Source organism: Pyrus communis, chromosome 17 (assembly GCF_041283825.1).
Source record: "Pyrus communis isolate YQ-2024b chromosome 17, ASM4128382v1, whole genome shotgun sequence".
Lineage (NCBI taxonomy): Eukaryota > Viridiplantae > Streptophyta > Magnoliopsida > Rosales > Rosaceae > Pyrus > Pyrus communis.
The window spans coordinates 14,147,343-14,219,431 of record NC_142581.1 but is presented as its reverse complement, the minus strand read 5'-3'; the positions used below and the strand labels follow the sequence as shown (position 1 = coordinate 14,219,431).

At 37.1% G+C, this 72,089-nt stretch overlaps 3 protein-coding genes, 1 long non-coding RNA gene and 1 pseudogene across 5 annotated transcripts; 3 read left to right on the top strand and 2 right to left on the bottom strand.

Annotated features, from left to right (window-relative positions):
* The first annotated feature begins 13,446 nt into the window (after nt 1–13,446).
* LOC148689515 (uncharacterized) lies at nt 13,447–14,050 on the top strand. Its single transcript, XR_015958266.1, has 3 exons — nt 13,447–13,631; nt 13,725–13,876; nt 13,969–14,050. It is a non-coding gene; the product is annotated as an uncharacterized LOC148689515 (long non-coding RNA).
* A 1,023-nt stretch (nt 14,051–15,073) lies between these two features.
* LOC137734260 (uncharacterized) lies at nt 15,074–18,052 on the bottom strand. Its single transcript, XM_068473555.2, has one exon. The coding sequence runs from the start codon at nt 17,884–17,886 to the stop codon at nt 15,106–15,108; it is 2,781 nt and encodes a 926-aa protein (XP_068329656.2). The 5' UTR covers nt 17,887–18,052; the 3' UTR covers nt 15,074–15,105.
* Nucleotides 17,230–17,334, top strand: LOC137720577 (small nucleolar RNA R71; annotated as a pseudogene).
* A 10,492-nt stretch (nt 18,053–28,544) lies between the features above and the next one.
* On the top strand, nt 28,545–36,628 carry LOC137708483 (polyadenylate-binding protein-interacting protein 4). Of its 2 annotated transcripts, none has more exons than XM_068447569.2 (15): nt 28,545–28,914; nt 30,070–30,222; nt 30,302–30,451; nt 30,918–31,054; nt 31,392–31,582; nt 32,505–32,682; nt 32,771–32,998; nt 33,564–33,691; nt 33,949–33,997; nt 34,109–34,142; nt 34,381–34,691; nt 34,907–35,053; nt 35,754–35,849; nt 35,940–36,002; nt 36,304–36,628. In XM_068447569.2, exons 2-15 carry the CDS (start codon nt 30,090–30,092, stop codon nt 36,331–36,333), a joined length of 1,875 nt encoding a protein of 624 aa, XP_068303670.2. In that variant the 5' UTR covers nt 28,545–28,914; nt 30,070–30,089; the 3' UTR covers nt 36,334–36,628. The 2 variants fall into 2 exon arrangements, with proteins under 2 accessions (XP_068303670.2, XP_088544894.1); XM_088688768.1 differs by having other exon boundaries at nt 32,771–33,001.
* An 18,915-nt stretch (nt 36,629–55,543) lies between these two features.
* On the bottom strand, nt 55,544–57,807 carry LOC148689514 (uncharacterized). Its single transcript, XM_088688489.1, has 3 exons — nt 57,486–57,807; nt 57,118–57,374; nt 55,544–55,600 (listed from the first exon to the last, which is right to left on the bottom strand). The coding sequence occupies exons 1-3, from the start codon at nt 57,805–57,807 to the stop codon at nt 55,544–55,546; spliced, it is 636 nt and encodes a 211-aa protein (XP_088544615.1).
* Between the last annotated feature and the right edge of the window lie 14,282 nt (nt 57,808–72,089).

Sequence of the window (72,089 nt, the reverse complement as noted above, 5' to 3'; positions counted from 1 at the left end):
GTAAAATACTTGTTTTGCTCAACACTCAAGAGTTAAATTTTGTATATACGTAGGATAACGCGGTCTTGACAATATTGAAAAAAATACAGAACTTTTATCAGTACTCCGAAAATCTCATTTTTCACTCCTTATAAATGTATTTTTCTTCTATATATAGAAAGTTTGGAGTGTGAAATGAAAATTTTGGAATGCCAATAACAATCCCATTTAAACATCACTTCATTAAGGGCTCGTTCAGAAGTGCTTTAAAATAACTGAAAGCGTTTTTGGTCAAATTGATTTTGGATTCCAAAAGCACTTAAAGTGATTTGTAGAAGAAGCACCAGATATGTGCTTCTTGCAGGAAGTACTTAAAAATGCTTTTCTAGAATCGACCTTGATTTTTACTAAAGATTGGTTTCAAAAATAATTTTACCAAAAGTAGTTTCAATCATTTAAAAGTATTTCCAAATGAGTCGTAAGAGTCATAAAATTGCTTTAAAAAGAAAAGAAAAACGTACAATAAAAAATTTAGATTCATATTGAAAACCCAAAAAAGAAAAAAAGTGCCAACTTGTCATAAAGTTATGGACGACTAGGAGTGATAAGGTCTATTATATTATCACAGACCCAACCTGAGCGGAAATCTCAAATTTTCCTACGCATTCTACAGTGGTCTCATTGTTTCTATTTCATCACACCTTCTTCAAAATCTCGAGCTCTTCTTCTTCTTCTTCTTCCTCATCTTGCTTGCGATCACACCGAGACTGACCCACCACCCTATTTCCTTCCCCCTCTTCCCTCTGTCGCTCTTTCTATCCCTAAGCAACCTCGTCGTTTAGGCTTCGACACCAACTTCGCTCTTTCGAACCCATAAAGGAGTCTTGATTTGAACCAAATTGTAACGCACTGGTTCGGCGCCTCCCAACATCTTCTCCTCCAGCTTGGAAGCAGCCTCGGAGTAATAAGGATCATATTTCCTAATATCACCGCAAATAGCATTTTTGTTCTTGTGTTTTACTTAGTGTTTAGGTCCAAGAAAACGAAGGAAAATGGAAGAAAATGAGGGAAAATTTATTGCATAGTACTAGCGCACGGTGATAAAGGCCCAAAGACTTGTAGACTTCATATTGGAGTTTAATTCTATTGTGACAAACACAACATCTATGCTCGATAGCATGTCAGGGGCAGACGGGTACCTAAATGATGCACCAACCCAACTTGCATGAGGTTTTTGGCATTCGCTTGTCGATGGTTCTTCCAACAACTAGGGATTGAGAATAGGTCTTATCCTCATAACCTTAGATGGTTCAATACTGGAGCAATCCATCACTTTGGGTTTCAAAGCGTCCAACAATGAAGTTAAGTATGAGACTTTACTAGCAGATCTCAAGCTAGCAAAAGACTTAATGGTGAAGAAGCTCGCAATTCGTTCATATTCTTAGATGATCACCAGCCAATAATTCTTAGGGGATTACATGGCAAAGCATCCAAGAATGTTACTTGGATAGAGTTTGGGAGTTGCTCACGATGTTCCCCATTCACATAGGTTCCACGAGCAAAGAACACTCATGTAAACACGTTGACAAGTCTAACCACCAATTCAGACGCTTTATTCCAGTTGAATACATAGAGAAGCCTAGCATTGACACAAAACTAACAATAGAGAAGGTGCAAATCAACACAACCCTAAGTTGGCAAAATTCTATCACTAACTGCCTAATCGATAGAACACTCCTTGAAGATAAATTAGAGTCGAGAAGACTCTAAACAAAGGTAGCACACCATTATATGTGGAACGACATGCTCGTTTGAGAACCCTTTGATGGACCTCATCTCATCTGCTTGAAGAATCTCGAAGACCTCAAGGTTTTTAGGCTCATCCACGAAGGTGTTTGTAGAAGTCACTTTACAAGCTATTCTTTAGCTTTAAAAGCTCTTAACGCAGAGTACTACTGGCCCACCATGCATCAAGATGCTAAGGATTTTGATACAAAGGTGTGACAGCTGCCAACGCTTCAAGTCAGTGTTCGTACTACTTACCAACGAACTCCATCTGCAGACGAGCCCTTAGTTATTCATGTAGTGAGAGATCAACCTAGTAGGGGCATGCGCATGATGATCATAATGACAAACTGCTTTACCAAATAAGTCAAAGCCAAACCTATAATGACAACTACCCAAATGAACTTATAGAAATTCATGTGGAAGAACATCATCTGCCATTCCACATTTCATCATCACCACCTGAACCCTATTCATGCCTATCTAAGGAGTGTTTCAAGTAGATTGCAGAATAGATACTCACAAGCTGAGGATTATTTTAGTAGTTCGCAGTCCCCTTTTTACAAGCTATACTAACAACAACTAACTCCATGCTCTCTAGTGCGAAAGGATAAACTAATTCCTTAACACCTATCTGATATGCTCTTCAGTGCGAAAGGGTAACTAATTCCCTGACATACATCTGAGTATGCTCTCCAATGCGAAAGGGTAAACTAATTTTCGACTCACATGATAGTATGGAGGTCTGTTTACAATGGTATGTACCACTCAATAGTACGAATTTTATGTAAGATCTAACTGTTGTAAAGATCTTTTAGATTGCCATATACAAAATCTAACCATAGATTTTTCGAACCACTCAGTGGTACACGCCATAGAAGAAAAAATACATAGTATGATACTCTTGAATCTAGACGTCCTATATTTCATCAATTCCTTAACCAACGTGAAAGTAATCCAGTAAACATCCCAGACAGTGAAATATGGGGCCTTCAATGTATGATGACACGGCCCATCCATTGAAAGCCCAACGAAAGCTCAAATAATTTTTTTTTTTTCTAATTTAGCTTGCAATAAAATGTGGTTTTTCTTCAGCTATAAGTCTTTAAATATAGAAAGTAGCACACAAGGAAGTTGTGGAATTACTAGTTGCTTCTAATGGTGGGTAAAAAGAAGCTCTATAATTTATTGTTCTGTCAGTCGTTAATTTTGATCGTTTTGGTTTCTAGTCGAGATTTTGTGTTTGTAATTTTTTATTTGGGTAAATTACATAAAACTACCTTAACTATAGGTCGCATTGCAATCTCATACCCCATCTTTTAAACATTGCAATGTCATACCTCAACTTACAAATTGGTTGCAATGTCAACCCTCCATTAACTTTTCCGTTAATTTTTCTGTTATATGATGATGTGGTAAGCGTGGGGCCCATATATTTAAGACATAGTAGATTATGTAGATAAAAAATAAAATTATAAAATAATCAATTTAAAAAAAATATTATTTATGCCAAGAAAAATTTAATAAAGAAGAGTGGGGCCCACCCCAACCAAACCATCCATCTTAATCCTTATTCCCCCTCCATCCAACCCCATTTCCTTACTTCCATCACTGAAACACAGTGCTGCACCTCCTTCAACACCCCTCCTCCGCCATCGTCCACAAGCTACACCTAAGCTCCTCTACAACCACGCTGAGCTCGACCTCACCCACCAAGCCGACATCGAGTCCTTCTTCTTTGCCAAGAAACACCAATTTTTTATCCTTGACACCGCGGCAGCATTCACGCAAACAACACGTACCCAACATACTTAATTGCCGTCAACCTCTAGATCCAGACCAACATCATGGTTGCTTCTTTGTTGAAAGAATGGCATGCTTCTTTGTTGAACACCACCATGGTTGCTGCTTTGTTGTTTTGGGTGGCCAATCTCAAATTCCTAAATTTTTTAATAAACGAAAAGAGAAAGTATTGATCTGTTAATAGAAGGGGGCGACGGTGGTGGGCGGCAGCTGAAGTGAAGAAGATCTGGTTTAACATTATTTCAGGGTAGCCAATCTCAAATTCTTAATTTTTTTTTCTTGTACATATTATTTCAGGGTCAAGTTCCAATATAAAAATCCAGTGGCCAAGAAGATGATATGTACACTCCATATAATTTTTTTCTCTTAATTTCATCAATTTCTCATATAAAGCATCCATTTGAGCATTGATGGCAACTTGGCCGGTTTAAATCACGTTTAGACTCGAGAACCTTTGCTAATCCACAATGGCTTGAGTAGTGATGACCCACGACTGTTTGCTTGGAGGATGATGCTGGATGGAAAGAAAGTGACAATTTTCTTTGTTGATTTTGAGCCATAAGCCAATCCCTTTAATATTTCATGTACTAGACGAAGAGAGGAAGATGGTAAAGAAGAAAGCGACAATGAATTTGTACCAACTGCATTTTTAATTGAATTTTCTGATTTTTGATATTTTTAAATAGTTAATACTTCTTAATACAGTAATATTTAATTAATGTTTTAATATAGTTGGCTGAGAAGTGGGTCCCGTGCTTATCATGTCAACATTTAACAGAAAAATTAACGGAAAAGTTAACGGAGGGTTGACATTGCAACAAATTAGTAAGTTGATGTAGGACATTGCAATGTTTAAAAGATGGGGTATGAGATTGTAGTGTGACTCATAGTTAAGGTAGTTTTATGTATTTTACTCGTTTTATTTCTTAGAGAAGAAGAAACAAGGATTTTGATTTTGCGTCATTTCAAAAGACGTGACATTAATGTGAGTTTGAGGGAATGTTCAGTTAAGACTACTATTTGTTTGCTTTCCTATATTTTTCTTCTCTATCTTTCTTTCTCTAAATACAATAAACTAATAGTATATAGTCATGTATTGCTAGAGATGAAAAATTATAATTGAGACTACATATTAAAAAATAATATTTTAAACCACTTAAATAGTCTGCCACACTCTCTCAACCCTCTACAACTAAAGGTGGCCTTAACTACATGAGCTATAAGACTCTCGCTAACTCTTTGGTACCTTTGTGAAGAGATCAAGATGCAAGAGTACTCGTTTGATGTTTTCTTCATCGACATTTTTCTTTTAAGGGAACTTTGCCAAAATAAGCTCACACATTTTCCACGTAGGATGTAAGATTTTCTTAGGACTAATTGGCTATGGGAGGCTTTGGATATCATTACACTAGCATATTGTCAGCATTTTATAATTCACAATTCACAATCGATAGATACCATTCAACTCGATCAATCCTCTGTTACAGTTATGTATAGGTTATTATTTTTTTAATTAATCAATGATTGTTGTTTATGAGATTTAAACTCAAGATCTGTTTCAACAAGTGAAGACTGTATGAGATTAAATTAAGTAGTTGTTGGTGAACTACATACGAAACTTCTCTTAACACTTAACTCTAAAACCAACAATATGAGTTGTATTAGATAGAAGATGCAGGGGAGCGGATTGAATCACCAAACTTTAAATTTGTCTCTTGGCTTATGAAATGCCTCAAAAACCTTACCTCTTGCATGAGACAATTCTAATAACAAAAGTATCAAATTGCATATTTAATAAATATTAGTGGGGGAAAACAAAAAAGTTATTGTAGTCAAACACAACAGAGATTGTGATTTCGGTGCTTTCAAACTTTCCTTCAAGAATATTCAATCTCTTCCACCTCAAATAGGTGTGGCTCGCAGTGGCTTTATTAAGTGTTTGATACATGGTAACTTTATTGTGAAGTCTAGATTTATTGTTTGGCTTTCTTTGTCAAAGGTTGTAAATTGTACCACACATGCTCTAGTTAGATTTACGATTTAAATGCTACTTTGGGATCATACTGTTGGAAATATCATTTCAAGAGCTTAACTTCTCTCATCAAAGGTTTTTTAATTGATGTGCATTTTATGCCATTATTTCCAGTTCATTCTGTCTAGTCAAAACTTCTCGTTGCTTTCACGCGAGCTGGGCATACACTTTAAGACGACCCATATGGGCTTTTTGACAACTTTTTCCTGAAAATGGATTTTCAACCCTAGATCTTTCTAGATTGATTTTGCACCTAATACGTGGCTTTTCTGGTCCCCTTTCAGTCTGAACATCAAGTCTTCTTTAAAAGCTAATATAGGGTTCATTTAGTTTTGGGGTTTTGAGATTGGAAAAGTTTTTTAAAGCTTTATTTTCCTCACCATCTCAAATTTCCCAAGGAGCGTCAAGCATATTTTATGGGTAATGTTCTTCATTGAATATTTCTAAACCTATCTTTGAAATTGCTTGCTTAAATTCATTTTATATGCTCATTTATTTTTGGCTAGGAGTTTTACATTTTCATAAAGGAGTTGATTTTAGCTTTCAGCTACCTCTTGTGTTCTTCATTGAAGCCCTAGCCACCAAAAAATGTTCATGCATCAAACACCCAATCACTGCATATTAGGGTATCATTGTCTTCATGGTTTTGTTTTAATTTGGTGTCAAGTTCTTCAAGTTTCAAGTATTTAAACTGACCTCATTTTTGGATTCTGGTTTGTTTCTTTTTTCAACTGTTTGACTGAAGAAACTAACTAGTCATTGAATCCAGATTGCACACTATCAACATTTCATATCATGTGCATTTGTTGGTGTTGATCTCGGTGCCACAAGTTAAGAAGTTCAGGAAGAGCTACCATCTTGTGAAGAATGGACACAACACCTTTTAGGTGGCACAAGGTGAAGAGCTCAGGAGGAGCTACCACTTCGTGAAGACCGAAGAAGTTCATCTTGTGTAAGGCAATGTTGGACAAAGGTAAAGCTACTCCGTAGATAGGGATCTAGGAATTAAGCTTGTGTGGTCTTTGTAAGAAACTTATTTAAACTAGTGGATTGGACTCATTGGACTCAGTGGAGAGTCCTCGGTTTTTTAACCCAGATATGGGTTTTTTCCGGCCAAAAACTTCTTGCGTTCTTTGTTTCTTAAGCATGTCCACATATCTTATTTACAATGCATATTATGAGCAATGAACTGAACTGTTGTTCACTAAGATAACTTGTAGTAAACTAAGTTTGATTCGTAGATTTGCATTTGATTAACTAACGAATCTATATTTGGTTGATTGGTGAGCTTGACCAGTCAAGCCAACACACTTTAATTTATAATTGCTTTATCATTGCTGTTTGCATAATGGACTAATGTGTAAATGTGTTTAAGCTTAGTAATTATTGTTGTGAAACTAATTTGGGCAGACTCTGTTTAGTTAAACGTATTGGTCAATTAGGTTTTGTTCTTGCAACTGCACTTTATATCACTAACTAACTTGTAACTAGTTGACTAAGTCATTTGACTAGCCTACTGTGCAAAGTGAATTTTTATTTGTAGGATATTTTGTCTAGTACCCAATTTTAATTAGTATTAGAGTCTTGCTCTAGATATACATAGAATGATCTTTGAGAGTTACTGGTATTTGGTGGAACCTAACGGAATGGACTATGCTGCATGGTGTGAAAAGTTTCAAATTTTTTTAAGGCATAAAATTCAAATGCAGTTGATTACCTTACCATTGAATGGAGGGCTCTTTCAAGGGTTATGGATGGTGAATCTATGGTAAAGCAAAGTGCGATTGGACCCCAGGGGAAGTCATATCGGCCATGGCTAATAAAAGAGCAAGAAATGTTATTGCCAATGTCATTTCACCGACTTAATTCGGTTGCATTTAATATTGTACAATGGCAAGGCATGTCTGGGATAAACACAAAATTATTCAAGAAGGTGACAAGCAAGAAGGAGATTCAAAAAAGGAGGAAGGATGTTGCCTCTCAAAGTGTTGAAGAAACTATGGTCACTAAGGAATCGTCTGATCAGTCTTTTGGAGATAATCTAGCTTTGTTTGTTAAGCATTTCAAAATGAATCTCAAGAACAAAGGAAGCAATGCCAAAAAGGCTAAAGTGATTTGAAAAGATTTCATGTTTCAACCTCAAGGGAATTACACTTTTGGTAGGAAGCATGGAAAAATTATCAGTTGTTCGAACATGCCTTCTACTAGTGAATATGGACCTTGTTTCTTTTGTAGTGGTATCTGACATTAGGTTGCTAAATGTGCAAACAACAAAAAATTAAATCAGAAATGTGACAAAGCAATGATGGCTACCTGGTGTGAAAGCAATAGTGAAGAATCTGTTTGTTCTGACAGGTCATTAAATGATAAGGAGAAGGCCATTGCCTTTGTTACCTCAATTGAAGAAGTGTATCGTAGTGATGACCAACTTGGGTTGGATGATTATGAGGACTTGATTGATGAGAAGTTGTGTCTTGAGTATGGCTCCTTCTTTGATGTGACCTGTGTTGCATAAGTGGATAATATCAGGTTAACCAAGAAGGTTTGTTGCTGCAAGGAAGAAATGAGTCTTTTCGACTAATCAGAGTGGAATTGAGTGAAAAAGTTGTTTCTCTTAAAGCTCAAGTGAAAAATCTGTGTGATGATGAAGATGAAAGAGATGATCTTAATGCTTCTCTTGAAGCTCAGGTTTAAGAATTGATGATATCTCAGGAAAGACTACTACAACAAGTTCATGTGTTAAAGGTCAACAATGAAATATATCATGAGGTCATCTTGAAGGTATCGTTTGAATTGATTAAGGCTATGTACAAAGTGGATTGTCTGATTCTTAGTGCTGAATGATACAACAAAATGCAAAGTGCTGGATGTCTATGTGGTGCCAAGATAATCTTGATTTTATGGAAAATGGTTCATGTTTCATGGGCACAAACACACGGATTATGGAGGAATCTTTGCCTATGACTCATATGGTCAGTATTTCTTAAAGACAAGACCTATTCCCATATGTCATCACTATGGTGAACTTGGTCATATTCGACCTAGGTGCTGAAAACGTTCCTTAAAATGAAGAATGCCTTGAAGAATCAAGTTGATCGACTAGCCATTAAAGTTAATAGAGTTGCCTTACTTGTTTAGTAATCCAGTTCATGAAGTGCTCTCAGAATGCTTCAATCAATTGTCTGACTATTCTTAACATATCTTTCATAACCAAACTAAATATGTGGCATCTTGACAATGGGTGTTCTAGTCATATGAACGTAGACAATGATGCTTTCTTGTCTCTTACTCCCTTTGATGGTGGTGACATTATGTTTAATTGTAGGGATGAGTCTCAAATAGCTAAAAGGGGTGTTGCCAATTTTCCTGGTCTTCTTCAGCTTGAAAACGTTGGTTATGTAGATGGTTTCAAGACTAGCCTCATTTGCATTAACCAATTATGTGGTGAAGTGGTTGATGATCTTTGCTTCTCAAAAGGGGGTTGCAGAATTGTATACAAATATAGGAAGTAAACTATGGAGTCTCACACAATTTGGGAAAGCAAATTGTGTTACATGTATGAGTCATACAACTTTGGAAAGCAAATTCTGGAGTTTCACAAAGGAGTGTCTTACACTGGGATCTCCAAAGCTATTCGATTAATGAAACAGGACTTTGTTGATCAAACTCAAATGTTATTCCTTGGCAAGATGAAGTCTATTTTATTTGCTGGATACAATGAAAAACAAAGTTATGTTCCTCTTTCAATTGTGAATGCAAAATTTATTATTGTTTGAGTAATTGTGCCTTAATGTTATGGTTGTTTGAAATGCTAAATAACTTCAGAATCTTTCATTTTGTCATTCATGTTCATTCTGATCATATGTGGAAATTAAGTCTTGGAAGAACCATGTCCAACATTTAACAATCAAATATTTGGGCACACAACGTTATTTCATTGGAGATTTTATGGAAAGTAAAATTTCCTATTTTAATCTTAGTGCCAACTAAAAAACAACCAGCTAACAGTTTCACAAATGCTTTGTACAATCGAAGGTATAAAATTCTTCGACGGTCTATTGGCCTCTGTGCTATTAATTGAATAGGTTGACCAACCATGCTTCCAAGTTTTTTCTAGCATGTTCCGTCTTTGTGATTGTGTCTGTCTTGTATATCATCTCATCAGATAATATTGTTTTGCTCTTTGTATGCATCTTTTTTATTTTCATACATTGCTAGCAATTTGTGGATAAACCTTGTAGAATTGGTCACTATGATGTTAAAGGTTATCCCTTTTTGATTCAGATAGCCTCTGAAAAATCATTTTTCTTACCTCACAAAAGCTTGAGTTGATTTAAGGGTTAAGTTCACTTCGATCTTTATTGAGTTGTAGTGATTTTACTTACTTATAATATGGACCATGTGCAATTATTTTGATAAAAACTTGTATTTCACTTTAAGTCTGGTTGAATATGAGCCCGTTTAAGAGACCATTTCACTACACAAAAATAGAAAGACCCATCCCTTGGCACTTGATCAAATAGCTCTGAGAGGTGTACTTTCTCAATTCGACCTTGGAAGATAGATCTTGCCAAAGCCTATCTCTCTTCTTCTTTTGGTCCTCTCCCCAAATCAAAATTTCAAATTTCAAATGGGAAAATGTTGTATGAGAGAGGTGTTGATAGAGATTTTACCACACACGCAAACGGGTTAAAAACTCTTATATTACTTGCAAGAATGACAAGGTTGTTGTAGTATAAACGGTTCTTGCAAGGTCGTTCTCCACAGGGATTATTAAATAATTCAAAACAAACCTAATTCCAATTAATTATTGTAAAGCAGAAAGTTGAGATGATTGGTTTTATAACCTACTTAAATTAAAACGAATTTAATTAATAAAAATAAACTAATATGCAATATTAAAGATGAAAGGAAAATAAAACTGTTTTGGAAAAATCAAATTAAGAAAACACTAGAGTTCCACCATCACCTTGCAATCCTATGTATTTTTATCAACTACTTATGATCTAAGCATGCCACTTTGAAGGTTAGGTTTTTCTAATTTATATTCTACTTGGAACCTCCAATATAGAACGTATATCTAACATGCAACCCGTCCGGACGTTCGGATCAAATCTGAACATGAGAGACTCATTATACTTTATAAAAACCCTTTGAAAAAACATGCAACCCTTAAGACGTGGTGTTCATCTTAAGTGAAATTACAATTATTAATCACAAGAAGCCAGCATCAATTTCAGGGAACCTTCCGACCAAAATTGCATCAAATTACTTTTCTAAAGATCCTAGTGGTGATCAGGCATTAAGACAATTAGATAGTTTTAATCACGGTGATCAATAATTCAAAGTATGCATGCAATCAATCATAAGCAAGTAAATAAAAATCACATATTCATGCTAAGGCTTACGGCTTCACCCTAGCAAAAGGAATTAGTTACGCATATTCATAATTGAAATCATAGAACATATTATTAAGAATAAAAGGAATGAAAACACCTTAAAGTAGAAAATCTCCAAGAACCCTAGTCAAGTTCTCTGTATCCCCAAAATTGCATAAAAGAAAGCCTCCTCAAAATGAGAACGGCCAAGCCCTTTTAATATCTCCCTAAAAGCTAAAACACAAACCCTAACCCTAAGGTATTTTATTCCCACTAAGAAACTAAATAATAATAAAATAAAATAGAAAATAAAGCCTAATTAAACTAGGAAAAACTGCACAGAAACTGTTCAGCCCCGTTTTAGCCTCAAATCTTCTTCAAATCCGGCCCAAGATAGCTTGTTTTAAAGATAATAACATTATGAACACATCTCCAGAAGGCCACAAACCCATCCGAGGTCATCTTGGGCTCCAAAAATGCAATTCAAGCCCGAAACGTCACTATTCCAGCACTGCACATTGCTCCTTTATTTTATTGCCAGAAAATCATCGCTTGGTAGAAAAATCTGATATTTTGACACGATCAAGCTAAGTGACTCACGAACGTCCTCCAATTGGAATTACTCCAAAATTCGTCCATTTGACCATGTTTTGCTCCAGAGGAAGTCGAAAATCCTATATTGGAAATATAATTCAAAGTATCAAAATTCTTCCAAATTATTAACCAAAATATACTAAGAATAGGGTTAAATATATAATATAAAATATACTCATCAAAATACCCCCAAACTTAGCTTTTTGCTTGTCCTCAAGCAAAACAAAACTAGAAAACAACAATAAACACTAACAAACTAGAACTTAACTAAAACTAACTGACAAAAATTTTCACCTTCAAAGTTGCAATCCATAGAACATGTTAAAAATCAGAACATCTTTTCAAAAGTTCCAACCAATCCCACCACAGAGTCTAAGCCATTTAGAATCAATTAGAAAAGAATTTACGAACTTCCTTTGGTGTAAAGTGAATCAACATAGCTAAGGAGACTCGACTAAAACCCTTACCTCTTGTCCTTCTTTATTTCACACATACTAACTTTAAATATAACTATTTTTCTTTTTCTTCTTGATCTTTTTTTTTTTTTTTTTTTTTTTTTTTTTTTTTCAGTAACAGTAGTGGTCGTGCAATGTCAGTTCACTTAAGCTTTCGATCCAACCCATGTAACGAGCTTTAGGTCAATGACTCCCAAACCACTAGGGCTTTAGGGCACTAGGTGTAGAACACCCCTAAGGACTTATTAACCCGAGCTGAAAAGGCTACGAAACCAACTAACCACCCTGCCCCATGCCAAAACTCTACTGTTTGACGCGAGAATCACTGCTGATTGGGCAGGACTGGCCCGGTTACTAGGCAAAGTCTCGGGTGAGACAATTATTACTTTATAACACAAACTAACTTTACTTTATGTAGAACAAAAATTAAAAGTGAAACTTAGACTAAAAGTAAGTGTTTCAATCTCACTCCCCACAAACCATGTTGATGTGAATGTGCAAGTTGTCAAAGTATAATTCATGAATTAGTGTCTAAGCAACGATAAATAGAAAAGACTCTAATGTGAGATTAATCTTCACCATGTCCATTTGTTATAACGTTTAAAATAATCTATGGATATTAACTTACAAAGAATGAAAATTTTAACTTGACACAAAAATTAAAAACCTAAAATGTTATTTCCCACCCCCAAACTTATTTCACACTTTGTCCTCAAGGTGTGGAAAATAAATAGAAGAGACAAGAACATAAACAAAACTACTGAATCCTAGAAAATGTAAAACAAATATCAAAAATAAAGAAAATACCCTAAGAAAACAAAATAGGAAAGAGAAACAATAAAAGAAAATAAAATAAAACAGAAAATAGAAAATAGAAGAAAAGAAAAAAAATAAAAAAAATAAAAAAAAAATAAAATGAAAAAAAAATGCAAAGACACACCTGGGCTTGACAAACGTTGGGCCATGAGACATATGGCCAATTAATTACCATTCCGCAAAGCAAAGGTCCAAGGGAACATTGGATTCCCCATTAGATGGTTTTAATGGCATGCAACTGGCATGATAATTGGAAAATGGCGTGCGCAGGTTCCCATGTCTCAACCCCGAGGAAGAAAAATCACGATCAGTCTTCAATCTCTGTCAGTCAGAGCCAACGGCTCTCTACCTCTCCATTTGAAAACCACCCTCCTCAGAAAGGCACGGAACGCACATGATTTAGACAGATGGCACGCATCCGGGCAATGAACTTCTTTGGATTCCCATTATAAATGCATCTCATCCACCCATTTTTATTTCAGATTATTTTGAGAGAAATCCTAGGCCTCTCTCTCAACCCAAGAACACCTCCATATCAAAAATAGCTCTCCCATTTTTCTTTCATTTCTCACAAAAATGCAAGAGCCTTCTGTCTCTTTAGAAAATCAGCCCCCTCCTCTTTCTCAGCACGGTCACACCAGTGCTCATTATTACAACCCTTCCATCTCACAGCAGCTTCTTGATCCTCTCTATGTGCTGCATCCGTAGCTTTCCATAACCCAGCAACAAACACTCCTCCGTGAGTACCCATCCATGGTGGAGTAAGCATGAAAACCAAGATGAATGAAAGTAAATCCCTCCTCCATGTGTGTCTGTATTTTTTTTTCTTTTCAGATCTTGTGTGGTAAACTAACACATGCATGTGTTTTCATCTGTGTGAAGACCCCCAATTGTTGCAAATCCGAGACAAACAACACAAGAAAAACACCCTGAGTCGCCAGCTCTTCTCAACCAAACCGTGTGTCGCCTCAGTTCAAACCATCACAGATTCGAGTTCCATTCATGCAGATCGAGACCATTTCGCACATGCAACGGTAATCATCTCCCACTTGGTTCAATATACATGTTGCTCAGCTTGTGAAAAATCTCTGAGAAAGCTGACACTGATGTTTTTTTTCTATATTAGATACCCGAGATTCACAAAAAGACTGAAAATACCCACTCGAATAGTCCCCAACTCACGGATCTACAAATTTTGAGGTAAAAATCGTAACCCTTTTAATTGATCGACTGTGATCTGGTATTTTAACAATAAAACCACTAATATGACTGAAAAAATGATACTCAAATCCAGGGTTAACCTCGAGAGGAAACAACCCTTCAGCTGCCGATCCAGTGGTCCCAGAAGTGAAAAATAAACAGCAAAGGCTTCGGCCGCGGCAAATGAGAAGGTAAAGATCTCGTTCATCTGCTTTCACTCAGCTCAACATTTACGGATTCAACTTCATTTCATTTATGATGCCATATTTACCGTGTATACACTCCCAAAATGACTTTGTAAGAACTGAAAACATACATGCGCTGTGTGTAGGGACATGTGGATCCATGATAGAGCCGAGGGAAAAAGAAGTAAACAGATAAGCTCGCTGGTCAAAACAAGAAAGGCCCTCAGGACCCAGATTTGTGCATCTGGGAGGTAAAATTCGAATCCCTGCAAGTTTAGTTGTTGTAGATCTGGTAATAATAGCTGTACTCAGTTCTGTGGTGTATGGATATGTGATTCAACTGTGCTTCTCTCATCCATGCATCGCAAAACTGAGCTGCAGAAAAGTAACTGCTCAAAAATATGTTTCTGCGCTGGATCTGCAACAATCACCCCCAAACTTGCCTCTGTGAATGACTTCATGCTGATTGCTTTAAATTTCCAGCATAGTGTAGATGTGGTGATGTTAATGTAGATTTGCCCTGGGTGCATGATTCCAGTATAGGATGCTATTTATTTTCCATGCGCTGCAACCTGCAATTAACCAATATGTGTAAAAAAAATAAAAAAAAAATGAAATTAACTGGGTAAATAAACAAAGCAACGTATTTTTGGTTTTTTTTTTTAAAAAAAAAAAAATCTGTTTTCTGAATTTTTTTTTTATTTTTTATTTTTTTTATTTTAAAATAAAACTTAGGTATGTAAATGCATCTAGAAATTCCACTAATAAATTAAAAAAAAACGAAAAGTAAAGTAAGGAAAAAGTTTAGAAAAATTGGGTTGCCTCCCAATAAGCGCTTTATTTTAAGTCTGTAGCTAGACGTCGCAGAAGCCTGGTGGTCAGATCACTGGTTCCTTCAGAGTCAAAGACTCGCTTGCACCAAATTTCCCTATGCATAGCTTTAGTAAATACTTCTTGACCTTGAGCACACAACCCTTGCCTTCTTTTTCAATGTCCACGTTACCGTTATGAAAAACCTGCTTCACCATATAAGGGCCCTTCCACCAAGACTCTTGTCTCCCTGGAATTGACTTGAAATCTGAACTCAACAACCATACTTTGTTTCCAGGCTGTATTTTTTTATAACTTGGACTACCATTTAACTTTTTATTCTTGCTCTTAACATTTTGGTGTTTTTGGTCCATCTGGTTGCTCGGATCTGTTTTTGATTTTTGCACTTCAAGCAATGGAACTTTGCACTCACGAATCACATTTTGAGTCTTTATGGGCAGATTGTCAATTGATGATCTGGTCACAAATTTTGCACAAGGCAAACCATCTAATGCATCAACACGCATGCATTCTTGCTTATCACATAGATGTGTGGTAGCTTCAAACAACCTAAAAACAACCGTTTGATCTTCAACCCGGAATGTTAGAGTTCCGGCTTCAACATCAATAAGAGTCCGGGCTGTTGCCAGGAATGGGCGGCCCAAAATGATGGGTGTTGTCAAATCCTCATCCATGTCCAACACCATAAAATCAGCTGGTAAATATAGATTGTCAACCTTAACAATAACATCTTCAATGACTCCTCTAGGGTAGGTAATTGAACGGTCAGCCAATTGAATAATGCTGGAAGTTGGCTTCAGCTCTCCTTCACCTAAACGTTTAAAAACAGAATAAGGCATTAAGTTTACACTAGCACCTAAGTCAATTAAAGCACTACTAAAATCACAATTTCCAATGGTGCAAGAGATAGTAAAACTCCCTGGATCTTTCTTCTTTGGAGGCAATTTATGTAATAAGACCGCACTGCACTGTTCTGTTAGAATCACTTTTTCAGAATCCAGAAGCTTCTTTTTCTTTGTGCAAACGTCTTTCAAAAACTTGGCATAAAATGGAATGTTCTTGATTGCATCAATTAATGGTAGATTAATCTGAACTTTAGCCAAAGTCTTCATAAAATCTGTCAACTGTTGATCTTTAGCTTTAGGCCTCAACCTTTCAGGATAAGGCATTGGAGGCACATAAACACGTTCTGCAGTTTTTGTGGTAGCTTCTGCAGTATTTTCGGATATGTCTTGTGGCTGCCCTGAATTTGCAGAATCTGCAGAATCTGCAAAAATATTAGATTTTTCAACATTTCCCGAATCTATTTGTGGTTGTGGTGCTGCCTGCGAATTTCCGGCACCATTTTCATGTATGTTGTCATAACTTTTGCCAGACCGTAAAGTCCGTATAGCGTTGCATTCTTCTCGTCCTCTTGGATTAGGTACTGTTTGACTAGGAAATGTACCCGGTGCTCTTTCTGAAACCTGCAATGCAATCTGCCCAATTTGTTGTTCCATATTTTTCATTGTTGCATGCATATTTTGGATTACTTGATTGGTCTGTTCAAATCTTGCATTTGTAGTAATTGCTAATTTTTCAATTGCAATCTCCCAAGTAGCCTTCGGTGCAGCAGGTTGTTGTACCTGTTGTTGAAATTGTGGCTTTGCATTTTGATCTCTATCCCACTTCAAATTAGGATGATCTCTCCAACCAGGGTTGTAGAAATTTGAATATGGGTCATTTCGGGGACGCTGAAAATTATTAAATGCATTAACTTGTTCCGCTGCAAACTCCGAATAAGCAGCTTTATGTGGACAGCTCAAAAAATCATGGGTTGTCATGCTGCAAATACTGCAGGCAGCTTGCAAGGGCTGCTGTACAGCAACCTGTGAACCTGGAATTCTTTGTAATAACATGTCAAATTTTGCATCAAATCTTTCAAGCTTTTTCTCCATTTTTTCAATTTGTGCTGACACATATGGAGAACCATTAGACATCTCAAAAACTGACCTAGATTGTGGCTGCTCAATTGCCCATTGCTGTGTATCTGTTGCCATTTTTTCAAATAACAAACAAGCCTCTTGCGCATTTTTATCCTTGTACGAACCTCCGCATGAAGCATTGACAAGAGTTTTTGTAGTCATATTTAGCCCTCTGAAAAATATGTGAATTTGATCTGTACTGCTAATACCCGAATGTGGACATTTTCTAATCAACTCTTTGAACCGTTCCCACGCCTCATGAAACTCTTCATTTGGTTTTTGTGCAAAAGATAAAATCTGAGTTCTCATGTCAAGAGTCTTTGAAGCTGGATAATACTTGCTTAAGAATTTTTCACTGAGTTGGTTCCAAGTGCTAATGCTTCCAGATGGAAGTGTGAGGAGCCATCTCCTTGCTTGATCTTTCAGAGTGTATGGAAATAAACGGAGCTTAATAGATTCGGCTGAAAATCCTCTCACCAAAATATTCTTGCATCCCATTAAAAATTCTGCAATGTGCATGTTAGGATCGTCGGTTGATAACCCATGAAATGTAGGTAGAATATTCAACATGTGTTGCTTTATTTCAAATGCAGACCCTTCCTCCACGTCCGGATAAGTAATGCAACTTGGTATGTTAGTGGCATGAGCTGTTAATGAATCCCCTAAAGGTTGACCACCCTCTGGAATAACAAATGCCATTGTGTTTTCACTGTGCAGATCCTCAGAAAACAAAGATTGTAGAAAAGTCCCTTGCAGGGAAGGAACCCACTGCAGATTTTGTTTCCTGTGTCTCCTCCCTAAAGATTGCTCAGGTTCTGGATCAAATGGAATCAATTTTTGTGCTGCTGATCTAGTTCTGACCATGCACAGATTGTTGTAATCTGCAGTACTGCTGTAATCTGTAAAAATAAAATAAAAACGAAATGTAAAATTTTTATTTTATTTTTTATATGTATAGACAGCAATAACTAACTGTAAATTTGATTAGAACGAATTATTTTAAATAATCCCCGGCAACGGCGCCAGTTTCTTGATAGAGATTTTACCACACACGCAAACGGGTTAAAAACTCTTATATTACTTGCAAGAATGACAAGGTTGTTGTAGTATAAACGGTTCTTGCAAGGTCGTTCTCCACAGGGATTATTAAATAATTCAAAACAAACCTAATTCCAATTAATTATTGTAAAGCAGAAAGTTGAGATGATTGGTTTTATAACCTACTTAAATTAAAACGAATTTAATTAATAAAAATAAACTAATATGCAATATTAAAGATGAAAGGAAAATAAAACTGTTTTGGAAAAATCAAATTAAGAAAACACTAGAGTTCCACCATCACCTTGCAATCCTATGTATTTTTATCAACTACTTATGATCTAAGCATGCCACTTTGAAGGTTAGGTTTTTCTAATTTATATTCTACTTGGAACCTCCAATATAGAACGTATATCTAACATGCAACCCGTCCGGACGTTCGGATCAAATCTGAACATGAGAGACTCATTATACTTTATAAAAACCCTTTGAAAAAACATGCAACCCTTAAGACGTGGTGTTCATCTTAAGTGAAATTACAATTATTAATCACAAGAAGCCAGCATCAATTTCAGGGAACCTTCCGACCAAAATTGCATCAAATTACTTTTCTAAAGATCCTAGTGGTGATCAGGCATTAAGACAATTAGATAGTTTTAATCACGGTGATCAATAATTCAAAGTATGCATGCAATCAATCATAAGCAAGCAAATAAAAATCACATATTCATGCTAAGGCTTACGGCTTCACCCTAGCAAAAGGAATTAGTTACGCATATTCATAATTGAAATCATAGAACATATTATTAAGAATAAAAGGAATGAAAACACCTTAAAGTAGAAAATCTCCAAGAACCCTAGTCAAGTTCTCTGTATCCCCAAAATTGCATAAAAGAAAGCCTCCTCAAAATGAGAACGGCCAAGCCCTTTTAATATCTCCCTAAAAGCTAAAACACAAACCCTAACCCTAAGGTATTTTATTCCCACTAAGAAACTAAATAATAATAAAATAAAATAGAAAATAAAGCCTAATTAAACTAGGAAAAACTGCACAGAAACTGTTCAGCCCCGTTTTAGCCTCAAATCTTCTTCAAATCCGGCCCAAGATAGCTTGTTTTAAAGATAATAACATTATGAACACATCTCCAGAAGGCCACAAACCCATCCGAGGTCATCTTGGGCTCCAAAAATGCAATTCAAGCCCGAAACGTCACTATTCCAGCACTGCACATTGCTCCTTTATTTTATTGCCAGAAAATCATCGTTTGGTAGAAAAATCTGATATTTTGACACGATCAAGCTAAGTGACTCACGAACGTCCTCCAATTGGAATTACTCCAAAATTCGTCCATTTGACCATGTTTTGCTCCAGAGGAAGTCGAAAATCCTATATTGGAAATATAATTCAAAGTATCAAAATTCTTCCAAATTATTAACCAAAATATACTAAGAATAGGGTTAAATATATAATATAAAATATACTCATCAGGTGTCTTGGAAAAGAAATCATATATCATCAGAAATGGGGAAATCCTATCAAATTGGCCATCCATGCACTGCCATGAGGCTGTTGATGCGAGAATTATACGCACACAAATTAAACCCTCTTTTTGACAATTGTAGTAAGTATGTAAGTAGGGATCGTTCTGGACCGGGGATTAGGAGGGATTGTTAATCACTTGGATTTGACTCAAAAACGCTAAAAACACAATCTAAAACACTATACTAGACTCAAAGAATGCAAAACTAAACTTTAAAACACTAAGACAAACCAAAGACTCAAAATGCTTTAAAGCATAAACTAAATTGATTTCTAACTAAATTGAACAATAAGGTAAAGGGGGATTTAGGTTTTGATTAAACTAAATGACAGATTGTAAATTAAAGCATAAGGAAATGAAGTAAACACAAAATGAATGAATCAACAGCTAATAAAAAGAGATAGCACAAATGGAGATGAAGCTAGAGATTCGATTTCACCATTGCTAAGCCAAGTCCATGCTTGTTAAGTCAGATTATACTCATCCCTCTACTTATTTCTTGGGTTTGTTTCACTTAGATATGATCAGCCATATGATGTGTGGATTTGATCAAATGTCTCTAATCATGAGCCTAATTGTGATGTGCAACTTTGGTTCCTAATCAAGACTATGTAGTGCACAAGAAACTTTCACAAAACCAAAGGGAACACTCGGCAGGATGTTTGCAAAACATTCCCTTCATTCATTCACATATCTACCAAGATTATGCATGATGTGTGCTTTAATCTTGGCTAAACAATCTGTGGTTAATTCAAATGATGATCAAGCATTAAAATCAACACACTAAGTCACAATTAAATCGGAGAATGAAACAAGAAATAGATAGATTAAATGAGAATTCCGAATTAACTACATGGCAATCTTGCAAGGCTACATCGAATCCCTAGAGAGAGATTAGTTACGCTTCATGTTTACAAAAGGTTTGACATAAAAATATATAACATGAGTGAAAATAGGATTAAGAAGAAAGAACCCTTGAAGCAAAACTGATGTTGAAATCCCTTAAGAGTTGCCTTCGGTGTTGGTGCTCCAAGTGTGTTGTAAATGAAGGTGGAGCGGCTAAGGTTGAATGGTTTCTGCAAATGGGAGAGTGTATGGAATGGAATGAAGCCGAGAAGAGATTGTGTAGAAATGGAATGGGAGCTTGCGGCAAAGGGGAAGATTGGATGTGTTTGTGGTGTCTTGTGTATGAAAATGAGATGTGATTTTTGTGTATGAATGCATGGGTTTTTATAGGGGGAATGGGAGAATATGTGGGTGATTGTTTAAGAGTGAATGTGGTTGTTATGATTGAGAGTGCATGTGGATGAAATGATGAAGTAGGAAGGTGGAAATGCATGTGTTGAATTGGTGGTGCAATGATGAAAGAGCAAGTGCATGTGTGTGTGAATGGTGGTGCAATGATGAAAGAGTAAGTGCATGTGTGTGTGAATGGTGTTTCTTGATGGTTTTGGGGTTGTGATGCATGTGAATGCATGTGGCTAAGGGTTGTTGATTGGGCTAGAGGTTTTGCATGGCTCAAAGGATTGTTTGATTGGGCTAGGCCCTTTGTTTTATGTCCAAAGTGCATACAAGGCTTTCAAATTCGTCCAACACTTTGGCTCCAAGCATATGCTATCCATTCCAAGCCCAATTTTGCTCCAAAATGCTCCAAAATGCATCTTTTTGCTTCCTTAGTCATATGAACCTAAAAACACACGAAAATGGCTTAAACTACTAAAACAATTATGAATTAACAACATAGATGCACGAAAACAAGCTAAGTAAGTCGCCTAAATATGCTCCTATCAGCTGTGCTTCTAGATTGGTGCCCTACTTAAAGTTCCACATCAAAGTTCACTTCTCTTTCAAGGTTTGTGTCGTGTTGTTTGCGAGTCTTGTCCTTTGTTCATATTATGTAGGAAGTGCTGTTTCTTAAGCTTAATAAATTATTAAAAGTTTGGTTAGTCTTTGAATTAACTTTGGGCCTAGTGGCATGGAGCTATGATATCAAGAAGGCTATCACATGTCCCTCTTCCTATACCTTGACACATCATTGTTGCATCATGAACAAGTGTTAATCTTAGTATTATTGTCCATGTATGATCTTGAAGATTTGTCTTTTGAGAGTTGCATTGCATGTTTCTAATTCAAGTATTTTTTTTACTCTTTCTTGGAAGCATAGATGTTGAAGCTAATTCTTCATTCCCTTTGTGGTTTGTCTTGTTAGTTGTAGTTTATTAGTGCTAAGGTTATGATTGTCTTCTATCTTTTTTTTTTTTTTTTTTGCTTCTGTGTGGTGTCCCAATTGGTTGGATTCTTTGATTTGAGCTCTTGCAGAAAACTATTTTTAAATGGACAATTTTCTCTTCTGTCGAGTCACTAGTTCTCATCAGAAAAGTGAAGATTATAGAGGGTATTTCTGTCAATGATCTTTGGGTTTTAATCTCCTCATCTCAATCGTCATATCCCTTTAATGGTTCAGATCTCTTCACAGTATCATAAGCATTTACCTTCTCTAACATTTCTAGGGTTTCACTTTCACCTCCGCTGCTAGTATGCACCCTTCTAAGTTGTTCACTTTTCACAGTGACATAAAAGCCTACCACTGTCAAGCCTGTTAGGACCCCATTGTTCCTTTATCCAATGATCAAGCTCCAAGTCATATTTATTAGGACCCCACTACCAAAAATTTTGCATGTTATGCTTTCTCCCTCTAATGTGCCTTTTAGATATTTGATTTTTCGGTCCATATTTTCCAAAAGGGTCTTAAACTACTTTTTCTTATTCCCTTCATGGCTTGTGGTTTTGTTGTTGTTGTTGTTGTTGTTTATTGGTGAAATGATTACAACTGCCCTCTCGTTGTCCATCTTTTCATGTTTTTGCATGAACATGTTTAGGTATATTGTTTCATGCATTTGCACAAATCTAGTTGCAAATGGACATCTCTCTTTTCTGCTGAGTCATTATCCTTCGTCAAAAAAGTGAAATCTTTTAAGGTTATCTTTGTTAGTGCATGTTTCAAGCTGTGGTCTTGGTTTCTGAGGGAGTTTGTTTGTATGTAAAGCATCATTTCTAGGGGAGTTCATTTATATCACATGCATCCTTTGTGACGGACTTGGTTCACTTACCTCTACTTAATTATTGCTACACTGTGCTTGGGTGTACTCATATGATGTATTATTATTTGTTATCCGATGTGCTTTTGCTATCCATGCATTGTGTATTTGCTACAAATTTGGATATTTCTAATCTGATGCAACCACGTAGTCTGTAGACTTCTAGGTTTATGAGGGAGTTTGTGTCTAAGAGAGTACAAATTATGGGGGAGTTCAAATTTTTATAAGCAAACCTGGCTTATTTTGGCTTTGTTGTTTTTGAACCTCTTTTCTGTTGAACTTTGTTTGTGCTAATCTCAGGTTAGTTTAGGTTGGGTGACTATATCTCTGACGACGAGTTTTATTATGAGGAGTTCTAGCTTGGGAATCGTAGTTTGTGAGTGGGAAACGTAGTTTGTGAGTGTAGGTTTTTAGGAGAGCACATTTTATGGGGGAAGTTCAATTTCTTTTGCCACGTTATTAGACATTTGTGCTTAAATGGTTATTTGAAACTCCATGTTTTTTGTATATGTGGCTGTGCTACTCTTGGTGTTGTTGACAAATGGGTGATTTGAATTGATTACATTGACATGCTCTGATGCTTTTAATATTTTGGTATCGAGAATTGTACCTTGTGCTTAAACTTCTTTATGATGTTATGTTTTTGTTGTTGGTTCTTATTGGCTTTTCATCAGTGGTTGGACATTTCTTTCATGAGCTCAATTGACATATCATTTATTTTGTTTAACTAAATTGGCACATCATTCATTTTAAATCCTTTGTCTTTGCCATGACAAAATGGGGGAGAAAAAATCGTGTTGCAATCAATTTTCATTCCTTGCAATTGATTTAACCATGATAACTTTTCACTTATTCTTGTTAAGAGTACTTCTTTACAGGATTTGTCCTTTGTGTTCTCTGGAGTGTGGGGGAGTGAATTTAGTTATAAGTTTGGGTTATTTTGACAAGAAAAGCCAAAAGGGAGAGATTATGAAGTTTAGATTTATTGTTTGGATTCCCTTGTCAAAGGTTATGAATCGTACCACACATGCTCTAGTTAGATTTAGGCTTTAAATGCTACTTTGGGATCATGCTGCTGGAAATACCATTTCAAGAGCTTAACTTCTCTCATCAAAGGTTTGTTCATTCATATACATTTTATGCCATTGTTTACAGTTCATTTTGTCTAGTGGTTCTATCCAATCAAAACTTTTCGCTGCTTTCAAGCTAGCTGGGTACACACTTTAAGACAATCCATATAGGCTTTATGACAGCTTTTTCTCGAAAATAGATTTTTAGCCCAAGATCTTTCCAGATTGATGTTGCACTTGACAAGTGGCTTTTATGGTCCCCTTTTTGTCTGAACATCAAGCCTTCTTTAAAAGCTAATATGGGGTTCATTTAGTTTTAGGGTTTTGAGATTGGAAAAGTTTTTGAAAGCTTTATTTTCATCTCCATCCCAGATCTTCTTAGGAGTATCAATCATATTTTATGGGTAATGTTTTTTATTGAATATTTCTAAACCTATCTTTGAAATTGCTTACTCATTTGTTTTTGGCTAGGAGTTTTACATTTCAGAAAAGAGTTGATTTTAGCTTTGAGCCATCTCTTGTGTTATTCATTGAAACCCTAGCTACAAAACCATGCCCATGCAACAAACACCCAATCACTGCATATTAGGGTAGCATTGTCTTTATGGTTTTGTTTTAATTTGGTGTCAAGTTCTTCAAGTTTCAAATCTTTAAACTGACCCCCATTTTCGGATTCTGATTAGTTTCTTATTTCAACAGTTTGACTGAAGAAGCTGACCAGTCATTGAATCTAGATTGCACTTTATCATCATTTCATATCAAGTGCATTTGTTAGTGTTGGTCTCGGTGCCACAAGGTGAAGAGTTCAGGAAGAGCTGCCATCTTGTGAAGACTGGAGACAACATCTTTTCGATGCCACAAGGTAAAGAGCTCAAGAGGAGCTGCCACTTCGTGAAGACCAAAAGAGTTCATCTCGTGTAAGGTAAGGTTGCACAAAGGTAAAGCTGCTCTGTAGATAGGAATCTAGGAATTGAGCTTGTTTGGTCTTTGTAAGAATCTTGTTTACACTAGCGGATTGGATTTAGTGGAGAGTCCCCAGTTTTTTAACCTAGATGTGGGTTTTTTCCGACCAAAAACTTCTTACGTTCTTTGTCTCTTAAGCTTCTCCACATATCTTATTTACTTGCATACGTTTCATGCATCCTATGATTTGTTATTTGATATGCGTTAAAAACTAAGTTTACAATGTATATGATGAGCAATGAACTGAACTGTTATTGACTAAGATAACTTACAGTGAACTAAGTTTGATTCGTAGATTTGCATTTGATTAACTAATGAATATGTATTTAGTTGACTGGTGAACTTGACCAATCAATCCAGCATACTTTAATTTATAATTGCTTTATCAATGTTGTTTGCATAATTTAATGTGAAACTAATATGGGCTGACTTTGATTAGTTAAACGTATTGGTCAATTAGGCTTTGTTCTTGCAACTGCACTTTATATCATTGACTAACTTGTAACTAGTTGACCAGCTCATTTGACTAGTCTACTGTGCAAAATTAATTTTTATTTGCTGGATATTCCGCCTAGTACCCAATTTTATTTATGACAAAAAAATTAAGAAAAGTTAAGATAATTAATACATATCAGTCACTTATTGGGGTCACAGAGAAGTCGCACCCATTATGGAATAGAAGATTTGGTCTCTCTTTCAAAGGGTGTGTTGAAATTATGTTTTTCACATTTACAAAACAAATTTGAGACAAATCTTGGTTAAAAAATTTTAAATAAGAAAAGGGATGGGTCGAAAGATATGAGTTTAAATCCTTGAGATATGTAAGCACTCTTCTCACTTACTTTTTTATTTTAATTTTCTCACTTTTTGTCATGTCAATCGTACTCTACTAATACTAACAAATGATAGTATCTACACTAAGGGGTGAGAGAGTGTGCTAAGTCTTCATATGAGTTTGCCATAATATGTGGTTCAACTTTGCCTTTGGAGAATCAGACCGAAGATCTCTCACTTACAAGTGAAGAGGAATACCACCAAAATGTAGTACTAAGTGGCCTAAAATTTGGACTATATTAAAATACTATTATTTTTGGGAAGTGTTATTGGCACTCCAAAAATCTCATTCTACACTCCTTTCAAGTGTATTTTTCTTTCTATATATAGAAAGTTTGGAGTGTAGAATGAGAAATTTGGAATGCCAATAATAATATATAACAAAATTTTAGTTTGTAATTAAACTCGTAGTTTTGTGTGTTAGTGGATTACACGTGGCATGAGTAAAAGTGAGAAGTTCCAAATAAGAAGGCAAGCGAAAAAGTTACTAGAACTCTCGTAATTGTATATCTATTTATTTTCTAGCAGCATGCCTATATCCATACCTAATGAATTCAATAGGAGTGCGCTTGAGCTTTGCCTTTGTACTTTTGAAGCTGCAATGTTTATTTTCGCGAACGTAAAAATAAAGAATTTGGAGATGGAAATACTTTGTTTCCTTACTTCTTTTTAATTAGCATGGAGGAAAAGTTTAAACTTAAGACATCTTGAAAGACAAAAAAAAAAATCATTAAACTAATTGATGGTAAATATTTCGAATAAGTTAAATATTATCTGTTTTTATGATTAGCACCAAAACTCGTCTAAACACAAAGTTAAATCTTATACTAAGGAAACTCCACAAAAAAAAAATAGCAAAATTTTTCATGACCACCTTCCAAATGAGTGTAAATTTCAAGGCTTCTAAGTGGTAAAATATTTATTTTCTCAATACCCAAGAGTTAAATTTTTGTATTTGTTAAAAATAAAAAAGAGTTAAATTTTGGTTTATGCGTATAATAACTCATAATTTGCATTCAAGATATTGAAATTCTATTTTTTTTTCACATTTATTATACCCTCATGTTTGATTTTCTTCTCGTAAAGTCGTAAAATTACTTTTAAAAAAAAGTACAATAAAAATTAGAGTAATGATATAGAGATTAAATTTTAAAAATCAAATATGCAAATCAAATAATGTGGTTGTAGATGATTCGATTATTCATTAGGTGTTATTAACATGCTTATTTTTTATTGGTGACACATTAATAATGCTTTAAAATTTTAGTCTCCAACATTACTCTTAAAATTTTAGTTTTTGTAGCAGTATTCTGAAAGTTTATGTTCATATTTTATTTTGATTTTTTTTATTAACACTTTACAAATTGTTAAATACACCCAACTCAATATTTAATAATAGATGACTCTTCTAAAATGACTATTTCAACCCTAAAAATTAAAAAAAAAAGCAATTATTTATTTCCTACACCCCAAATCATGAAGAAAAAAAATCCTAAAACTACCCATAAGTTTATTTATTATTTAATATACACCTGCACAGTGCACTCACAATGTCTTGTCATTATTTTTTTCAATCAAATGTCAAATATTCTGCAGCATAACATGTAAAGAAATATTAAGAAATATTCAAATCTTCTTTGTGATACTGTAGTAGTGTTTTTCTTTTTTTTTTTCCTTTTGCTAATTTTTTTTTAAGCATGCTTTCTGTTTATTTCTTAGGCTAGGTGTGGGTGCAATTTCATTCAAGCATGACTGCAGAACCGAATTTTTAACCTACGAACAGCAGGGTATAAATGATCTTCAGTAAAAAATGATCTCCATGGCTAAATTGGTTGTAGCCATTGAACTTTTCGGATTTAACATTAAGATAAATTAGTAAATTATGAGCTCTGGTAAAAAATGATCTTCATAGCTCAATGAGTATTTAAAAAAGGCAAGTGAATACCATCATTCCCAACCAAGATGCCAACAGTCCCCTGCGTTAACAGGAGTCGCCGAGAGGAGGTAGTTCAACATGTTAAATGGACTGTTGGACAAACACCAAACGAAAGATTGTGACATCCCACATCGCTCAGGGGAGTGATCCTTATATGTATATTCTCATCCCTACCTAGCACGAGACCTTTTGGGAGCTCACTGGCTTCGGGTTTCGTAGGAACTCCGAAGTTAAGCGAGAAGGGGGCTAGAGCAATCCCATGATGGGTGACCCATTGGGAAGTTGCTCGTGAGTTCCCAAAAACAAAACCGTGAGGGAATGGTAAGCCTAAAGCGGACAATATCGTGCTACAGTGGTGGAGCGGGGTCGGGAAGTGATCCGTCCCGGGTCTGGATGTGACAAAAATCATTCCATGGAGAATAATGAAAACCACAAAAGCAAGAATATAAGCTCATATCATTTTTTTTATATTGTTATCATTCCACGAAGAATAATGAAAACCACAAAAGCAAGAATATAAGCTCATATCATTTTTTTTATATTGTTTTATTTAAGGTAACAGATGCATCGTTTAACAGAATTTTAATATAATAAAATTTAAAGAATGTGAGGTGTATGTGAAAATGTAAGGTGTATAAGGGTAATATAAGGAAGTATATGAGGTGTGTTAAAATAATTTTTAGTTGAAAAATAAATGTGAGGTGTATTAAGTATGTAAGGATTTTTTTCAATAAAATGTGAAATGTTAATATAATAAGCTTTTTTTTAGTACAACAATATATATTACAAAAAAAGAAGGGAGAAGTTTAGCTAACTTAACTCCCACAATGCTAGAATTCACTATTTATGGAATTCAAATTTAAAACTTGTTATTTACAAGTGAAGGTAAATACCAATATGCCGTAACACGCGGCAAATTTGGATTCACATTGAAAACTTAAAAAAAGGAAAAAATGTGCCTACTTGTCATAAAGTTCTATTATTTTATCATACACCCGACCCGACCTGGGAGTGATAAGGTCTATTATTTTATCATACACCCGACCCGAGGGGAAAACTCAAAACTTTCCTACGCATTCTACAGCGGTCACCTCGTTCGCATTTCATCACACTTTCAAAATCTCCAGCTCTTCTTCTTCTTCTTCTTTTTCTTCTTCCTCCTCCTCTCGCTTGCGATCACACCGAGACCGACCCACCACCCTCTCTCCATCCTCCCTCCTCCCTCCGCCGCTCTTTCTCTCTCTAAGCAGCCTCGTGATTCGGGCTCTGACACCAGCTTCGCTCTTTCGAAACCCTAAACGAGTCCTAATTTGAACCCAACCCTAACGCACTGGTTCGGCGCCTCCCAACGTCTTCTCCTCCAGCTTGGAAGCAGCCTCGGAGTAATTATAGGCTTGATTAAGCTTATTAAGGTAAGGATCGTATTTCCTAATTTCGCATCGCAAATAGCTTTTTCGTTGTTGTGTTTTACATTGTGTTTGGGTGCCGCGAAAACGGAGGAAAATGGAAGAAAATGAGAGAAAATGTCTTGCATTACGACTTTATTATGTTTTGTTACAGTAAATTTTGGGTTTTTGCTCGATGAAAATTCTAAGATTAGAGCTTGTTGTATTGCCTGCCATGTTCTTACTATCTCTACACTCAATGATATAGCTAATGAATCAAATTATTGATGCGTAGCGTTGCTTCAAATCTATTCTTTTGTTGTGCCAAAAATTTGAAAACATAGAAAGACACATACTTCTATTTGCGCTCCGGATAAGTAATTGCATTTGTTTCTGCATTGCCCCCTTCTCCCCGAAAACCCTTTCCAATCTTACTTCTTGCGTCTAATTTGAATCATTTTTTTACTCTTTCCCCCCTCATGGAAACTTAAATATGAAATGGCTTTGTTCTGTCTATATTTTCAGTTTTCTCTTCAAGTTCATTTGCATTTGTATGCATGATTTATCAAGATATTGATTTGTTTATTTTTTTTCAAAAATTCCTGTTTAGTGTTACGAAGTGTTTGTGTTGTTGGAACATAGTTTTGCCCGGAAAGTTAGAGATTGTTGCCAGTAGTTTGCAGATAGAGTTTTGTTTATAAAAATGTGCTCAAGTTGATACTTTTCTGAGATATATTTGTACTGGTGATTTGTTCAATTTAATGCTGCATACTTGGTGTGCATTAGTTTAAAGAAAAATATATGTGTGTGCTTTAGTTTATTTGGTTGTTGATTTTATGCTGCGTTCCTGTGACTCTGTGCATGTGCATGCACATCTCTGTACTTTTGTGGTCTCTTGTGCGTTTGAGTAATAACATAGATTTTCGTTTCATTTTCCACGAAGAGCAATGCACATGGGATCATTTTTAGTTGCTGTACTTTGATAGAGTTTACCTGAATTCCGGAGCCATTGGGATCATGTTTGTCTGTAATCTGTTTTTGTTTCCATTATAAGATATCCAAATTTCCATTGTTATATTTGTGCACTAATCTTCATATAGCATCCTTGCTTCTTGCTTACTGTATTTTGATATCCATTATTATAATAATACGACTTAACCAGCTTTTGAGCTTTTTTAATAGGTCAGAGGCTGCTACTGAGGATGAATACACAACAAGCTTTCCATCCTAAATCTTCTGCTAACGGTTTTGGCCGTCGAAGAGGTGCAAGGGAAGGGGGTCCTAGGGTCGAGAATAAGTCAAAGTCTGGAACAGCAAACCACGGCAGATTAACAAGTACTGGTGAAATTTGTAGATATAAATTCTCCTTGATATTATGTTAACTTGCCTATTAACTTTATATGTTCTGAAACAGGCAGAAAATCTGGAAACTCTGAGAGTCCTTCACGTGATCGATTAGTATACATGACCACATGTCTTATTGGGCATAATGTGGAAGTGCAGGTGGAAAATGGATCTGTATACTCTGGAATATTTCATGCAACAAACGCTGAAAGGGACTTTGGTATGCTTGTTTGATTTTGGTTTTTATATATGGTTTTTGTTTGTCTTCCTTTTTGTATTGATTGCGGTTGTCTTATGAGACTGTCATTTACATTAGCATCTGTTTTGGATCATTTGGAGATCATGAATTTGGCACTTGTGCTCTAAATTGGTGTGTTTTTTATATGCAATTAAGTGCATTCATCAACGTTCTCTTCTGGTCACGTTGAGCAATTATCTTTAAAATGACGTTATTATTTGTATTTTTATTTTTGTGTGTCAGTTTTTTGGTTTTCTTAAAGAGACGGCCTTTTACACTAGCATAAGTATTGATTTGGTGAGAGTTCATGTATTCATCATCAGTGTTATAATTAGACTTTGTATAACGTCAATAGTGTTGCCAATTGCCATTTATTTTTCCCAGCTCCATGCAGTTTTATAACGTGGTTATTTGCATTTTCCAACATTATTTTACTTGTCACTTTCAGGAATCATCTTGAAAATGGCACGAATGATAAAGGATGGCTCTGTATGTGGACAAAAGTCTATGACAGAGTCAGTTAGCAAGGCTCCTTCAAAGACTTTAATTATACCTGCCAAGGAACTTGTCCAAGTTATTGCAAAGGTTCTGCTTCATTTCTTACTACTATTTGCTGACCCAAGTAAAATTATTCTTAATAGCATTCAGAATCTCAGATTACCATCATTTGTTCTGCTGAGTTTTCAAGGATTGGATTTTTCCTTTTCTTTTTGGTGGTTTTGGGAGAAAAGGTTGGGGGGGGGGGGGATGGCAGGTATATGATGGCCAACTTTTTCTTCTTAATTTGATTTGCTTGCTCTGGCATGGAGTTGTAGTCTATGAAAGTAAACAAGCAGAAAGATATTGTGGTAGAGTAAGCAGCTATTTATATATTTTGTTATGCTGGTCTCTCTTGATCTAATTGTAAAATAAATGATAACAGGATGTCTCAATAACGAGGGATGGATTGTTAAATGAGGTTCAGCATGAAAAACATCAGGACCTTATGATAGATTCCTTCATATCACAATCCCACCGTGGTGAGATGGATAGAGAGCTGGAACCGTGGGTACCTGATGAAGATGATCCACGTTGTCCTGAATTGGAAAATATATTTGATGGACAATGGAATAGGTTGTTATAGTAATTTTCTTTCCCCAAATCTCTTGGTAATTGTTCTACTGGTCAGATAGCCTCTACTTGAATATGTGCCATCTGGAACTATTATTTACACTAGGGACCTGAATTTTATTTTTTAAACATTACTATTTCAGGTTTCGTGTCAAACTGTCTTGGTCTGCTTAACCATCTAAGACGATAATTCTATAATCCTATCTGGTTTATTCTTTTTAAGTTTTCTTGTCAAGGTGCTTTGAGTAACATTGTGGTCTTATGAGTTGTCATTTCTTTGGAGCTATTACTAGTGAATGAACCTTAAAAAGTTCTCAACTTAATTTATAGGCAGGTGCACTTGTTGAGTGATTAAAATTTCTGTGGTTGAATCCAGTCATTGGAGATAAGAACCTAAGTGAGGTATAGCATTATTTGCAATCTAGGCCTTTCATTATACATGTTCTGAAGTGATGCATGTTCTCTGCCTGCATGATGTTGAAATTCTTTGAGAGGGTGGGTCCTTAAGCGGGCATATCCCTCTGCTTTTATATGTTACCAAAATTCTTCATACGAGGTAGTTTCCTGAAAAAAGTGGACGATGTAGGAGAAAGGTGGACAAAGATTCCAATCAATTCACTAGTTAGAGTTAGCTATATGGTTCTATAGATGCCTTAACGGTATCAAACTATTGCTTGAGGTGATGCAAGTTAGACATGGACTTGGGGAATGTACTGGCCTTAAGAGTAATATGGTATTAGGGGATTTTTTTTAGCCAAATTTCAGTGGTTGCCTTGTGGCTTATTGGTTGTTTCTGAACTTTAATTGACCTGTGCTCAACTCTCAGAGAATTCCTGTTAATTGTTACAAAAATGCAAAAGATGTTTGTACGTGTATAGAAATATTATGATTGCTCAATATTTTCCTCATATTCTATTCATTTCAGGAACTGGGATCAGTTTGAAACAAATGAAACATTATTTGGGGTAAAAAGCACATTTGATGCGGACCTTTACACCACTAAACTTGAGAAAGGCCCTCAAACAAGAGAGTTGGAAAGGGAAGCTTTAAGAATAGCAAGGGAAATTGAGGGTGAGGATACACCTGATCTACATATGGCAGAGGTGAGACTTTGTTGTCTAATTTTGTGCTTCTAAAAATTCATTTGATGTTGAGGCCCCTTATGTTTTGCATATTGATTTGTTGTTACAGGAAAGAGGCATTCACCTTCGTGCGGATATTGATGAGGAGACAAGATTCTCCTCTGTTTATCGGGGGGAAGTAGTTGATGATAGTGGATATCATGAAGATGAGGATATTTTGTTGGATACACTGAATACTGAAACCTTTGGAGATTCTACTGGTTCTTTAAGGAAGAGTTCAATTGACTGGACCACTGGGAAAAGAAACGATGGGGCGCCATCAAGCTCTTCATTTGTTGTAGTTCTCTCACTTATCTTATGTATAATATAGCCAGCATAGTTAGCCCAGGGGGGATTAGTTTCTGACCTATTTACGGATTGTTATGTTGAACTTGCTGTGCCATCAAATAGGAATTTTACACGTGCCGTAAATAAAGTGTTTTGTTACTGAAGTAGGGCATCGACTCATTTTCTCTCTCATTTGATTTTTCTTTACTTCCAATTGTGATGAGAAAGTAGGTATATTTTTATTATTACCTGCTCATAAATGGAGACCAAATGTTTTTCCCCACTAGTTCTTTGGTTATTGTAAAATCTGGCTGAACAAAATCATTGTTTTGAGGCATTCTTAGTTCCATTTGTTAGCAACTGAGAATCTAGTTTGACAAGCATGAGAAAGCTCTCCCTGATTATTATCCCATCATCATTTACTTTTAAGACATTAGTTTGGTCCAAAGTTTAAGACAACTTTGGGGATTGTGAATTGATTTTCTCCTGTGCTTATATGTGAATGTTTTTAACATGCTTCGATAACAAGTTCCTTATTAAATGTTGATGATATATGTGTATTACTTTTTATGCAGGATTACACACAATGTTCTGAGTCAAATGGTGCCCCAGATTTAGGTTGCTCTGGATCTTATGACCATGCTAGACAGCTGGCATTAGAAACACCTTTCAAGAGCTTACCCTGTACAGCTGGTGAAAGAAGGTCGTTATTTCTTTTCCAACTCTAAATAATATATATTGCAAGTAAGACAAGTTTTAGAGTAGTGCTATCCACACACCCATTTTTACTTCTAACATACCCTCAATTTCTGCCCATCGGTTCGAATAAATTGAAGAAAATCAAGGGCCAAAAACTGACAAAGGTGTGTGTGAGGTAAAAATGGGTGTGTGAATAGCACTATCCAAGTTTTAATGTGATTACACAACTTTTTTTACTAAACAATCTTCTATATTATTCAGTGAAAGTAGAGAGGTAGATGGTGCCGGTGAGTCTGTAGTAAAGCCGAAGGTGAGTGAGACTTCCGTATTTGTGATGTTCACAATCTTGTGTAATTATTTGTGATTCACTGACACTGGCTTCTAAAGTTATTGCTTCTGTTTTATGTTCTTGTCAATGTAGCTAGCTGAAGACAATCAAACGTCAGAACCAGACGGTGAGTTCCAATTTTTTTTTCCTGCTTACTTTCACCCAAAATTATGCGTTTCTTGGTTCCTTGGACTTCATATGGTGGTTACTATTAGATGTGGTTTAGTATTTACGGTGAAGCTTGTCCTATCTTGTTCCCTCACTCCCATATGAATGAGAAGCTTGTTTTAGTGCCATTTTTAGTTTTAGTTTTATATTTGTCATTACGGTAGTTGTGAAGTTATCTTGTTGATTATGGAATGTAGATTCACAGCCATCATTGATTGGGAAGGAAGATGCGTTTGATAAAGGGGGATTATCCTCCAGTGCCACCTCTTATGCTTCTGCTCAGACTTCATCAAAAGGTCATGAGAAGACGGGTTCTAGTGACCTAGTAACTGGCAAATCACATGTTCAAACACAGACAGTAAATTCGCATGGACGACCTGGTAGTTCTGCATCTTCCAATTCGGAATTCCCAGCTGCTGTCTCTTCTTCTGGTGGACCTGGTTTATCACCGAGCTCATCTATGGGTTCGTTGTCCTCTGAGAAGTCAACATTGAATCCCCATGCGAAGGTGTGATTGATATACCTTTATGTTTTCTGTGATCACACATTTAACACAAACTCAGACATAAATGCAATCTTATTGATCTTATGCCTGAAGTTCCGACAATTATCATTATTACAGATAAGCTTCCTTGCTAAGTTAGGCACTTTTATCTAGCGTATAGCTCTGATGCATCCAGCTCTTCTTTTTTCTTTCTCCTCAATTTAAATTTTTTTTATCAGGAATTCAAATTCAATCCGCATGCAAAGAGTTTTGTTCCATCTCAAGCGCCTGTTAGGCCTCCATCCCCTGTGTCTGATGGCTCCTTCTATTATCCAACTAACGCAGCTGCTGTACCACATATGCCGGGCATGCCTGTTGGCATTGGAGTAAGTACTTCAACACATTCATTGACCTTTTCTCACCCTGATTTTTGTAGGTTCTCTCATTGACGTTGGCCCATAAGTGGCAACTGTCAATTCAACTGTTTATTTTTCATCTTTCCAGAAAGAAATGTTTGTTGTGATGCTGGTGTAGACTGAAATCTTAGTTATCATGATTGAAGACACTGTTCTTCACGTAAACCTTTATATGAAATGCAAATACCATCTACTATCAGCTCAAAAATTAGACTGCATTTTCTAATCTAATGAATCAAGTTATTAAAAGTTATAGTTAGATTCCAATGTTATTGTTTTTCCTTATCCAAACCTATACTCTTTTGAAAAGAAAAACGTAAATAGATTGATTACATTAATTTTTTGTTACATTGGAGGGAAATGAACTCTGGACCTATCTTAATCCTAACCCATTACCCCACCCTCCCTCATCACTTTGGTTAACATAATGATTAGTTATGAATATCGATTAAAATTTATTTTTCTATGGTACCAGATTATATATAAGTTTCCCTTTCGTTTTTAAAATTATGTTTTAGGGTTTGAACCTAAGAAAAGGATAAGAATAAAGTCAAGGGAATTGCAGTACACGTTATTGATTTTTCAACTTAGGATTCACCTTGATGTTTTATTTTTATTTTTTAATAAATGATTTCATCTTCTATTTTATTAACGGCCTTTATATTTGCAGGGTGGGCCCTCTTTCGGACACCAACCTGTTATGTTTAATCCACAGACAATGCAAGCGCCCCAAGCCTTTTTTCATCCAAATGGGCCTCACCCTCAGGTGTGATTCTTTTAATTCCTTTGTTGAGGTCATGTGAGAGAGCATGATGCTAATTCATGACATTAATTACGTATCTTCATCTAATTGCAGTATGGGCAACAGATGCTTCTTGGCCATCCTAGGCAAGTCTTATACATGCCAAACTACCAACCTGTAAGCAATTTCATGTTGTCCTGAAATTATGTATCGTGATTGATCGAGAACTTCCTTTTTTAATTATAATTTCAGTCACTCCTATTACACACACACACACACACACACACACACACACACACACATATATATATATATGAACAAAAGAAAAGAAGTTATAATTTTAGTTATATGTGCGGAAGTTAGTCCTATAACTTTTCTTTCGAGTCCACTGGAGGCATATTTGGTCGTCGAGAGTATCATTTATTCCTTTTTGCGACAGACCAGTTTTTAACCAGTTGTTTGGGATTCATCTTTACAGGAAATGCCTTACAAAGGACGAGATTATTAACCAGTTGTTGGAAGAAGGCATTCTGGTTGTTCTGGTCCGAGGCTCTACAGAATAACTCCTTGGAGACTTCTTGGAACTATTTTTTGAAGGAGCACAACCCTCTAGTCCAAAAAAGGTTCTCTATAGTTGAATCTTTTGTGTGTCAGGGAAAGTTTAATCGTTCCTGGATTTATCGTCATGAACCTAAGCATTAATGGGTACAATTTGAATATGGATTTTCTCAAACTTGATACATTACATCCATGTTGTCACTTCTTTTTAATTTATGGAAACATTTATATTTGTTGGAGCTTAATTTCTGTGATAAGCACTCCTTGGTTCCTTCATTTGCCAAACTTGTGATGTTACTGCATGCCATGTCCATAATATAATATACATCAAATAATTGGCATGGATGATTAGATTTTTTTCTTGTTTTTTTTTTTTTTTTTTTTTCGGTTTTTTGTAAACGATAGATTTTGTTAGATTAGCCACCGATGAGGTTTTTCACGCCATCATGCAAAGGCACCTTTCCACCTCTGTGATAAAGGGTCACTTGCTAATTATATTTTGTTTTGGGATTGGGACAATATTTGCAAGTGGTTGATTTGTGTTTGATTCCTTGATGTGGGTGAAAAAATGATAACTCTTTCATTTCTGGATGTTCTTTGTCTAAACATCCTGCTTCTTTTTAAACTTGTGCGTGGAAATCGGCATACTAGGAATGTTAGTCTAGTCTGAAACTGATTCTCACACCCGTTTTAGTCTCTCACTTTTCTTTATTTTGGGCAAGCGGATTGAATAAATTAAACAAAAAATGACGGACATGATTAAACATAGGTGTGAGTTTATCATTTTCTTAACCAATTTTATGACATGAAAATTGATGGAAGAGTGGGAGTACGAACCCAACCTTTAATAGATGTGGGTGTGCTTCTCTTTGCACCCTTAGTTTGAATACCCTAGTAAATTAAAGTCAAACACAAATTTGACTTTTTAGTTAAAATGGTCTCTGAGATTTGCGTAACTCTTCATTTTGGTCACTGAGATTTGAAATCGATAGAATTAGTTCTTAAATTTGTCCACAATCAATTGTTTTGGTTATTCTGTGAAAAATCTTCATAGAATAAGATAAAATGACAAAAATACCCTCAATTTTGGTCAAATTATTTTGGCCTATTGCTTATTAAATTGAGGGTAATTTTGTCATTTTGATCCTTATTTAACATAATTTTTCACTCAAGAACCAAAATGATTAATGATGGACAATTTCAAGGATCACTTTTATGGATTTCAAATCTTAGAGACCAAAGTGAGGAGTTATACTAATCTCAGGAACCATTTTGGGTAAAAAGCCCACAAATTTATGCTGTCGATTCCTAACTTTTTAGTTCATTGTTTTCCACATCCAAACACAATGTAAAGATTTGTCTTTACAAGTGGAGAGGAAAATAACATAATACCATTTGCAATGATTGAAACTAGTTGTTTTTAACAACTTGAACTGAAGGCTGCGGTGATGGATGTACATTGGAACCAAGGTGGTCCTAAGACTACTTGGAGTCTAGGAGATATACAAGTGAAGGTCTTTCAAGGACTCCTTGAATGTTTGGTATGGGTCCTTTTTGTGCCCACCAAGTATGATGTAAAGCCTGCTAGACATATCTCGGTAGGTCGAGTTGAGAGCATTCGGCAAATTTTCTCAATAGCACTTAAAAGATTGTTTCGGCATATGTCAATATCTGTTAACGTATTTGAAACATAGTTCAATTGCTAATAACACCAAGTATTCGACGAAATGCCTCAATGAATAAACTTCGACCTTTAACACTAGGACTCTCGAATGTTCGAATACCACTGGAAAGGTGGGCAAACGGTCTCCACTAGCAAGGAAGGTGTTTCTTACTTTCTACTAGCACTCCTATTCCTACTCCAATTTCAAATAGTTTAGTCGTAAACAGTTTCAATGGAAATTTGGATTTCGACTCCTTAACAAAACTTCATCTTAGTTCAACTTCTTGACACTCGCTTATGAAGTAAACAACCATTATAGTATGTTTATATCATTTTAATATTTGATACCTAGATCAATGGTTCACATAATATTAAATATTAAATTATTTGTTTTGGGATGAAGACTCGCTACAATAGCTATTCGAGCATTGCCCAAGCGTTGCACTATTGCTTGGGTCTGGCGCACCCCACATCCTAAAAAATAAAATTTTGCCAACAGTCTTGGGCATTTAAGATTATAGAACGAAATAAAAAATGAACAAAATACTTGGAGGATACATGATCAATTTTAAAAAGTACCCTTTTGCTTCCTAATACATATCCCTTATAGGTTATGTGAACACCTCCAACGAGTTCTGTTAGCCAATCCCCCTGTTTCCAGCTTTCAACAAAGTTTATCCCACCATGTTTCTTGCTTTCTGGTGCTGTCTTTTCTTTGTGATGTTTTTCCTATCGTTCTACAACTTGCAGGGTTTAGTTTGTCTGTATTAATCTCCATGTTTGTAAGATGTGAGTCTCATGGCTGATCAATTATATTGTGTTTTTGATGATTTTATAAGGGTTAAGTACGAATAATTACCCAATCTTTTAGGGTGAATCTAAATTAGTTTCAAATTTCAACATTTTAAAACATTTCAAATAATTACCATTTTGAAAATTGGACATCTGTTAGGTCAACTTAAGTGATAACTTCACCAACATTAAGGGAAGACGTTACTAGCATTAAATGATGAGGTGGATAAATACTAAAGTTGGTTTTCACTAATCGCCGTCTTCGGAGCTCTAATCCTCCAAATCGACATTATAGTCAAGTTAAATTGTAAATTTGCTTAGCTAAAATGGATCAATTGGTGTTAAAAAAAAAATGAGGGTCGATTTGGAGATTCAAGGCTCCATATACAACTTGAGAGTTAAAATACGCTTTACTATTTGTCCAAGCTATCCATTAAAGCTAGTGAACTTAATAGGTGTCATTTTTAAAAAATTTAAGTAGTTATTTGAAACGTTTTAAAAGGTTAGAGCTAATTTAGAATTGTCTTTAAAGGGTGAATAGTTAACAAGACTTAGCCAAATTTTTAATTATGAATTGTGATTTTTTAGTGTGTGTGTGACCTTTTGATTACATTTAACATGCATGTCCCGTCCTATATAGGTCATAATCGTTCCTTAATAATTTTTTATTACCTAAAAAAAAGGTTTTTTGTCTACTAAAAACCTAAGAAAGTGAACAAAAATAAAATGATATATTTGGCCGACATTGATAGGAGCATATTTATGCGACTTAGTTAGCTGGTTTTCTTGCATTTACATAGTTAGTTTCCATTTATTATAGCGTGTTTAAGCTATTTTCGTGTGTTTGTAGGTCCTAATGGCAAAAGAGGCAAGAAAGTGCATTTTGGAGCTATTTGGAGCAGTTTTGGGCTTGGAATGGATAGCTTGCATATGGAGCAAGGTGGATGGACGAATTTGAAGTCAAAAGAGGTTAGGAACATGCTACAAATCTGAAGAAACAAGTTTAAGACAAAGAAGATAAGGAAAGAGCAAGAAACATGGAACATTATCCAAACAACCTTATCTTATCCAAACCTTATCTTATCTTATCCTAACCTAATCTTGTTCCACCTTAACTCCAGCTGCAAAGAGGACTCCTTTTCACATTAAATCACCCAAATATCTGGTCCTAGAAGCCTTATTTTCGCACCCTAAGTTTGTGCCACATATCTCCCTTGTCCTTCTAGAAACCTGTCACAATACCCTATTCTAGAAGACCTAAGGATCTGTCGCACCCTTTCCTTATTCTCCTTGGTTTCTGCCATGTAACTAATCCTTTTTCCAATACAAATCTGCCATGAAACCCTAGCCCTATATATACACATATATGCCGCACCACATAGGGGGAGTTTTAGAAAGAAATCAGAAAATTCAAAGGTGTGTCGCAGCAAGGAGAAGGAAGGAAGGGATAAGCCTTTGTGCCGTGCCTATGCCCAAGCTTTTGGGAGTGTTGGAGCGTCTCTAGGGTGTCTTCTATCCTTGTTTTAGTTTTACAATTATGTTGATTTCGTTGTTAATTTTTGCAATTATGTGGAACTAATTTCTTTATAGTTGGTGGTGAATTCGAAACCATGATTATATGTTTTATATGAATTGATTACGTCCAGTTATTGTTTCTTGAGTCTTGAATGTGATTTGCTTATCTGAGTTATCAAAACTTGTTTATGTATGTTGATTGAGGGTCGACACTTAATTTGCATGCATGAATTTGATGCTAGAGTATAAGGGAGTTTCACCTAATCGTGACGAACTTATATTCACAAGTAGTGGAAGTCACAAGTCATGATTGTGTTAAGTAAATCCTTAGTATGAGTATCATGTTTTTCATAGTTACGAATGCCTCGTCAATGCTTATGGTTTTCAAAGAACTTAATGACCTTTGATATGTCTTTCTATCATGTTTTTCATAGTTGGGGAACTTGATAAGGATAATTTGGTTGTGATGCGTATCCTGTCCAATTCAATGAGTTAAGGAAAATCTGAAAGTTAATTTGTGCTTTTCACGGTTAATTTGGGGCATTGTCATTCATAGTCTAAATGAATAATAACTGGAAATTGATTTGTATGCATATATCATGTGTGGAGAAGGACCCTCTAACTAGCCTTTCACCCTTTCAATTTACCAAATTCGTTTTTATAAAGTGTTTTATGCAAAGTTTCTATTTTAAGTTTTAATTTCGTCAAAAACAATCACCCTTCCATTGAGTCTTGTTATTTGAGTCAAAATCTGTTTTCTTTTAATCCCTTGAGTCAAGTTAAGTCTTATTTTCGCAAAATCACTTGTTAGGTCTAGAATTGAGTCTTTTTTATTGTTTGTTGTTGTTTTGAGTGTTTTGAGTCAGTTTTGAGTCTATAGAGTCTAATTTAGTGTTTTTAAGTCTTATTTGTGTTGATTAGCATCCCTAGTTAATTCTCGGTCTAGAATGAACCCTACTTACATATATACTACAATTGTCAACAATAGGGTTTAATTTGTGTGTCAAGTTAATTTTCACATCAGACATTATGGCCATTGATCTCATCGTACTCATACCAAGTATTCAACCTAAAGCGGTTCAAATTGAGATGACAAAACAACAACATGCAAAAAATTTAAATTGAGACTTTCTAATTTTCTATTCAATAAGAAATAATTGAGTGTTACTATATTTTATCTTGTTTGTTTTATGTAGATTCCTTTTTAGTGATATTACTCTTTATTTGTAAGTGAGATTTTTTAGGTTGAAATTTCGTGAACAAAAAGTTTGATACTGTTGTAGGCCTATTTGACTGAAGAATTATAGAGAGATGGAAGGAGAGGGTGTGGCATGAAATAGAGAGAATTGGTTGAATTCTAAGATGTGATTTTTCAACCCATTGTATCTTTATTTGTAGTAGTAGGGAAGGTAAATTCTTTACCCTTATGGATGAAAGTAGAAAAGCTCACAAATGTATGACTAGTCCAGGATGGGTGCCTTGTTAAAACCTAGTCAGGTAGCTAAAACCTAGTAGGACAAATGCTCCTAATTGAAACAAAAAAGAGTACATTACCAATCAAATGAGTATACTTCTGGAAACTCCCCCCTTAAGTTTGACATAACTTCCAAAAGAGAACTACAAGCAATGTGTATGAGATAGTTATGCATACCAATTCCTCGGGCAAGTTTTTGGAAGGTTGACTTTGACAGTGATGTTATGAAGAGGTCGGTACGGTTGTCTAGGATCGGATTGCTTGACTTCTGTCTACTGATACTTTGTTGATGTGATGTAGACGAAATATGCTTGGCATTGACTTTTTTTAATGTATCAAGTCTTGGTCTGGTCGATACATGCAACATAATTGTCATGGATCGTTGTTGGGACTTAACAATGGATGCAAAACCACCAATACTTCAAATATGCTCAACAATAGCTCTTAACCATGTCTCATGTGTGGCATAGTGAAGTGTGATGAGTATTGGAATGATTTGAAGATTTTACAGCTAAGGTTTATATTATGGATATCTAAGATATTGTGGTATCCCTAACGGTAAAGATGTGACCATTTGGGATTGTGCCTTGTACGAGTTTGATAAGTAGCATCAACATAAAAAACAAGGAAAGCATCGGTCCGAGGATCATGGGTGTCAGACCTGCTTGGGAAGCCCAAATCTGTAGTACCTTCAAGGGAATGTTATTACATCTTTAATGCCACTTTAGTGGTTGCGTGTAGTTGTAGTACTGCATCTTTACCAATAGATCAACAACGAAGGAGAATTCCTGTCTAAAATAATGAGCTATGTACAATAAAGTGCAAAGTTGAACTTAGATATGGAACTTCAGATCATAACCTCTTCAAGGGTCTTATTTGCATCTAGCGTATTGAAGATCATAGGTATACTCAAAAGGTAACACCTTCAGAGTGTATTTCGACTAATGGACCAAAATATCGTTAGAATAATGGTAGAACTTCAGGTCAAGTTCCAAACGAGTTTTCCCATGATCCTTCATCTCAAATTTCATTTTCAGGTGTGGGACAATTTTCTCAAACTCTTCCAGAGTCTTAGTGAGATTTATGTCATTGACATAAATTGCAACTTTAGCAATTTGGAACATGACTTCTTAATTTAACATGGAAGGACATTTATTCATATCTTTGACTAATTAAATAATAACTTAGATAAGTATACCACATACACTCGGATTGCTTCAATCTATAAAGTGAACGCCTCATTTGAAATGAGAGAGTGTTCTATGGTCTAGAGCTATTTGTACCACTCCATGTAATTCTTCAGGAACTTACATGTAGATCTATATATTAATATGGCCATGGAGAAATGCTAACCACATTCATCATGCTGCAATCCATCACATGATGTTTGAGAGAAACCTTGTGCCATAAGGCGTGCATTACATTGCACTATTTCATACATCTCATTACGCTTCCTTTCCCACTAACAACACAACAGGATTACCTTGGCAAGTGTAGGAATGACAAGTCTAAACACATTTTGGTAAAGAATTAAACCTAGATTGCAATTTCAGTTGTCCAATCAGTTTTACGTTGTCACTAATCAACAGAACACACTTCGATACCGTTGCTTTTCATTTATGTCAGTAGCTGCCATAAAAGTGAAACATCATCAATGATAATCTCATTCCAATTCCATATCTCACCCGAACTAGTATACTGGACCAAGAGCTTCAAGTCTTGGGAGTAATCCAGATTTTTCTCATGAGGTAGAAATGATTAGGACATCGATCAAGTAGGGATTCATTTTAAGTCGTGTCTTTCCTATTCTGGAGAAGTGAATCTTACAAGCCGAGTGACCTGTCATGTTAGACCAGGCAATTTCTTACACGACAAGACACAAAAATAATATGTTTCGGGTTAATACGATAACTAGTTGGGTCGTTATTGGTCACCCATTAAGAACCTGTTAATAACAGGTCCTTAATGGGTTTACACATAGGTAGCCCGAGGGTAACCCATTTCGACCCATTAAGAAAAAAATTATTTTGATGATTTTAAAGTTAAACTATTAAAAAAAAACTTACTATAAAATACAATAGCCATAGTGTATATGTTGTATACTAAACATGTATTATTGTATTATTATTCTATATAAGTTAAAATAATTTAAGTTTTATTTATTTGTTTATTTATATTATAAGAGTTTCTTATGATCATTACTGGGATAAAATTTACTTGGCCTATTGTCCAAAATTCAAATCAAATAGTATAGTATTAGTACAGGAAAAAAGACAAACTTTCAATTTTAGAGTCAACAACCTAACAAAGTTTTTTACTCTCTCTCAAATAGTCATACTCATAAATGTTTTATCCTCTTAAAAGTGAGATTATAACATTATAAAAATAAAAAAATAAAAAAAAATAAAAAAAAAGTACTTTAAAAACCAAACACATTAAAAAATTATAATAATTAATTTGCAAGTGCGAATACTAATGTTTTTTATTAGGCTCTTATTTGGGGTATGTAATACTTGAAAGACAAATGCGTTTTTATGTTTTGATGTAATATTTATTGTGACAGCCCGTCCTGGAAATTTTAAAAACGTACGCGTGAAAAGACGATTTTGCCCCTAGTGTGAATTTTTACGTTGTGTGGTTGTTTTGAGCTTGGTGTGGCTGGTTTTGCACCACACATTTTCCCCCACACATTCCCTTCACCCTTTCCCTGTCCCTGCACCTGTCCCGTGCCATTTCCCTTCCCCATTTCACTTCCATTTGTACGGACATACCTAGAAACCACCCAAATCTTCACAGATCGAAGAAACAAAGTACATATCCATGCTCGTGAGGTCCGTAGAAGTGCAACCATACCCATTTCAGGTAAGAATACCTTTGTTTTCACGTCGAACTCGAGATACCTGATTTTTGGCACTGTTCATGCACACGTAAATTCTTATGTTTTTGGGAATCTCAAGCTTGTAGGAAGCTTGATGAGGTCCTTAGGAGGCTCGGGGTGGTTCGTTTGAAGGTTTTGGACGTTGGGATCGTGAGTTTCGAGGTTGGCCGGAGTTGGTGGTGTTTTCCCGGCGAGTTTTCGTGGATTTTAGCACTTGAAAGTGGTATGATTTTGTTCCTCTCGTTGTAAGCTTCATTTTGGTACCAATTTTGTGAAATTTGGTTGAAAAACGAAGAAGATAGGACGATTTGAAAATTTTCCCGATTTTCCGGCGCTGTCGCCTCGCCGGAGAAGACGACGGAATATTCCGTCAGTTTGGACGGAATATTCCTAACGCCGTTGACGGAATCCGTTAAAGTTAACGGAATATTCCTGACGGCGTTAACTGACGCCGTCAGCGTGCCAGGCACGTGCCTGCGCGTGGGGGCGCGTGCGACGGTGAAAATTTTTTCTAAAAATATGGGGATGTTCCTGAGGTTGAGTAGATCACGTTGGTGTATTCATACACCCCATTTGAGCATTGTATGAGAAGTTATTTCATAAGGTTGGTTATGTGCTTTAAAATTTACGTTTTTATAGTTGTTTCGCATATAGGTGATACCTATCCCGAGGACGAGCGTGGTCACTCGAGGCAAGGGGGTTACGACCCTTCCACATACCAGTGAGTGGGCTTTTGGTTTTCCGTATATACCTATATACTTATACTTTTCCCAGAAATTGATTTGAAACGTTTATTCGTTATATGCCATGCATTATATTGCCGTTTGTTATGCATTGTTAGTTGCATATATATATGTCTGTATTGGTGCTGTGGACGCATAGGTGAGTGCCAGGTAAGTATGATTTATGTTTATGTTCAGTAGTGGTTTGAGAGGCACTTAGAGAGCTCATAACCTGCACCCCCGGTGTTAGTGCTCCAGCCCAGAGTTGGGCACAGTCCTTCACGTGATGTTCACCTCCCGCACCATACGCTCATCTTGGATCCAAGTTAGGTGCACAGTCCTGTCGTATAGACCACTTTAGGTGGTTCCGACTCGTAGGTGACCCGCGATTATTCACCTAGCTTTCACGTGATCGTAGCACTTAAGCGTACTTATATTACACCCAGGCCTGTCGTACAGACCACTTTAGGTGGTTCCGACTCGTGTGCAGGTCTAGTTAGTGAGACAGAGATTTGAGCTCTAGATTCAGCCGTACAGGTCACGTTAGGTGACTCCGGCTGACAGATTATATGACATTGATGTGATTGTACCTGAGCACTTGCATTTTACTTCGAGATTTTTGGCATAGCATATTTCTGAGCATGACTTGTATATATATATATATATATATATATATCTATATTCTATTTTTTGGGATTTCATAGCATATTTCATAGCATATTTTTGAAATGGTTTTTGAAAAGTTTTGTTTTTGCTCACTCACGCTTTTGTTTTGCGCCCCTCCAGGTTGTAGTTGGCTAGCACGTTTGGTGGCTTCCTTGAGGATTTTCCCCGGCATATCTGACAGACTACTACTAGTGTAGGGCCACCTTCGGGTGTGCTTTTGTTGTGTCGTTTTCTTTCGGACTGCATTAGGCTTTCATGCTCTGAACTTAATGATCACACTTACGCTTGCACTCGTTCGATATTACTTTGTGTAAAGCTAGTTTTTATTTATTCGTATTATTATTTTATTAGCTTCCGTACTGTGCACATGGTTACGTCACTTCCACGTGACGGCCAGCATGCCCTGATCTCGATCGGGGTGTGTCATTGATGACAATGTTGTTTGTATATACTAATTTAATATTATGTTTTACATTTGATTATTTATTGGTTTAAAATATATTTTTTAACGGATAACAGGTCAGGTCGTATTACCTGTTTATTTTAATGGGTGTTACACAACACGATCTATTAAGATATTGGATATGACACGAAAACCATACGAGCACGGAAAACACAACATGAATGCCAAGTCGATGATGTGCTTCAAACCAATTGATTTGGCTATCCACTAGTGTACCAGGTTGTTTAGGCCAAACCCGTCATTCAGGGGTGGTACACCTTTCAAGGATGTTAACACGACCTTCTTTAAGTACATCTATCCTTGCAGGTATGTTCACATGTAGTATATGATCTCGTCATTTTAGCTAGACTAGAGGATCATGTCTATAGCAACAATCTGAAAGTTAGAATACATTGCACTTGCTTAGCATACTAGTGCAGTATGGAGATCAATGTGAGACATAATGGGCAACGTCCACACAAATTCACGCTGTTCTTCAAGAACATTGACTGTCTCATTGAAGTGACAATCCGGAAAATAAGTGGTAAAGAGATCACTTACAAGGGCTCAAAAGAGCTAGTTCGAAGGAGAATCATAATCGATAAAGATTCACATCTTTCTTTGAGGATCCATATTGGTATTTTACGACAGTACGAAATGTCTGGTTGTACCTAGTAACCAACTGTAACACTAGAATAGGTTGGGTGGCAATGGACCTCAAAATGACCAATATAGTTGCATACAAGATTGCATAGCCCTAGGCAGAAATCAAAAGCTTGGTACGTTCACCAAGGCTCGAGCGATCCATTTAATTTGTGTTTTACGATCGCTCTATGAGGCTGTTTTGGGGTGGACATTGGGAATTCAATGTTCAAATTACACCTAAAAGACCAATACGTACCGAAAACCTACCATATAATCTCTCCAGCATTATCCAGTCTTCCAGACTTAATTGGGGGATAAACATGGGACCAACTTGTCGATTCATCAGCCAAAACCATAAGTATTTACATAATTTGTATTTTGGTTGGATTAGTTGTTGGAAATGTGCCCTAAAACCAATCATATGATGATACTTTACGGACATTTCACAAAGTTAAACTAATGTAGTTTAAATGTAAAGGGCAAAGATTATTGTTTGAGCCGTCTCATATAAATGTTATATGCTTAAACGATAAGTCCAAGGAATATGTGATTGGAAGAATGCGATCTAAAGAAGTTAGATTCATGAGACCATTCTTTCGTTGACACATCCTAAACGTTCCTGATCATAGGATTGTCAATTGGGCATTGACAGTCCGTTAAGATCAGTACGTGCTATGTCTTCTCTCAGGGATAGTGACTAGTCTCGAGTCATTGGTGTGTGTGACATCAAGACAAGTACGTAGGTGCTCAATAGAGAATGAGTTCACTGAACACGATCAACGAAGAGTTCTCATATTCATGTCACATGAGAACTCATGGTTGGGATAATGCAAATTAGTCTTTTGACCTGAGGCATCACAGTTGTCTTGTGGTTAGGTCCTTAATCTTTGATTATGTCAAAGTCACTCCATCAGGAGGGTGTCCACGGCATCGTTGGGGTTAAGCCACTTAGCCATGGAGGCAAGTGAATGTGCAACAAGGGATCTCTAACCTTCAAACTGTTTGAGGGAGAATACTCTATGATATGATTAAGAATCTTTGGCCAAAGTATGAATGAGATTTAGGAATGTGTTCCAAATCACATTCAAGGTAATCATATAAGCACAAGACTCACATTGGATAGTAGACATGGATAAACTATCAAACCAAACAATGTGGTCAAGAGTATTGTATTAGAGAAAGACCGTATTGCATTTGTAATCCTAAAATTGAATAGGTTCTCCACCTTTTCTGATTAGCTTGGGTAACCATGACATGCTGCTAGGCGTCAACCATGGTTTGTGGAAGCCCTAAAAGTGTATTATCACTAACGGGAGAATTGAAAGTAAGTTTCAATTCACAATCGATTTGAAAGAGTTTGAATCGCCCACTGCCTCGCTAAAAGGAACCTAATGGATCGTACACCGTGTAAGGTAGAGATTGAAGATTCAAAGGAGATGAGTAAGAATAATTAAATGGTTTAATTATTTATGGCAAGGATTAATTAATATGATTATTAATCAAACGAATAAGTTCGTTAAAAGACCTCGGGATAGTTTTGGACCTTAAGGCCCAATGGGCTTCGAACGTCAAGTCCATTGACTTAAGTTGTGTGACAACTTAATGAATAATGATTCACAAAGGCCCAAATAGCCCAATAAATCCCATATGGCCGGCCATGTTAGAGAATGAGTGGTTTTGGACTTATTTACAAGTTTGCCACTCAAATGAATTAAGGAATAAGTATGACTTTATAGCCAAAATTCATTAGGGGTTTTTTTTTTGGAGAAATGATGAGAACACAAACCTCTCTTTGCTCTCAAAGAGGCCGGCCACCCTAGAGGAAAATAGCTAGCAATCTTACTTCCTCTAGGTCACTCATTTCTTCTACAATATGCCTTGGTGTGGAGACTTAGAGGTTCTCAATTTTGGGAACTTGGAGAAACCTTTTCATCCATCCAAATCCATGGATCTAAGATGCAAGGAATGAAGGCCCTCTCTTTGGGTGATTAGCCTTTGCTTATGCAAAGAGGAATCTACAAAGGTATTGATTTCTCAACTCACTTTGTTTTGAGTTGAGTCTTGGTTCACCTATCTACTAGGCTTTGAAGTTCATGGGTTAAGTTTTGTTTTTGAGTGCATATAAACATGATTCCGCCTTTTAATTGTTAATTGCATGTTGTTGATGTTGCTCAAATGAACTTGTTTTTCACAATCTTCCTTCATTAGTCCACAATTAATCCCCTTGAATTCAGTGTGGAAAAAAGGACATGTAGTATCTTTGCGAGGGATGTATAGAAATCCAATCTCCTTAGTTTGAGTAAAGAAATGCTTCGTGTAGTATGTGGCATCATTGTTTGACCTAAGTGTCCTAAACGGTCATGCCAAAGCAAGTAAACGCTCGAATCACCCGGCTTCAGGCTGATTATATATGGCGCGTCCTAGTTGGGAGACGACCCATTGCCCAAAATATAACTTTGGGCTTCATATTCTAAAGGTGGTACAAAGATACTCCATTCTTTTTCAGTGGTTTCATTTACGATCATTGTTCTCTCGAATATCATTAACACTCAATGGCATTCCTTCCGGAACAGGGAGATTATAAGGTCTCTTGAATGGTAATTCAGTACATACATACAACGAGAGGTGGTGCCAATGCCTTTAATCAGGTTGGATATGCCTGAATTCGTTGCTAGAGAGGTGATTTAGGTATAAAGTTAGTGTGCATAGTAGCACATTCATCGAGACAACTAACTTTTTCACATGTATACCTAATCACATGTTTAATTGAATTCGGTCACATGTATACAAGAAACATGATTCAATTAACTCATATTCAAAGACGGTATCTATAAAATTATCCACAACTAAAACAATCACCAAACCTAAATCTGGAAACATAGGAAATTGTTCACAAAGTAAAGCAAAGTTAATAAAGGGATTTGGCTAACAAGGTTATCCATGTCAAATTCTACTCTTCCAAATGTGATATGTGGAGTAAAATTGGTCTCATAGATTGATTACGAGAATAGTACTCCTCAACAACATTGGTAGGGGCAAAAACGAGTGCATAACCAGTGATCTCTTTCATCAAAATGGAAGTAGATTATGCAGGGTTGAGGTTCGAGAACACTGTCCTATATTCTTGAAGTTTTAGGTCTTATGTGCTAGGGAACATGCTTCTAGCCGTGATGCCACCCCTTGGCAGGCCTTGATTATACCATATGCTATAAAATAAACCCTAAAATGGATGAGATTGAGTGACAGACAGGCAGACATACCAAAAGTTAAGTTTGGAAGGTTCCAACGAAAGCTAGAGGGGTTTGTTCGGTACTCTCTAGCTAAAGCTGAATGATTAGATTCAGTAGGAGTCTGTTGAAGTAGAGCCTTCTGTTTGGTACATCTCTGTCTAATTTGATCATGTTCTTCGGTACATCCCTGCCGAAGCAGGGTATATCATTCGATAGGCACTAACTGAAACTAATTTAGACCATTCAGTAGAAGCCAGTCAAAGCAGGGTTTATACCGTTTGGTACCTCTCACTTGAATCACTAGGGTACCTTTATTGGGAATCATACAAGATTCATTCGTTCTTTTTTTCTCTAACATATTATCAAACTTCATCTGGGTTTGAATCCTATTGAGAGATCCACTAGAGACTAGAAATTGTTGAAGAGGCCCTAGAAAGTTTTAACATAAGCAAGAGGGATTTGCAAATCCTGCAGACATAGCGTGATCATGGCCTGCCATTAGTGAGATACCACTCTGGAAATGCTAGAATTCTAACCCTGTGTTAGGACTTATGGGCCAATGGACTCTTGCATTTGTGGTAGTAGCCAGATCTAAGAATTTGATAAACTTTCGTTTTCTACAATGTTGCTTCAAGAGCGAGTTAGAAACATGAAAGGATGAGAAAAATACTCTTCAGTTAAAATTCAATCAGATTTTATAAACTTCATAATTGTACTTATCCTTGGACATAAAGATTTCAATCATGTCTGGCTTTGGGCAAGATATCATCTTTCATGATTAAACTAGAGTAAGCCAAAAAACCATGGAATTCTGTTTAGTGAGGTACTTTCGCTTGTAATGTTGTAGGCTTATGTCTTCGAATGAAGATCGTGGCAGAGGTTTATTCACCTCTATCCACGCCATTGGTAGCTTTAATGGTTTCTTGGCTTCTTAATAGTCAAGTGAAGCATCAAGTCTTGTGCCTACATAATGTAGTTTCTTTCAAAAACATCCAAATTAGGGAAATTGAGCTTATGATAGTCCGGCAATCCACTAAATGGAGGGAATAAGATTGTGATTGGTGCTATGGGAAATAAAACCTCCATAAGCATCAAAGTTAGAACATTTGGGTTCTAAGGCATGGTTTGGTTTATTTTGCATGAACAATTTCAGGTTTTCCATGGGTGTATTGTTTTATGAAAACTTCGAGTTTCAAGGGCACTAAATTCGAAAACTTTAGGTTTGTGTTTAGATCAACTTCTGGTTTATAAAAGAGGGTACTTATAAGAACACATGATACAATATACATGTAAGCGTAGTAAATTTGGGGTTGCTTCAGTAACCCAAGTGTGAGTAGCTTCGGGACTACAAAAGGATTTCAACGATTCAAAGAAAAATAATAAAAATATTGAATCATTAATTTCCAACAAGCAGGCTGCCAACCATTAATTTTGAATTTTTGTCGAATTAATGGACTGCCAGTCACTTAAATTAATTCAAGGGTCGATTGTGGAAGCAAAATAATGGTGTTCGGGTCATATTAGCTTTATGTGGCTTCAACCAAGCAGTAAAAAAAATGAAATATAATTGGGCATTAGCCATGGGCACCCTAGCATGGTTGGGTGTGGGTAGGAAACAATAAGCTAAAATATGGCTTTGGCTGAGGAAACATTGGCAACTTAGCAGCAAGTTGCTAGCTGCTGTAAAAAACAACAAGGCCTTGCAACATCCAAGCTGCTGGTTGGGCTTGGGTCGACTGTAAAGGCGACCCAGCAAGCATGCAAGGTTTAGGCTTTGCAGCCGAAAAAATGGGCTGGGAAAAAAACAATGCCTCTAGTAGCAGCAGGGTGAAGGCCAAATAATAATAATAAAAAAAAGCTCGTGTGGGTTGTAAGAAAAGGTCGCTTAGTGTCAGACAAGTTGGGGGCCAAACAAATAGTAAGCCCAAAAAAAAGTTGGTCGTCTTGAAAGAGAGCCTAGCGGAGCTAGGTGTGTGATGGCTGGAGAAACTCGGAGGCATCGCCAAAATTGATGTTCTTAAGCAAGGTTGAGTAGTGGTTTCGACTAGAACCTTTGATTTCATGACGACGGGGTTGTAACATCGGAATCAAAGAAGGTGGCGAGTGGGATCCAAAACCCAATCAGATTCACAGGGTATCTTAAAGAATCCGTCAAGATTTCGACTAAAATCTCAAGTTCTAAGATCGGGGACTACTTCCAGTCGTCTTGGGTCACTAGAAGACATCGAAAGTGGCGGAGGGGGATCGATTTAAGGTGGACCTCAATGGTTAATGACAGGGGCGACGTCAATTATGGGTTCTGGGATGAATCGGCTCGACTCAGTTAAATGGCTCGGTGCGGCTTTAGGCCATGACTTAGCATCATTTTTTTTCTCTCTTGATTTTAGGGTTCTTAAAACCCTAATTCTGTTATAAATATGTAAAATTTAGAGAGATAACCTTTACTGATGATAGGAGTGAAGCAAGTGTAAAATATCACACTGAAACTATAGCACAAGAGGATGACAAATAAAAGAGGGAGGAATAGATACTGAAGTTATTAATCTTTCTTTCTTCTCTGTATTCTCTCTATATCCTTTAACTGCAGTCAGAGCACTCTATTTATAGAGCGGCTCCATACAAACAGGTTCTTACAGTTTGAAATTTACATTGCATGTTTTGAAAAAGAATCCTTTTGTTTCCAAAGTCTATTTCAATTTGCAAGGGCATTGACAGTGTGTGTGTGGGCATTCATAACAATGCCAATGTTTTCAACACTCCCCCTTGGATGCCCACATATCAACATGAGTTGCCTCGTTAAAACCTTGCTTGGAAAAACCTAGTAGGAAAAAAACCATAGCGAAGGAAAAAGAGTACAACTTTTCCTGGATTGTTGATATAGTGTTAAATATGCTTATGTTGCCTTGTTAAAACCTTGATAGGAAAAACCCAGTGGGAAAAATCCTAATCGAAGGAAAAAGAGTACAACATGCATGTGTCATCGATGCTCCCCCTGATATATATCTCCCCTTGATTCCGCATTCTCCAAATTTAGTTGTTTGGTAAGTCGACGTAATCCGATACTTTGCACTAACTTCTGAAATGTGTATTTTGGTAGAGATTTGGTGAACAAATCTGCCAGATTTTCATTATAATGGATTTGTCTGACTTCAATAACTTTAGCCTTCTAAAGCTTAAGTGTACTAAAAGACTTTGGAGATATGTGTTTAGTTTTATCGCCCTTGATGAATTCTTCCTTCATTTGGGCAACACATGCTGCATTATCTTCATGAATGACAGTTGGATTGTCTGTCTTCAAAGTTAGACCACATGAATTCCGGATATGATGGATCATTGATCTTCACCAAGAACATTCACGACTTGCTTCATGTAAAGTAAGTATTTCTGAATGATTTGAAGATGTAGCAACTAATGTTTTCTTTGTTAAGCGCCATGAGATTGTTGTATCTCCATTCTTGAACACATATCCAGTTTGTGAGCAGGCTTTATGTGGATCAGAGAGAAAACCAGCATCTACATATCCAACAAGGACCTGGTCATTTGTGGAGTTCTTTGAGTAGAAGAAACCCATGTCTGTTGTCCCACGAAGGTATTGCAATATATCTTTGATACCCTTCCAATGACGAATTGTTGGAGCAGAGCTATACCTTGCTAACAAGTTAACTGACAAAGCTATATCTGGTCTAGTACATTGTGCTAAATACAACAAAGCACCTATTGCACTCAGATATGGTACTTCTAGACTAAAGACCATTTCATCATCTTCTTTTGGACGGAATGGATCTTTCTTAATGTCCAAAGAACGAACGACCATTGGTATGTTGAGTGAATAAGCCTTGTCTATACTAAATTGCTTCAGGATTTTTTCAATATAAGCTAATTGGTGGACCAAAATTCCATTAGCACAATGCTCGATCTGCAAGCTGAGACAATATTTTGTTTTCCGAAGGTCTTTCATTTCAAATTCTCTTTTCAGATATTTAGCAGTTTTATTGAGCTCTTCAAGAGTTCCAACTAGGTTCATAGCATCGACATATACTGCCACTATAACAAATCCAGAGTTGGATTTCTTAATGAGCACACAAGGGCAAATGACATTGTTGATATACCCTTCTTTGATCAAATACTCATTGAGACGATTATACCACATTCGTCCAGATTGTTTTAGCCTATACAATGATCGCCTTAATTTGATTGAGAGCATACCTCGTGGTTTGTTAGTTGTTTTAGGCAACTTAAGTCCTTCTGGGACTTTCATATATATGTCAGCATCTAATTCTCCATATAGATACGCAGTGATGACATCCATAAGTTGCATGTCAAGTTTTTCTAAAACCACTAAACTTATTAAGTAACGGAATGTAATTGCATCCATTACAGAAGAGTATGTCTCTTCATCATCAATTCCAGGTCTTTGCGAAAAGCCTTGTGCAACGAGTCGTGCTTTATATATTGCAATTTCGTTTTTCTCATTGCGTTTCCTTGTGAATACCCATTTGTAACCCACGAGGTTTACACTAGGTGGGGTTTGGACTACTGGTCCAAAAACATTTCGCCTTTCCAAGGAATTTAATTCTGCCTGGATTGCATCTTTCCACTTAGGCCAATCTTGTCTCTGTTTGCATTCATCAACAGAACGGGGCTCAATATCATCACTTAATATGATTTCAGTGGCTACTGCGAATGCGAACATGTCATCGATAATTATTTCATTTTGATCCCACAATTCATTAGAACAAGCATAATTTATGGAGATTTCTTTGCTTTCATGTACCTCTGTTTCTTGAATTGTGGATTTGTCATTCATTTTCTCTTCTTGAATGATTTCATTTGGATTCAGTTGTGCCATTGTCTTTCTCTTTCGAGAGGCTGAATCTTTTGAACCTAGAGGTCTACCATGCTTCAGGCGTGCACCAGATGAATCATTAGCTACCACTTTATTTCGTCAAACAGAGACATCAATTCTTGCAGGTGCATTTGCAGCTGGTATATGTGATGTTGTCACTTTCATAGCATCATTAAATGCATTTAGCATTTGGTTGGCAATACTTTGAAGATGAACAATCCTTTTTACTTCATTTTCACATTGAATGCTTCGAGGATCAAAATAAGACAAGGTGGGAACAACCTATGTCAGCTCTTTCCGTTCTTCTGGAATGGTTTTTTCTCCCCTAACAACGGGAAGACTGTCTGATCAAAGTAACAATTAGCAAAACGAGCTGTAAACATATCACCTATCAAGGGTTCCAAATATCTAATGAAAGATGGTGAATCAAAACCCACATAAATTCCTAGTCTATGTTGAGGTCCTATTTTAGTGCATTGCGGCGGTGTAATAGGCACATAAACGACACAACCAAAAACTCGTACATATGAAATGTTTGGCTGATGTCTAAACATGAGTTGTACTGAAGAGTATTGGTGGTTGGCTATAGGTCTCAATCGAACCAATGATGCAGCATGCAAGATGGCATGTCCTAATGCAGAAACTGGCAATTTTGTTTTCATGAGCAGAGTGTGAGCTATTAACTGAAGCAGCTTAATCAATGTTTCTGCTAAACCATTTTGAGTATAGACATGAGGAACAGGGTGTTCAACATCAATACCCAATGTTATGCAGTAATCATCAAAAGTTTGAGACGTAAATTCACCAGCGTTATCAAGTTGGATTGACTTAATGGGGTAATCTGGGAACTATGCTCGTAATTTAATTATTTGAGCAAGAAGTGTCGCAAAAGCTACATTCCGAGTAGACAAGAGACAAACATATGACCATCGGGTAAATGCATCAACCAAAACCATAAAATATCAAAATGGTCCACAGGATGGTTGAATAAGCCCATAAATATCCCTTTGAATTCTTTGCAGAAATGATGGGGATTCAGCATCAACCTTTAGTTATGATGGTCTAATTACCAACTTCCCTTGAGAACAAGCCTAGCAAGGGTTATCATTTGAGATAGCAATGTGTCTGCTCAATAATGGATGTCTATTAGAGTTGGTAATGATCCTACACATCATGGTAGATCCTGGATGACCTAGACAGTCATGCCAAAGCATGTAAACTTTTGAATCAATGAACTTCTGGTTCATGACAATATGTGATTCAACTGTCTTTATGTATGTATAATACAATCCACTTGACAAACCATGCAACTTCTCCAATATACGCTTCTAGGTATCATTGAAGGTAATGTATAGATACTCCACATTTTCTGCACTTTTCGTTTCAATGTGGTATCCATTTAAACGTATGTCTTTAAAACTCAACAAATTTTGAGTAGATCGAGTAGCGTACAACGCATTTTGTATAGACAATATTGTTCCATTCGGTAACATAATCTGGGCTTTCCCTGAGCCATCAATTACATCTGAAGGTCCTGATATTATTGTTACCCTTACTTTTGTAAGCATCAATCTTGAGAAATACTTTTGATCTCGAAGTATTGTATGCGTAGTACTACAAGTTCAGCATAATAAAAATACATCAAACATAAACGATTTAGTTGGATCGGTATACTTCATTTCCCATTTCCACAATTCTAAAACATCTAGGTGAGTTTGTTTAATTGCCCTAATAAGTCGCACACTGGATCAGGTATATCCATTGGTTTAGCCTGGTCAAGAAAATTGGTCTCGACACCCTTCTCCTTGAAGAAGGCTTGATATAGATCCACCAGATGTTTTGGGGTACGATAAGTACACGCCCAATGCCCATTGCCACCACACCTATGGCAGGCTTCTTCAGAGTTCTTGGGAGCATTGTTCATATAAGCTTTGCCTTTGTGGCGATTCACATTTTTGAAGCTCTGGCCTGAATTATGCCTTGCAACCTGGTTATGAAACTGACCACCATGGTTCTTGCCTTTCCTGTTCCACCGACCTCGCTTATGGCTACGTCCTCGTTTATGATTATCGCCACCAGAAGATGTGGCGGTCACCTCGAGGGAAGCAGCATTCACTTCTGGGAATGGTGCAAATCCAATAGGTCGGGACTGATGATTTTTCATCAAGAGCTCATTGTTTTGTTCAGCTACCAAGAGCACAGATATCAGCTGGTTGTATTCGGTAAAACCTTGCACTCTATACTGCTGCTGCAGGAGCACGTTAGAGTCATGAAATGTGCTGAAAGTCTTTTCCAACAAATTTTCCTGAGTAATAGTATCCCCATAGAGCTTCAACTGAGAGGTAATTCTGAACAACGCAGAATTGTACTCTGCCACTGACTTGAAATTCTGGATCCTTAGGTGAGTCCACTCATAGCGAGCTCTTGGAAGAATCACCGTTGTTTGGTGATTGTATTTGTTTCTCAAGGCTTTCCAGAGAGCTAACGGATCTTCAACCATTAAGTACTCGCTCTTCAGTCCCTCATCAAGATGGCGACGAAAAAAGATCATGGCCTTCGCCCAATCTTAAGAGGATGAGGTGTTCTTTTCCCTGATGGTATCTCCAAGATTCCTTGCTTCCAGATGGATCTTGGTATCCAGTACCCAGGTAAGGTAATTATTCTTAGTAATGTCCAAGGCAGCAAAATCAAGCTTCGTCAAGTTCGCCATTTTCTTTTCTGAAAGAAAATGAGATGTGTAAGAACTTGCAAGAATATGTATTCCTAGAAGAATATAGTGTTAGAACTTCTAGTTCTTACAAATTTTTCATTTTTGATCTTCAGGCCAAAATGATAAGCGTTCGGAACTTCTGACTCGAGGTTTTCAGGATTGTACCGCACCATTCTCATTGAAATAATGTAACATAGAATGGGCGATTATTCCGCACCACTCAAGTAGCAGGAAAAATTTAAATACGCAGAGTAGGGTGGGCGATTATACTACACCACCTAAAGTTGCAATGAAATTAGATCTGTAGTCCAAGATAGGCGATGATACCGCACCATCTTGGATCGTAGTAAGATTAAATTTGCAGTTCAAGATGGGTGATTGTACTGCACCATCTTGGATTGCAGTAAAATTAACATAAATAAATACTAGGTTAGTAATCAAGATCTACACCAAACAAGAAATCAAAGATATATGTAACTGTTAGGTTAAGAACTAGAAGTAGGCATGGAGCAAACAGTTCGTCGCGAGGGTATATCACGCAGTTGAGGCAGAGGAAGAAGATAAACAGTAAAAACCTTAGAGGAAACATTTTTTTTTCGTTCGGCGAAGAGAAATGAGAGAATGATTAGATTTTAGAGAGTCGTGCTGATAACGTGTTATAAATATGTAAAAGTTAGAGAGATAACCTTTACTGGTGACAGGAGTGAAGCAAGTGTAAAATATCACACTGAAACTATAGCACAAAAGGATGACAAATAAAAGAGGGAGGAATAGATACTGAAGTTATTAATCTTTCTTTCTTCTCTATATTCTCTCTATATCCTTTAACTGTAGTCGGAGCGCTTTATTTATAGAGCGGCTCCATACAAACAAGTTCTTACACTTTGAAATTTACATAGCATGTTTTGAAAAACAATCCTTTTGTTTCCAAAGTCTATTTCAATTTGCAAGGACATTGACAATGTGTGTGTGGGCATTCATAAGAATGCCAATGTTTTCAACAAATTCTTGCTTCTATTTTCTTGTTTTTCTTTGACTCACATAATTCAACATACCAATCTCATCAAAATATAATATATATTGCAAAATCAAATATATGAAATATTGATTGCATGTGCATGAGCATGCTTATACATATAGAAATATACAATATATATAATACTAAAATTATGAAATAATAGACTGGGGGTTCATGGATCATGGGGAATATTTTAATGCAACATGGTGTATAAAATATAAAATATGTGGTTTAGAAGAACTTGATTGGTTGAAAACAAAATAAAGCCCTTGAATTTGTAGAAGATCTTTCTCAGAAATCCAGAATTTCAGCTCTAATGCGTTGTATCATGTTCAACACAAATATATTACTTGAATCAATAAAAGTATATTAATTTAGCAAATTAAAAGTTAATCATAGTAAGCATGATCGAAACGTAATAGTTCTTTGATTGAAGATGGACAAACTCTCTTAAGCGCAGGGTCAAGAGAGTACTGATAAAGTGTTGTAGGCCTATTTGAATGAAGAATTATATAGATGGGAGAGAGAGGGTGCATCATGAGATAAAGAGAATTGGGTGAATTCTGAGGTGGGATTTTTCACTCCATTCTGCCTTTATTTATATAGTAGGGAGGTAAATTCCTTACCCTTTAGGTATTACAATACAATCAGGAAACTATCTAAAAGATATGGTAGAATCCCATGAAAATTTACTAGGAATTACACAATCACATTTCTAACCTAACGAGGACTGCAATATATACCAATTTATTCCTCCATCTCTTGGTGGATATATATCGTTGTATAAAAAAGTGTTTCTATTATTTTTTTATTTAAATGTTTCTATTATTAAAAAAAAATTGTTCTTTTCTCTTGTACACATTTTATGTAGAATAATGTTTAAGTCATGAATTTGGACACATTATGTGATCAAACAGTCAAGCTAAATAGGTACTAAATAGAGCAATTTGCTCAAATTGATAAAAAGCATTCTCCCCTCCTACGTTCGAATCATTGTTCCAATATCTCTTATATATGTGGCTTCAATATCTCTTATGTCGATGCAAATTTCTGTCGTTTTCAGTTGAGGAAAATGCACCTGTAAAACAATTAACACCTTTGAACGGAGGTAATAGGCAGCAAAGATGTGGTCTTGAAAAGGATTTTCGAACGAGCATGCCATTCCACATATAGTAGTGTGCTACCTTCATTTAGAGCTTTCTGGACTCCAATCGGTCTGCGGGGAGTGTTCCATTGATTATGTAGTCGATGATGGGATCTTGCTAACTCGGGGTTGTGCTGATCTCCGCCACTTCGGCTGCTGGTTCCTCATCTATGCTTGGCCTTTCTAAGTACTCGACTGGGATGAAGCGCCTGAGCTGATGGTCTAATGTGAAGCCTAGGCTTGCTAGTGCGTCTGTGTGGGCATTTTCTGCTTGTGGAACCTGAGTGAGTGTGTACGCCTGGAACGTCACTAGCTGCTCTTATACCTTCTCGAGGTATCAGGCTATATTTGGATGCTTTACTGCATACTCCCCTGAGGTTTGGTTCGTGAGTAGCTGGGAATCGGAATAGATCGCAAGCTTCTTCACGGCTATGTCTTTTGCCAATCGGAGACCTGCTAGTAGGGCTTTATACTTCGTTTCATTGTTTGATGCTTTGAAACTCAGAGTGATTGCCTGCTCGAGCATCGACCCGTCTGGGGTAGTGAGAACCAAGCCTGCTCCTGATCCTTGATGGTTGGATGATCCATCGACTTGCAAACGCCAAAAATCTCCATTAGGTAGGGCAGGTATGGCTATGGGATGCTCGGCTGCCTCTGAGGCACTTTCAAGCCTGGGCTTTTATCTCCGTGCGGGGTTGGTATGCTAAGGTGTATTGACCAAGTTCCAACACCCATTTCATCACTCGTTGAGAAGTGTTTAGACTGTGCAAAACTGATTGCAGTGGGTACTGGGTCATGATAATGACCGAATGCCCTTGAAAGTAAGGTCTGAGCTTCCGAGCTACAACAACTAGTGCCAAAATTAGTTTTTCAATCTTCAGGTATCTGGTTTCCGCATCGAGGAGAGCTTTAGATGTGTAGAATACAGGCAGTTGGGCCCCCAACTCTTCTCGTATGAGGGCATAGCTTACTGCTACTTTTGATACTGCCAGATGAATGTATAGGTTCTCCGCTACTTCAGGTTTGGATAGTAATGGAGGTGATGTCAGGTACTGCTTCAGGTCCTGAAATGCTTTCTCCAACTCATCGATTACTTGTCATTCTGCACCTTTTTGATTGCCATGAAGAAGGGCTTGCATCGGTCAGTAGATCGTGAAAGGAAATGATTGAGTGTGGCTGCTCGTCTGGTTAGACTTTGGATCTCCTTCAGAGTTGTGGGCGATTTCATGTCCAGGATCGCTTTGATCTGCCTTGGACGAGCCTCGATTCCTCGTTGGGGCCTTGGATAAGCCTCGATTCCTCATTGGGTTACAAGGTACACTAACAATCGGCCTGAGGAAATGCCAAATGTGCACTTGGTTGGGTTAAGCTTTATGTTGTATTCTCGGAGAATGGCAAAAGTTTCTGCCAAGTTGCGAATGTGGTCTAACCACTGTTTTCCTTTCACTATAATGTTGTCGAATTAGACTTCTATGGTAACTCCGATCTGCTTCTTGAACATCGTGTTTACAAGTCGTTAGTAGGTTGTTCCTGCATTCTTGAGGCCAAAGGGCATGACTTTGTAGCAATATGTGCCTCGCTCGATCACGAATACGATCTTTTCTTTCTCAGGCTTGTGCATGGCAATCTGATTATAGCTTGAGTACGTGTCTAAGAAGTTGAGTAGCTGGTTCTTAGATGTTGAGTCAACGAGCAGGTCGATTTGGGGAACCGGATAGGTATCTTTAGGGCATACCTTGTTGAGATAAGTGTAATCCGCACATATTCTCCATTTACCGTTATCTTTTTTCATCACTAGCACGATGTTGGCCAGCCATGCTGAGTGTGCCACTTCCTCAATGACTCCGGCCTCCAGTAACTTGTTGATTTCCACATCAATGATCGCTACTCGCTCGGGTGGGAAATGTCACATTTTCTAGATCACAGGTTTGGCAGCAGGGTTGACGTGCAGCTTGTGACAAGCTATCGCTGGATCAATGCCAGGCATGTCAGAGAGTGACTATGCGAAGACTTTGTGATTCTCCCTAAGGAAAGTCGTGAGCTCTTCTTTTTCCGCAGGGCTCAAGCGTAAGCCGATTCTAGTCGTCTTTTCTAGCTAGTAGAGGTCAAGAATGATGTTTTCGACGTCCTCTTCTGGTTTTCATCCTGATTCATCTTCCAGGGCATTGTCGACCTTAACGCCATCTTCTTAACCTACCTGCTATAATTGCTATTTGGCGGAGGTAGAGTTGTCTTTCTGCACTTCAGATGCTATTGCTGGGGTAAAAGATTTCTTCTTCGACTCCTTAAGAACTTGCACAGTGCATTGCTTGGACATGGCTTGGTCGCCTTTGATCTTTCCGACTGCTCTTCCCGGGATGTGGAATCGGATTTTCTGATACTTGATCAATGTCATAGCTTCAATCTTCATAGCTCCAATTGGATGTTCTTTGGCCTGGTCGCTGACGATCATGAAGTTCTCCGATGAGACAATTAGTGGGCTGGTTACGTCGAGTGTGATAATGCCAATGGCAGTTGAGGTGAGTCCGTTGAATTCGGTCAAGACCTCCGTTTTGCTTTTGATCGTGCTTCCCAGGCCCATCTTTTGGATGACTGACAGTAGTAGGAAGTTAACTGAGCTGCCGTTGTCCACCATGACTCTGTCAACGATGGCGTAGGACAGCTGTACAGAAATCACCAAGGCGTCGTCGTGGAGAAAGTCTACTCCCTCAGTGCCTTGCTCACTGAAGCCGACGATTGGTTCAGGTACAACATCTACGGCTTGAACCTGATTGATCGATCTTACTTGCTGGATCTTCCTTTTTTTCAGAGTTATTGTTGGCCCCCAAATGCTCGGATTCGACAAAGATTCATTGATTTGGATTGTCCTGGTTGGGGGTTCGGCATCATTGGTTGTGTGCCTAGGACTTCTGTTGAATGCGTAGTATTTGGTCTGGTCCATCTTGGAGGTGTCGCCCCTTAAAGGTTGTGGAGGCTTGAACCGTGGCTTGTCCTTAAGGTCGCAAAGGATTTGGATGATCGGGACTGAGAATTTGGTGTACGTCTTAGGCGTTGTGCCTCCCTTTGTTGGGGACTAGTCCCTGCGTTTGTTTACTGGTTTGCTTTTGTTGTTGAGCAGTTTATCGCTCGCTTTCTTCTGAGTCGGTTCCGCATCTTTATGCGGCTGCTTAGGCAACTTCTGGGAGCACTTTTCCTCATCCCAAAGGGAGTGTTTTTCTGCCAAAGCATAAGAGTTTGCCAGGGACAGGTTCTCGCCAATAATCAATTCCCCGAAAGGTGGGTGATTTGTTGCCCCGAAAAATGGGTGATCTACTAGAAGCCCCTTTCGGAAAGCTGAGCATGTGATGTTGTCATCGCATTCGACAATCTTTTTTTTCTCCGCCTTGAATCTCTTGATGTAAGTGCGAAATGACCCCTTCGGGTCATTCTTCATGTTGAAGAGGTGGTCAGACTTCTTCTTGATCGAGCGGTAGGACGAATATTCCTTAGTGAAAACCACGAAAAGTTCGTTGAAGTTCCGGATTGAACATGGTGGCAAGGTATGGAGCTAATCTTGCACCTCGCCTTGGACCGTCGTGGCAAAGATCTTGCACATGAAAGCGTCATCGTTGAAGTAGAGTGTCATGGCACTTCAGTAGTGCATCAAGTGCGTGTTTAGATCTTCATCTCCCCTGAATAAGGTAAAATGTGGCAGGCTGAACTTCCACAGTGGCTCCAACTACTCGATCTCGTTTGTAAATGATGACCTACTCAGGTTAGCTACGTCTCTGCGAAGGGCATCGTCAATAGTGTTAATGCGCTGGAATCCGCGCAGCTGCTCTGCTATGAGTCTTTGTACTTCTTCTTATATTTGCTCCTGGTGAGGTAGTAGAGCCTTCAGCTGCCCACGGTGTTGATCTGCTAGTCTATGTTGCTCTTCGGCATGTCATGCTTGTCTGTGCTGCAGTTGCTATGCACATGGTTTATGCTATGCTACTCGCCATCGTTCTTGGCGGGGGCTACTAGTGGAACTTGAGCTGGACTACTCACATGCTCTTTTCTGGGCATCAAGTGGTTGCCTACTCTGTTGCCTCGTAGGAGGATCTCCTTGTGAGCCTAGCCTCGTGTGGACGCTTCGCTTGGAATGTCCCGAATGCTCGTCGGAGTGTGGACCCAACCTCGAATATACACTGACTCATGAGCCGAGTTGGGAATGAACGCTTCTCTACACATCTAGGACGGAGATGACATTTCCCTGAGGGCCCAAACGAGAATGCACACTACCCGAACACACAATTTGTGACGAGTTGAGCTGCTCTTTACCGGGGCATTGCTGGAATGAGTCATGTTCTTCCACTCTTGTCCTATTTCGGGACATTTCGTCTGGGGTGTACTGCATCTCGATGCGCTCGAGGAGTTGGTTCACCAAGGTGGTTTGTTGCGCGAGGGCATTCATCACATTGACGACCTGCTGGGGCAATTGATGCTCGCCATTTGGATTGGATAAGCTTGGATGATGCGCATCTCCATATGTGGTGGAAGTATAGTGGACTGCAAGTACAAAGCTTGAGCCCAAAGCGGGCATTCTGGCAGAAAACAGGGGTGTAAGTAACCCTAAATCGATCGTGGGACATGTGGCCCTAGGAATGGATTGGGTTACGGGCCAGGTTATTAGAGCGGGTTGCAGGGCACATTAGATCCGCGCCTGCTCACCTTGGGCCTGCATGGCAGTAAGCCTCCTAGTTGTTAGGCTACCACATCATGGCCTTCTGGTTGACTGGCTTGGGCCTGGGCCCATTAAGCTGCCTGGTTGGCAGCAGCTGCCGCATTCTGGGCTTGGGTTTGGGCCTGTTTTGGAACAAGGCCTGCTACTGCAATAAGCTGGGCTTCTTGCCCAGGGCTTGCTGTGGCAGTTGCCATGTTTTGGGCCTCCTGTTTATGGGCTTGGAAGTGGACCTGGGCATTCTGCCTAGGGTGTGGTGTCGTGGCCTGGTGGGTCATGGTGATGGTGGTAGCGGCGCAGCTTTGCGGTGGTGGGGCTCCTCCTGCCATCGTGTTTGGCCTTGAGGACCTCTGACGTGGGGCTATGTCATCGTCTCCACTTTTCGATCCAAATCCTTGAACGTATGGGGTTCCATTCGTCGTAGTTTCTGAATTTCCTACCATTGTATCCTTTCTCCAGTGATTGATTAAGAAATTTTTCTAGGAAAAATTAATTGATATGACGTGTGAGAAATTCAATGTAATAGAAAATTCAAGAAACAAATGCGAGAGGCTTCTTCGAGTGTTTTGAATCAGCTCTAATGAAAGCACCAATTTGTTGATGCTTTCATTTATTGAGGGCAATCTTGTCTTTCTTGAATAAAAGTCTACATGTCGCCTCTAGAATTTTTGGGATTATTTTAGGCTCCACATCTTATATATATAAGATCATGTTCACTTGATATATACAGTGTAATTAGTTCTCCCAGAATAAAGGAGGAAAAGGTAAATTAATAATAAAATAACAAAATGACAATCATAACCTTGTTCTTTGGTTTTTGACAAAGGATAATTTATTCATCTAAATATAGTGAGGGAGAGAGTTCAAATTCAAGACGCAGTGTGTTGAAGAGGAATATCTTTTATACGTTACATGTGAGGTGAGAATTTCAGTAACTAAAAAAAGATATATAACACAATGAAAATAAAACGAAAATCAGGTTCCAATCTCTGATGAAGACATTTCCTTGATTGAACTTTGTGTCTTTTAAAATTTTAATTGAAGTCCTTTGACTTATTTTCACATCAGAATTTTATATTAATTTAGATTCGAGTGTTTAACTCATTTTAGGCAACTAATTTCATCTTAAATTAATTTTTTTAATACAATCAAATTCCTAAATCTTTTTGTTTATTTGTTGAACCTACCAAAATTTTTTAAAATAAGTGGGAATAATATATTTTATATTATGTATCCATATATAAGTGGGCACAATATTTATATACCTATGTTTATAAGTGGGTACGTACAATATTTTATGTTTATCTACGTACCCATATTACTTACCTATATGTTTTTTTTTTTCCTGTCATATAATGTACCCGTATGCCAATAAGTAGTTTGGCTACATTACTATATGTACTTGCAAATACATTTATTTAACATTTAATTAATATGCATGCAGAATATTATTTTAAAATTATGTCGTTGTCTTCTTCTTCAAAAAAAATTTATATTGTTGAGTTGCTGTTTTATTCGTTTAATCAATAAAAAAATTTCTCAATTTTTTTTTTGGCTGAACCTTTTTTTATTATAGCCCTAAATGTGGGATTTTAAATATCATTATGAAATCCCGTCCCCGGATTTAACTATTTTCATTACAAATTTCGTAGTGTTATGACGTGCTTTTATTCAGCGTAAAAACTTTTTTTGAAATTTGTAAAAGGATGACAATGCCTCTGTTGGTTTGCGGAGTTTTACGAGGATGCTTTAGACCCTCCCATATTTTTCCACATTTTTTAGGAACACTTGGCTGCAAGAGCGGATCAAAGTTTGGAGCTAGAAGAAGATTTAACAAAGCTTGGAACGCGTAGGCATTTGAATAAATTTACCAATTGGGCACATGTTGATTGTCCTTTTTTATCATGGTTTCTGTGCCGTGTGGGGCCCACCCCTATAATTATGAAACTCTCTCATCCATCGTTTTCTCTTGGCCTCTCTCTCCCCGAGTCTCTCACATTTCTCTCTACTCTCTCTTCATCCCTGAGAAAACATAATCCACCAAATTGTCTTCTGGCGAGCAAACGATCACCAAAGCACCATCAAAACACTCCACTCATCCCTACAAATGTGAACCCGTCGTTGGTTTCGTGAAATCAATGCCTAGACGTGAGTTTTGAAGCCACTGTTTTGAGCTGAGGTTTTCCCGTCAATTTCAGGCCATCTTCAGCCATCTTTTGGGTTCCAAATAGGTACAAACTTGTAAAATTTGGTTAAGAATTGAAAGAGTTATGGAAATTTGAATTTTTTTTAGAAATTCCGGAAAAATCTTTAGATTCGAGTGACTTGGACGTTTGCGACCAAAGCAAGGAAAGGGAAAAGGGAATATTTATTAAAATGCCGTCAGGTAACAGTACAAATGTTCGTTAATTTTAACGTAATATTCCGTTCCGACAACGAAATATTCCATTATATCCCAGCCCACGTGTGAGTGGGTGGGTGTGGCGTTGCATGGTTAGAGCATAGTGGCTCACGATAGCGCATGGCGACTGCCCGAGGCCAACAACCTAAAATGTTTTTCTAGGTTAATTGCGATGCCCCAAATCCATTTTTACCTCCGTTTAGCATAATTCCACCGTTTTAACCTAATTTTGTAGGTGGTCGCCACTTAAGCATGTGATTGTCAAAGATCCAACTATCGGATCGTCATGAAATTTTAGTATGATGTAGTAGAAGCATATTGAGGCCCTTAGGAAGTTACAAATTAGAAATCCAATGTGTAGATCTTCAGGATTCAATGATGTAGGGTTGTTGACCTTATTGTTGATCTTTGGCTGACTGTTGACTTTTGGTCAACGCGCCTCAAATCATTCTAGAACACTATGGTTGACATGTACAATGTAGAATTATGTGTTTTATCGATAAATTCTGAGACGCGACTTGATGATATCGAATGGTTTTATAACTGCGTTTTCTATTAAATTGTTACTTTTAAATCTTGCCATTAATCTATTTTAAGAACTGGATTTGAAATGCATATATGAGATATTTTAGAAACATGAGGGCTAGTAAAGGACCATTAACTCATTGTCATGGGGAGTTGTTGCATCGAACTTGTGCCATGTCCTATTTCGTTGAGCCATTCTAAACTGAGTCTCTTGAATTCTACTCAGTTCCATTGAGTGGTCCGAAACCGGGTTCCCCTAGGGTTCTGTTGAGTGGATCAGAATCCCTCATTCTTGCAGTTTCGTTGATTGGTCCGCAATCATGTTCCGTTCGGTTTCAGTTGAGGGGTTTAGAATCCCTTTTTGTTTTGGTTCAATTGAGTGGTTCAAAACCCTGTCTTTGTCAGATTTCATGCAGTGGTCTAGAATCCCTTTTTTTATTTAATTTCGTTGAGTGGTCTGGAACACATTTTTTGTTGGATTCTGTTAAGTGGTCCAAAATTGCATCCCTTGTCTTTGTAGGTTCATTGATTCCTTGGAATTGATTTATAATATGAAAGCTTAAGAGTTGTAGGCTTCAATCGAATTGGGCTGCTCTTGCCCTAGTTTTCAATATATTTATGAATAAGAATTTTGAGAACCTTTGTAGTATGATTTAGAAGGCCCATAGATGTCTGTGTGACTCATTTGGGATTTTCAACGAACTGTTTATGATTTTATAAAGTATGCTTTTATGAATGTTGTCTATAAATTGTGATTGATGGACTTGTTATATGATTATCACATACGTCGGATTATTGTCACTTACATGAGCTTCGTAGCTTATATGGATAATTGCTTAGCCTGGTGCACCATTCCCATAATGTGGGGGGTGACTGTGCAAGTGACAGGTATTAGTAGACGAGGAGCTAGGGAAGTAGCAAACAAAGGTCAGAGAACTTGGAATGATTAGGTTACCAATCTTTCCTTGTATTTCTTTTGGGAGTTTACGGACATTGTCACCTTATTAAGGGTTAGTTTCTTTGGCTGTAAAATTGTTGTAAATATTGTGAATTTCAGTTTTAGTATTCCATTGTGTATCTTGTTTGTATTTCCTCGCACATTTTTAGTATTCCATCATGTATCTTGTTTGTATTTCCTCGCACATTTTTAGTATTCCATCGTGTATCTTGTTTGTATTTCCTCGCACCCCCTACAGTCGAGTATCATGCGTCGATCCTGGACATATGTCAAGATTGGGGCATGACATTTTTGGTGGTATCAGAGCTTAGGTTTAGGTTCCTATACCTTTATCTTAGAGTGAGGAAGCCTTGGGTAAGTTAGGTACTAGACCTTAAGTAAGTGATAGGAGCATATTCATGCGACTTAAATGGCTTGTTCTCGTGCATTTACGTTATGTTTCTTTAGTTATTTTAGTACTTTAAGCTATTTTCGTGTGTTTGTAGGTCCAAAGGGCTAAAGGAGCAAAAAGATGCATTTTGGAGACTTTTGGAGCACTTTTGGGCTAAGGACGGATAGCTTATGCTTGAAGCCAAAGTGTTGGACGAAATTGAAGACCTAATTGGAGCCAAAGTGTTGGAACCTTGTTCTCTTTAGTTTTAGGACATTTAAACCTTTCCTAATCCCAATCATGCCATGCATAACACACATCCATTCTAACACATTGTCATTGCACATGCATTTCCTTCATTAGTTAACCCACATGCACTTATCACTTATCATCACCACATATCATATCACTTAATCACTTATCACTTATCATCACCACTTAACCACTTATCATATCATAACCACATATCATATCACTTATCACTTATCACTTAACATATCATCCACCTACTTCACCTACAACATCCACCTACTTCACCTACAACATCCACCTACTTCACCTACAACATCCACTTCACCTACAACATCCACCTACTTCACCTACAACATCCACCTACTTCACCTACAAATGACATAGCCATATGTTCCCTCCACTACTCCTATAAATACCCTTGCATTCATTCATTCAGAAACATCTCATTTCATACACAACACATTACAAACACATTCTCCCTTCTCTTTGCCGTGAGTCCCCTTAGAATCCAAAACCATCTTTTCCATTCCACACTTCCATCCCCCAAACCAATTATCCCTAGACCTTATGCTACAATAAAGAGGAAGAGAAGAGGGCCTAAACGTTCATACAATTCAAATTTGAGTTGTTGGAATGTTTAGGCGTTTCTTTGATTTCAATGTTTAATTTCAATTCTCTTTGTTTTGTATGAGGAACTAAACCCCCCTTTAGCTAGGGGGTGATTCGAAATTATGTTTATGTTTGTAATATGATTTGATTACTTTTAATTACGTTTCATAAATTGTGAATTCAATTTGTTTAACTGTTTGATTGATAACCTATTTATGTATGTTTATTAAGAATGAACGCTTAATTTTCATGCATGAATATGACGCTAGAATATAAGTGAGTTTCACATAATAGTTATGAACTTATATTCACAAGTAGTGGAGGTTGCTTATAAACAATCGCGTTAAACAAATTCTTGGCATAAGTTTCATGCAATCATAGTAACGAATGCCTCGTCAACACTTATAGTTTTCATGATGCTTAATGATTCTTGCTTGTTTCTCTATTATGCAATTCATGTAGGGAACTTGTGAGGAATGCTTTGGGTTGTCGTATGCAATCATCCAATTCATTAACTTAAGGAAAACTTGACGGTTAATTTAAGCGGACCTAATTAACCCGGGGTGTTGAGAATTCATGGTTTGTTGAAATGCAATTGGAAATCATTTTATTATGCAAGTGTAACATGTATGGAGATGAACCCCTTAGCTAGCCATACCATCCATTCATTTCCGTCAATTTCATATTTACAATTTGTTTTCTTTACAATCTATCCATTTTAGTTTAAATTCGTCCAAAATCAATCCCCCCATATTTCGTTTAAGTCTTAGTCTTAATCTTTCTTATTTTTAGTTTTGAATTCTTCGAGTTTAGTATAGCATTTTAGTTTGTGTTTTTAAAAGCATTTTGAGTCTTTTGATTTGTTTTAATGTTTTAAAGTTTAGTTTTACATTCTTTGAGTCTAGTTTAGTGTTTTATATTATGTTTTTACGTTTTTAAGTCAAATCCAAGTGATTAACAATCCCTCCTAATCCCCGGTCCAGAACGATCCCTACTTGCACCTATACTACAATTGATAAAAAGAGGGTTTAATTTGTGTGCGTATAATTATCGCATCAAATTTTGGCGCCGTTGCCGGGGATTGGCAAATTTGCTAATCTCTTGGATTGTTTGTTTCTGTTATGTAATTTAGTTTTAGTTTTAGTTTTTTATTTTTGTTTTGTTTGTTGAATTCAAATACTAGAGAAGAACAACATGGCACTTGATAATGCTTCTCTTTTGTCACAGCTCATGGAAAGGTCTCATATGCAAAGAGTTGATATATTGAATCTTCAATCAAGGAATAACGTGTTTTCCAATACTTACAATTCGGATTGGAGTGATCATTCAAACTCTATGTGGTGGGAACCTCAAAATGCTCAACAAGGAGGATATTGGCAGCCACCACAACCTCATATTCAATATGCCCAACCAAACTTATGTTCGTCAATAAATTATAATCAAAAGCTTGATGAATTAATTTGTTTGGTGCAGGGCTTACAAAATCAAGACAATGAGGCTCAACAAGAAGGATATTGGCAGCCGTATGAGGAGTTCTATTCAACGCCTATGCAGCCACCACAACCTGCCCAAAGTAATGTAGGTAATTCAAATGATAATGATACGATTTTTCAATTACTTACTACTCTGGAAAAGCAAATTGGGCAGATAGCGGAGTTCGAAGGACAATTTTGCGACCAAGGCGAACTCCCTAGTTCAACCATTGCAAATCAGAAGGGAGAATTTGAAACCACCAATGCTGTCATGTTGAGAAGTGACAAGGAGGTTGGAACGGACCCTCAACCATCAAAATCAAATCACAAGGAAGAGGAATACACCCAACCCACGGAAAGGGTGGAAACACCTTTGCCGGAGGCACCTATTGCTCCTATGCCATCTAATATAGGTATGGTTGTTCCAAATTTCATTATTTTTAACCCCGTTCTAACAAGTATCCCTATTCCTTGCAGATTCATGACTTCCAAGGAAGAAGAAGGTGAAAAAGACATCTTGGAAGCCCTTCCAAAGGTGACAAGTAGGGAATGTCATGAATTCATCAAAGAGGACGTTCTTGAAACCACAAAATCCAAAGAAGTTAAATTTGATGACATTGGACAAGTAATAACCATCACTTGCAATCTGGCCAAGTCCAATATCCCTGAAAC

What these genes read in the sequence shown, in the direction of transcription:
- LOC148689514 (XM_088688489.1), bottom strand. Translation starts at nt 57,807, where the DNA reads ATGATCTTTTTTCGTCGCCATCTTGATGAGGGACTGAAGAGCGAGTAC. An exon ending in GCAGCAGTATAGAGTGCAAG is followed by an intron (nt 57,375 to 57,485) that starts GTTTTACCGAAT and finishes CACCATTCCCAG; the next exon opens with AAGTGAATGCTGCTTCCCTC. An exon ending in GTGGTGGCAATGGGCATTGG is followed by an intron (nt 55,601 to 57,117) that starts GCGTGTACTTAT and finishes TACTTTGATCAG; the next exon opens with ACAGTCTTCCCGTTGTTAGG.
- LOC137708483 (XM_088688768.1), top strand. Translation starts at nt 30,090, where the DNA reads ATGAATACACAACAAGCTTTCCATCCTAAATCTTCTGCTAACGGTTTT. An exon ending in CAAGCTCTTCATTTGTTGTA is followed by an intron (nt 33,002 to 33,563) that starts GTTCTCTCACTT and finishes CTTTTTATGCAG; the next exon opens with GATTACACACAATGTTCTGA. An exon ending in TCAAACGTCAGAACCAGACG is followed by an intron (nt 34,143 to 34,380) that starts GTGAGTTCCAAT and finishes TATGGAATGTAG; the next exon opens with ATTCACAGCCATCATTGATT.
- LOC137734260 (XM_068473555.2), bottom strand. Translation starts at nt 17,886, where the DNA reads ATGGTCAGAACTAGATCAGCAGCACAAAAATTGATTCCATTTGATCCA.